Raw genomic sequence first — 72,089 nt, 5'->3', positions numbered from 1 at the left:
TGGGGTTGTCATCTGCTTTATCCACACAGTCATGTCATGCAGCGATGTCACATTGCCAATTATTCCACAGCTTGCTATGGCACATTAGAGTTTTTTCTTGTACGGGTAAAGCTTCAAATTTATGTTTGCTGAACCTTACTGTACTGATTCCAGATACTTGTTCCAATATCTTGAGATCAGGTTGAATTGAAATCTTTTGCTCCAGAATGCTTAAGTCTCTCTGAGGCAACTCAGAAATGTTCTAAGTGCACTGTATATTTTCTTACTCTAGTAATTATGCAAAACTTCAAAGCAGATAGTACCCAGAAAAATTCTTGTGCAGCTGGTCTGGTTTCTTGGTTTGACAGCAAACTATTCAGAAATACTTTTTAATCCATTTTTGTACCCATAATAGCTTCACCTTTCAATGTTTCACTAGCTTGTTTATACAAATGTTACATTCAATTGTGCTAAGTCATGTCATAGCACATCTACTGCTCCCCCCTTATTCACAAGGCCAATTATTCTGTCAAAAAAGGAAATTAAATTAACATGGCGTGATTGTACTCAACAAAAATATGTGGACTGCTTATTATCTTGCTATTGGCTAGAAATTCTAAGATGGATAGTTACTTGAACAAACAGTAACCAACTGGGTATTTGAAGGTAGACTAACCTGTAATTCTCCTGGTCCTTTCTTTTTCCTTTAAGAAGGGAAAAGAAAAAAAAGAGAGAGAGGGAAAAAAAAAAAATTTGACCTTCTGAAGTCCTTTGAGACCTCACTTTTCTGTGATCCATGAGTTCTTAAAGATAATCATTTAATGGTTCAGACTGCTTCAGCTATTTCCTTAAATACTCCAGGGTAAATTTCCTTACAGCTTGCTAATTTGAATATATCTAACCCAGCTGAACATATTTAACCTATTATTTTCCTACTCTCTATACTCGGGTTTGTTGCCAATTTTGATTATTCTAAGCATCTGGTAGGAATTAACCTTTTATTGTGAAGACCTAAGCAAAGAAGACATTGAACAAATATTTTTTAGTCTCCTGTTATTTCCTCATCTTCCCTTGCTAGTAGTGCAATTTCCATCTTTCTGTTATTTTTATTTTAATATGCAGAATCTTTGTTCATCTGCTTTAATGCCTCTTGCAAACTGTACTTTTCTACTTTAATATCATAACACCAATAGATGTTTCCCATCACGGGGGGTTTTAATAAATCTGCACCAACAGAAAAGGAACACTTGGTTTTAGAGCCAGTAGGGAAAAAGTGGCCCTGTCCAGGTCAGCTCCATGACACAGTCCAGCCCAGCAACTGGATGCATTACTCTGGTTAGAGAACATATCATTAGATAGTTTCAGTTTGGTTTACTGGTTATTAAACAGCTCCACTGACCTGGGGTGATCTCAAGCAGTGCTTCTTCACATGTTATCCAGGCACCCCGGCTCTTCTGTGAGACAGGAGACAACACCACTGAGGAGAAAAAAAAAGAAAGGAAAAGGAAAGAAAAAAAGAGTTGCTCACTTGCAAACAATCACACAATTAGGGAAGACACATTTTAAAGGAGCAGTCCTATCTTATCTTTCTTGTTCATAAATTAAAATCTTTCTGGTGGTGTTTTATGGGATGGCAAATGGATTTTTCCTTGGAAAAAAACCGACATTTTTAGGAATACAGCAGAAGATACTATAAGAAGGGGATTAAAAATGAGGCTGAATATGCAGCTGGCTTTCTGGATGATCTCAGGCTAATCACTCACCTGCAACCCCAGTGCACCAGCTTCCCCATCAGCAAAACGAGCCTGGCTGGTGTGCTGGCTCTAGAGCACTGTGAGCTGTTTGCTGCAAGGCCGCTCCTGCACTGACCCTCTGCCGGGCACTGGCCACGCACAGCGCTGCAAAACCAGCCAGCTGAGAACGGTCTGAGGAGAGCAACGGCTTTTCTTCAGCAGAGGTGCAATTCGGAGGCTGAGATTTTATCTTGGAAACCACATCTGAAAGACATAGTAAAACGCCCAATAAAACCTGTTGGATTCTTAATCCATTGTGCAATTACTCATTTCAAATTATAGCAGTAGCATTAAAATGCAGCTGGGTAATTTCTAAGAAAATCAGAAGGTAGAATCATATGACAACATTTTTGTGCCCTGCGGTCCCAACATATGCAAAACGCCCGCCGAGCTTGCGGAGGCCTCGTGTGTCTAAGCATGGTGGAACAGCCTTCATTTTGAATCAGGAGTTCATCACCAGGCAGTTATCACAGTGAAATTTTGTTCCTCTGGACGTCAAGCTGAATGTACCCACTGTCTGTGATTTAAGACTTACCAGGCATGCCAAGAATATATTAGCTTACTCTTGGCAGAGGGAATTGTATTTGTGTAACAACGAGCTTGAAAACCCTGTCAAGAAACATGGTCTGATCTGTAACATGGGACTCATTCATTTTGTTGTTGTTGTCATTTTACTGAAAAGAAAAAAAATGTGCTCAAGACAGTTTTCCAAAAATCTGTAGGGTACTTTGGAATGTCTTTTTTTAAAACAAAACAAAACAAAACAAAACAAACACCACAACAGATTGGGTAACAGCTCCACTACTATCATTTAAGGCTTGTTTATAATGTAAAGGAGAATGTTTGTTGTGTCTCCTAGACACACTACTGTCCCTACACTGTCTCACAATGTGAATTGCACAAGAATTTCAAAACCAGTGCCTAAAGTTAGGCTCTTCAATCTATACTGACGTATTCAGAGTCCAACTGCTTGTTGCTCAGCACTTGTGAATCCCAGACCTTGTATTCATTTGACTAAATGCAGATCAGAGAAAGATCAAACATGGGACAAGGAAAGGCCGGTGAGGTAAAGCCCTCACCTGTGATGCAAGGGACGAAGGGTTCAAGTCCCTGCACTGCCCTCCAGATGAGTACTGTGACTTTCTGTGCCTATTTATCTACGCAAAATAGAAGAGAAACCGCCCGCAACGGCCAAGGTACCTGCCAGGCTGAGGAAAACTAGACGCCAGTACTGTGCCTCGAGAAGAATAAGAGTCTGTATGTGGATTTTCACAAGGGCTCTTCTTGATACAGTTGTGGAAGTTTTGACCTGTCTCTAGGGCAGACTAGAAGCTCATTTTGTGGATCGTACTTTTATTTGCTTTCATAGAAGTGCACTCCTGTTTTCAGCCCCAGTGCAATAATTTTAAAAAGTCTTGATCATGCGTTCGCGGTCAGCAGGAAGGCTGCTGGTAAGTTCTCACGGAGCTCTCTCGCAGTCGGAGCTGTTGGGGAGAAGGTTTGCTGCCCTGCGGAATTGGCAAGATGCTCCTTCCCGGGATGCCTGGAGGTTGCTGTTGACCTCAGGATGGCTGCAGAAGGCAGGAACAGCTGGGGCTGCACAGCTCCCGTCCCCTGGCACAATGGGTTCTGGGGAAGGAAATGCTATTATAATTTGTATCCTTAGCCCCTTGGCCGCGAACCAAACGATCATAACTCTGAGCAAGACAGACACTCACACCCAGCAAGGGCACGGGCCGGATGCAGGGAACAGGAACTGGGGACAATGGGAAGAATCTGGGGTGCAGCAGCCACCACGGGCCGCCCCCTGGTTTGCACTGAGCCAGCTCCTCGTGCAGCCGCTTCTTATGGGAAGATACGAACCAGGAAAACCAGTCAGACACACTCCTTTGTGCCACAGTGGCTCCTCTCTCCCTTTGCTTTAAATTGTGCCCACAACTGAATATTAACGTTCCTGCAAGTGGACGTTAGAGGATTCTTGTTGGTACAGAATGAAATTTCTCAGGCACTGAAAATCAGTCAGGCTTCAGCCCAGAGATGGCAGAGGGCTGGCAAGAGATTCACATTGTGCTTATTATTGAGCACAGATCTATTGCTTCTAAGTGAGCGATAATGGTACTGACAATTCATTTTTGCCATTTTTTATGTCTAATTTATTTTAAAAAATACTTTACTGCTCTTTTCTGGATATTTGGGACAGGTATCCCCAGTTTTCCATTTAGGATGGAATCCTGCTCACTTTGGGTACCAGGTGTGAGCAGTCTGGCTGTCAGCAGTGGGCTGTGGTGCGGTTTGCAAGGCTTTGTTCACTATACCAAAAGGTTACGTGGATATTAAAGAATGCTTCTGACATAACTTGTATTGAGATTTGCTCTCCAAACCTATTCTGTCCTGCTTGCGCAGTAATATTTCTTTATACATGACTGAAAAGTGAGTGGTAATGGTCAAGGGCCTGAAACTCATTAGTACTTTTCATCCCCTGGAGGCCAGTTCTACAAATAGTCCTGGTTTCATTGGGACTCTGCACTGGCAGAAGCACTTTTGTGAACAGAAACAGTAGAACTGAGACAGGAATATTTTAAAAAGTGTTAGACCTGGAGTGCTTTTGTATTGTCTCTTTTCCTTTGCTAGCAGACCCCTTCTGATACTGGCTGATCTGGATGGAAATGCAAAATGGGATGCGAGATAAGGAGACATCCCGATGAGACTGAAGATGTGATTATGGCAGTGAATGTGCGCAGCTCGTCAGTGCTGAAGCCCACGGGCACAGAGCAGCCTGTGCCCGTTCCCCTGAACTCAGAATCTTGTCCAATTGAGAGCTGCCAGAACCCAAACCATCAGCACTTGGGTCACGTCATGCATAATGCAAATCTGATTTTTCTCTAAATGCAAACAGCTACTACACTCTAGGTTTACTCCCAGTTTTGGAGAATTTTCCTTGGATTCAGAAGGTTTGCAGCTAAACTCTGTATAACTTGGTTAATTACATTCCAGGCTTGGTATCAGTTCACGTACATAGCTTTACTATGTATAAACGAAGTGCAGTGAAGAGCAAACACCTATAAACATCACAAGTGGGTGCTTTACAGCCCATCGTTCCCTCCCTCATAACATATGGATTAAGTTGTATCATCTCCAGTAATGACAATTTACCGTGGTAGCACAAGGTAGAAATACACTGCTCTTATATTGCACCTCGCAATCTTCTACAAAGAGCAAATTAAAGGTTATGCTTATGGGGATCAGAAAATACCCACTTTCTAAACACAGGGTTTTTATTGCTGGGCGCGAAAAGTCCCCTCTTCAGAACTTAGCCTATCCAAATAACTCCTACATACCATCTCCGCAACTCTGTCATGTTTTCAAAATCTATTTTTTACTGTGATTTCATCCACTATAATTTCATTTTGGTATAATGCTATTGCCTCTAACAACATTATACCAGATTTGAATTATACTTGCCAGCAGATTCTGGACCTTTGCATCACAGTGGTAAATGCAAAGATCACTTCTTGTAGAGTTCACCCAGAAATGAAAGGAAAGAACTGCCCGTGACTTAATTTTCAGTTATCTTTGTACATTTTATTTTTTCTCAATAACAGCTGAAAATAAAAAATATATTAATTTACTAAGCATTTATTATATTTTATTTTTAATAGTTAAAAAACCCATTTCTGATAGTCATTTGCAGTATCTTTTTCCATTGGACCGCAAGTACAAGCGTAATAATAAGACTCAGGGAATCTTATTCTATAAATTGACCTTGCAAAGGCAAAGTGCCTTGAAAGGCCAGTTTTCCTTGAAGCTGGTTTGTATTACCCTTGTTTACGTTTTATTGTAAAAATGCATAGACTCCAAATACCTCCTGTTTGTATGTGCAGAGTGTGGGTGCAGCAGAGTGCGCATGGCATTGTGTCTTGCCTGTAAGAGCAACAGCTCTCCTGTGTTTGATTGCCCAGCAGTTTGGAGCAATCTGGCAAAACCCACTCTTGCTAAATGCAGAAAGATGTGAAAACTAAAGAAAAAAGGAAGCGTAAAAGATGCGTAGAAATGGTCAGCTAAATAGCTACTAGTTCTTTTGATTAAAGTTCAGCTAAGAGATTCGGACACACAGCAATGAAACTGCTCTTTGCACGTTAGGGTGGACTCTTGGATTGGGCATATCAGAATCTGCTGCTGATTTCATGACTCCGATCATTCCTTTCCTTTCGATTTATTCTGTTATGGGGCTGAACCGTAAAGGAACTTCTTGAGGCAATGTCCTTTTTAAAAGGACCTCCATACACAAATGGGCCAGAATTGGGATTTTGAATTTGAAGAGCTTTTAATTTCTGTGTATATCTGCACAAATGTTTGGAACTCTGCATGTAGATTAGCCCCCATGGTTTGGGTTCTGGGTCATATACACAAAAAAGAAGGAAATTTAGCAACCAAAGTTTCACAAGAACAGCTGATTTGGAGAGATTTCATTGAACAGTTTGTGATACCATCCTGATATAAAGTAGACACCCAAAGCCTTTTTTTTTGGCCTAAACCCCACACTTTGGCCTTGCTATGAGAGCCACCTCCTTCACTCTGCTGTGATTTTTTTATTTCATATAAGAGGAAGAAGAGAGATCTCCTTTGCAAGCAAGCAAATGTCCACCAAAAAGATTTTACTAACTGATCAATTGCAAAATCCCTCACTGCAATCCTTTATAAAACAAGATGCCCTCTGTCCTTCCTCCCACCCCAAGCTTAGTTGCCAAAACTTACATACAAAATTATTACTGTAATGTTTTATAGTCACTGGGAAAAAAAAAAAATCCATTTGGTCTTGCAGAATGATGTGAAATGAATCTCTGGCCTCAAAAGAAAAAAAAGTCTATTAAAAGTAGCTCTTTTTCCTCTCTCCTCCCTCTCCCAGGCCCCTTCTGCTCCCCTCCCCCAACAATAAAGGATGTTTTGGAACAGCCTTTTCAGGAAACATTTCCACAGCAAAATGCAGCATCATTTATAATATTTAAAGCTACATTTTTGTTGAGATGGCTTGGCAGGCTCTGCTTGCAAATCTGGCAGGATATGGCCAGCTGAGAGTTCGCACTAACAAACCGAGGATCTGCTGACACCACAGAATGCTTTAATCAGCGTTGCAGCAAGCGGGACAAGATCTCCTGCTGCCCTGCCAGCTCTTCCCCGGGTGAGAACCAATGGTGCTGTGCAGTTCTCCTTCCCTCCCTGCCCCCGGAGAGCACGTTTTCCCTTGCTGTTTCCACTGAACTAAAAAAACCTTGTTGGGTAACAGCATCGAATATAATGAGCGATGGATATTCCTCTTGGCCAATGCTCTGGTGAAAATGTTGCCCATTTCCAGCACAATAAGGAAGCTTAATAATTAAAAAGAAGGTCCTTAACCAACATGTGTCTCAATAGACGGGCCATTTTCCTTTGCAGCTAAAAAGCTCTTTTTCTGCTTTACCATGCAGGCCCCTTTCGAAAGCGGCACTGGAAGTTATATTCAGTTAGCAAAATCATAATTAGAAACTTCTCCCATTTGAGAGGTGAGAATTGATTTTAGCCGTTTGCAAAAATCTATTGAAGTAAATCAATTCCTGAAGAATTTAACCCTGAAGATCTAAGAGGCCTTGAGCATGGCTTGCCCAGAAAAAGCCTTGGCCAGAGAATTCCAGCTCTATGACTTGGACAAGCTGCACTGTAGAGACTGTGTTCTTGCAATAATTTAGCATGGGTTTGATACATCAAACAATAAAGACCGTGCATTGAACTGACCGTTCGTATTTGGGGAGCCTGTTCATGTATAGACGCCGCTTTCTGTTTTTGTTACACTGAGACTTCTACAAACAGAAAGGCTCACAAGACAATTGGCCGTTGCAAAGTAGAAATGGAAAACTACAGTTGCTCGTACCCGTCTCCAACTCAGCGCTAAAACTTGAAGGTGTATTATATACATGGAACAACATCTCCCAGAGTGAGGAGAAAGGCAGCTGAATTTGTATGGTGTAAAAGCAGGGGCATGGCAGGAGAGGACTGGGGAAATAGGGGCACAGGTGGCAATGCAGGTTGTTCAGAAGCAAAAATACTTATATCTAAATATTCTTTTTATACTGGCAAAGGAGTGGTATATATTTCGAGGCACCTCTCAGGATGTATGAGCAGAAAGGTAACAAGCAGCAGTTACTCTTTAGTGTCTGGAGCTCTTCCACCCACAGATGACTAGGAATGGTTTCTGGTTAGGAGCTATGCTGTGAATGAATGTTATGTATGTCTTTGCTTATGTGCACAAACACATACATAATAATATTATATTGCCTCTGAAATCTTGGAATCTTTTCCTTCCTTTAGCTGTTGGGTCAGTCACCGGCTGCTGGTTGTTTTCTGAAAGCCAGTGAGCAATGTTTAAGGTCTGCTGCTTCACCACTCTAATTTCACATCTATACCCTGCATATCCAAGTGAAAAATCAGAAATTGTTTTTCCTACAATTATCAGCGTTTTCAGGGCTAGTTAGTGCTGGTAAGTGTGAAAGTATATTGCTGTATTCATGTAGCTGGAGCCACACCTATGCAGCTGATTTTTAACCATCGCAGGCAAGGCAGTTGAAATGGGACTCAAGATGAAGCTCATCATTTTTTCCAATGCTTGGATGAAAACCTGAAGCATGTGACGGGTGTACGATTGAGCTGCTGATCGAGGAGGCCGGTTCGTTGGGGATTCCCCCCTCCCTTTTTTGTTTTCCTCTTTCTATAAAGCTCTAGCTGCAGCTTTTTATTGCTTCTGTTTGCAAAGTTGATGTTACCTCTGTTTAAGGGAAAGATATTACCTCTTATTTAAGAGGGAAAAGTCCCATGAAAACGCACTCAACTTCAAGACAGAGCTTACAATTGCAAATCAAACATTAAATCCTGATCCTCTAGGGCTTAACTGTACCAGGGTGAACTGAAACCTGGAGCGTGTGTGTGGAAACCAGAGGGCAGGGCCGGGCAGGCCCAGGGACTCGTAAAGCTTCGGAGCACAAGTGGTGTCAGGAAACGCTCCCGCCGGGCTCGGCGGTTCGGACGGGCTCCGTGCCGGCAGCAGACGGTGCTGAGAACACACGGTGCTGGGAACACACGGCTCAGCTGCTCCTCTCCTGCAGCGCTGGGGTTACCTGCATTACCAGGACAAACAGGTTTTCATCGCTGTTATGGAAACAGGGATTAAAATGGTCTCAGCTGCCTTTGTTATAATAATGGTGATGCTGGAAATGTTTTTGTCTCACCTAAATTTCCATTTTAGGACACTCGGATCAATATTTACTACAGAAATGGTCACCAATGAACTTTGTCTGAAGAAGGTGATTTTTTTCCTGTTAAACAGAACCCTTTGAGCTTCCACAAGAAATGTCTGGATGACCAGCTGATGCTTGGTTTGCTTTATCTGGACATGATTTACCTCCAACTTTTGTCTGCTGAAGAAGCAGATCAGTGTCAAATAAAAGACAAAATAACAGCTCAGAAGTTTCGAACCCTGTGGGAATGCACCGGTGTGCCACTTGGCACGTCACCCTGAACGTTTTTCAGTGTCGTGAAGAGATGACTGAGGGGGGACAGGAAAACACAAGCAAAACCACGTTCTTCAAAGTAAAGCACACACCAGCTGACTGCTTCTATTTTTGAGTTCTTAAATGTTTTTAGTAGCACTGGAGATCAAAAACCAAATTGTTAATTTATGGCATGGCCCTCTCTAACCAAAACTCGGGAGAGTCTGAAAATATTACAGCCTACTTATAAACTCCCATTAGCAAGTTTTTTGTTTTTAATAAATAAAGTCCCATAGAAACAACGTATTTACAATTAGATCAAAATTCCAAATATAATTCACAAGAGAAAATGCTATTTTTTGAGAAAATGTTTTCGTATCCTCACAACAGTCATTTGTTCAAAATTAGGACAGAGCAATTGTCCATTAAATGAACATTTTTCCCTTAAGACCTATTCTTGTAGAAAAGTATTTTAGGCAAAACTTCCTAACCATGATGTAACCGTTTAGAATTGGAACATTTCTGTGATTAGTAATTCAAATAAAAATTAACATTTTCAATGGCTTGAGGAAAACATGATGATTAACTATCAGCACGTAAGAGAAGACAGGATGTAGGGAGAACAATATATTTTATTAGAGCGCCTTATACAATTGAAAGAAAAGTGTAAGATTTGGGGCATTCAGTCCCTTTATCCTAATAAAGGATAACACCTGTTCCTGCAAAACTGTCTTCTCTTTAACACTTAGACCATATGACTATGATTACGCTACCACTCTCAAAATGTATGGATTGTATACGTCCATACCGGACTGAATGGCTCCAACACTGTCACTGCTAAACTGCTACTTCCAAACCTATCACCACTTCCAATAAAGTAGAATTAAGCTCTTTGAGTTAATGCGCCTCCTGGTTACACAGATTTTTTTCCTGTAACGAAGTCAAGAACTTGGTTTTTCTGCCAGTGCATCTCTTCCACCGTCCTGCTCAAACCAGTTTTAATGTTGCTTACACGAGAACATGCCCTGGAATTCTTCTTTATTTAAAACCAACTCTGAACTCGCATTTCTATTGAAGCCAATTTAAAATAGGATTGTATAAGAAATGCAGGTGCAGATTAATAGTTTTTGCTCTGTGTGACTATTATAGGAGTTCAGCGCTGGAGCTGTGGTCCCTCTCGGTGCCAGTTAATCTTTGATCCGTCCTCCTCCAGGAGGGGATGAACTCCACACTTAAATAGAGCTTCTCCCACTAAGTGAGAGGTGGCAACGTTTCAAATGGCCAGCGTCCAGTGGAAAACAACTTAAAACCTGGAGAGAGAGAGAAGATTTTCTTCTGGATTGTAACACCCCACGAACGATGTGCGCACGTAACTCCTGTCAGAACGTGATGCTGGGCTAGCGCGCTGTGCCCGGTTCAAACCGCACGGGAAACCTGCCGTCTGCAGCCTTAAAGGGCAATATTCCTTTAGGGCAATCGTTTCTGAGCTACCTGAAATGATCTCATTGCCAACCTAGTGAAGATTGAAGTTCACGCTGACTTCACCGTGGTGCAATTTCACCTCTGGGCTTTAAACCTTGAGGCGGAATGATGCAATTCTCTGAAGTTCCTGGTGGGCAGAGTGCTTACTACTGACCTCAGGCCCAGAGGTTGCCTGAAATTAGTAGCAGGAAACTTGTCAGGTGTGGAAGGCATGAGCTCAAGGATTTATTGTAATATTTGCCTCTGTCAGCCTCTTGATTGCATAATTTGCACCAGCTTAGATTGGGAGTAAGGCCAATATGTACTCCCTGAAAATCCAGTCTGCTCACATCTATACTTACATTACCTCTTGGTCCACTTCTGTATCACCACTGGGCCTGTCTCACTAAGTTTAAGGCACAGGTTTTGCTATATAAATAAAAGGTGGACATGGTGAGGAAACTAAAGCTATTCAATTGAGGACTGCTCCTTACTTCACTAATATGTTATGTCAGTGGCTTTTTTCCCCCACGTTCCCTCTTCTGCTCCCCCAGCGTGGGTCACACCTGCCTGACTTTGTCAGGGGTCACATTCACAACCAGTAAATGTGGCCTTCACGTGAATCGAAGGGAAACGCACGTCAGTACTGAGAAAGAGGACAGCATAAGTAAAGTTTTTTCAGTGTCAATTTATCTTACGATAGGCACAAATATTGTCGGACCCGAAATTTGTAACTTTTGCCTTTTAAGCTCTCATAGGAAGTTACACTGATCTGTGATTCAATTTTATTGTTGTTTTGTTGCTGCCTTGGGAGCACAAAATCAAACATAATGCTTAAAACGTTTCCCTAGAAATGTTTAAGGAGAAAGATTTTTATTTTTCAGTTGAAAATTTAACTGCATGCTTAACCAACTTCAGTGAAGCATCAATCATACTGGACAAGCAATTTTAAGAAGATAGTTTAAAAAATTAATTCTGAAAATACTGCCAACAATTTCATGATATAGATATTTTTAATATTAAAAGTAAATTGTAAATGTGTCTTTATAAACAATATGCATAAAATAGATCTACTATACTAAGCTCTCTCTTTTAAAATGCTGTTTCACAGTAATTTCTTAGGTACGCAAAGTTTTCCCTCAAAGAAATAGTGCAATCTGAAGAACATACATTATGTCAGCGGATTAGAACTACTATGGTCATTAATATAAGTCTTTATAGATTTCTTGAAGGAGTGGATGAAGACTCATGTCTGTCTCCGTTTTCTTTATTATTTGCAACAGCTGCACGTGTTCCGTTACAATCTGTCTGAGGTCCGTCATTTTCTGCAGCAACTTTGCAAAGAGCTGTGACGATTCGGGGTGATTGAGCTTTAGCTGGAGCTCCAAAGCTTGCAGCAGATTGTCTTGTATGTCCTCAATGGGCTTCACATTTAACAACCCGGGGCGATCTAGGAAAAACAGCGGGAGTTGTGAGTTTAGGAAGAATAAGGAAACATCGAGCTCATGTATTAATTTCTTAAAGATTTCTTAGTATATTAAGCATTTACCTATGGCACTTCCTGAGAACTCTTTGACAATTTCTTAACGTATTTATTTGTAAGATTTTACTAGAATTTGCTTGAAGGAGTTTTAGAGCTAGTCTGAGAAACAGCTGAAGCGTTTCTGTGGTGCAGATACACAGGCAGGTTCATACAACACTGCAGTGCGTTTTCCACGGTAAACCAGGAGCGTTCATGGACAGCAAGAGCAAGATCTAGTTGGCGGATAAACAGTCTGCACCAGGTAAATTCGCTTTTGGAAAATCAACATATACTCAGACGGATTTGCATGTGGTTGCTGCTGTTAAAAACGTTTCCTGCCATATCTTATTCTTCCACAAGAAGCAAAATCTTTCCTTTTTAACCATTATTATATTTCATAATAATAGCTGTTCTGTTATTCGTGTCTGTTCCCAAATGCCTTCTCCTAAGTGGTCGCAATTATTATTTAACGTAATCGGTAAGATTTGTTATCTAACTTGACGTAATAGATTATTTGATTCTACTGCTTAAGTATGAAGTCCTCACCTGTGACAATGACCATCGGTAATTTGTTACTGCTGAACTACTTTATACGGGGTAATGCATCCTGGTTATCAACATACTCCAAGGAAAAAACACTTGCTGGGTAGCTCTGAAACTCATTTCCTAGGCTGATCAATGAAAAGCAGTGCCTATAGCCAGCCTTAAATCACTGCCCTAAGGAAATATTTCCACTTCAGAAAGGACAAGAGGTTGATCTGTATTAAAAATTTAAAAGATAGGCTGTTATTTCCTATGATGTGAGTAACCTGTGATCCTTTTCATTAATTTTCTTTGGCAATATTATCTAGTCATTTTTGAAAGATACTTAGATAATTTTGGATAAATTGTAGATATTTCTTTTTAGAGTACTTAAATGTGTTGCATGTGCTGCAAAACCTAGTGGCCTTCTTTATATCTTTCAGAAACTTTCCAACTTCCAGCACTTCAGAGCTTTTAATAATTTTGGCTTTGGGTTGCGATAGCTTTAAATTTTACTTCTGTGTTGCAGATGAACTCTGAACTAGCTGGGTATGACTCAGTGTGCAGCGATATAAAAAAATCAAAAAGCACAAAGCCCGTGGCCTTGATTTCCTCTGAGATTAATCTCCATTTGCCCCCTGCTTCTTCTATGGTGGGAATTTCTGGGGGGGTGAGTTTTTCAGAAGTGAAACCCAGTTCAAACCTAGTGCTCCCCAGCGCGACCTGGGAGTCCAGGGGACAAACCCGGGAGATCAGCGCTGGGACTGGAACGTCCCCAGGAGCCCCCAGTTGGGTGCTCGCGGCCAGGTGAAGCTGAGTGCGATTTAAGTGCATAAAATCCTAAAGTTTCTCTGAAAAACCCAGTCTGATGGTCTTATAATGACCCAGTGGAACTAGAGTCAGAAGAGATGACTACGACACAAGCCTAGGAGATCATCAGATGTTATTTTTAAATAAGGCAATTCCAGAGGAAGGAAAATTCCCATTGAAGGCAAGAGAGATTTTTCATGAATGAGAACTTCAGGATACAGGCATTATTTTTTGGGTGTTGACAGTTTGCTATACTTTCTCAGTAAAAATTTCTTACAGAGGAAAATGCTGTTTCTGTTCCAAGAAACATATCTAAATCAGAAAAAAAAAAAAGGAAATAGGCTGCAAAAGCTTTAACATACAGGTATTACAGTATATTTCAAATTGTTCAGATGCTCTTAAATATATATGCTCCAGAGCCATCACGTTATTACAGCAAAAGGTGTGTTTTGTGCAGTGAGGCGCTCCAGATGGATGTGGCTTGTAGGAAAGAAATGCCAAGGAAGTGAAGAACGGTAATCCTTGAGGAAAATTGGGCTAGAGGATAGGAAGAAACAGCAATGGCAGTAAAGTCGATGTGATCCCATGGCCTCCGGAGAGGCCGAGGCAGCCAGAACGCTGCTTGAAAGCTCACCGAGAAAACTGCAAAGGAGCCGAGGAGGGAAGGGAAAGACAAAGACAAAAACAATGGGTTTAGCAGGACGTTCCTATGATACAACGAAATCAGGTCACAGAGGCCAAAGGAAGGAGAGCTGAAATGATTAAGGTGAGAGAGCACTAAATGTGAACTGGACACAACTTTTAAACCTCTCTGCTACCGAAGATGGTTTATTGAAGTTGAGATTTTGTTATGTGTTATTTGCAACCTGCCTTTCATCCATCCAGACTATGCCAAGGCAGCACCACTTTTCATTATTACTTTTCTTTATCCAGTTTTTGTTTAGGTCTTGATTTGTTTTCATACAGCTGTTGCATTTGGTTTGAAAATTCTGCAGGGAGCAAGAAAATGTTCACAGTGACTGGGAAAGGCCAATAGTCCCTCAGTTTTGGGTGCCAACAGTATGACTTGGTGGAAATTGATGTTCTATACTACCTCAGGGAAAAATATTTTGTTTCTTTATTTACTTACAGATTTGGATGCTTCTTTCATGTTCCTAACAATAATTACTTTTTTTTTCCCCCCTCACATATGAACGTGGCCTCTGCATGCCTTTACGATTTAGTATCTTTGATTTAAGTGTGTTTTGCATTTAAATGCACATTCTAAACTCTTGACGTGCTAAAGCAGGCGAAGCCGTGGCTGACTGAACAACGCTGCTCCTGCTTTTGCTGAGGCAGATGTGACTCAGCAGCTGGAGGTTTTGCTCCCGAGACCGTCACGTGTATTGCAGTCCCCAGGAGTTTGGTTCACAGCCCACGGGGTTTATCTTATCAGTTCTTGGTCTGATTAGGAGGCGTTTTTTGTTCTAACAGGTTTGCTAGAGCAGGATTTCTGTAGCAGTCAAATCTGAACTATTTATTGGTACTATTCAGTGATAACACTTTAAATTTTGCTGATCTCAGAGTGCAGCGAGATTACGGGATATAGTGTTTAAACAAGCAGCAGTGGTTCAGGGCTTAAAACTGACTGTAAAGAGCACACTTAGAAAAAGTGTATGTAGCAACACTTCTGAATTCAAGTATGGAATTGACTGTGTGTTGACGGACAGAGGGGGGTCTGTCCGGGTACCCCCACTGTGGTTCCAACCACCACTGCAGCCCAAACGCCGCAGAAGAGAATATACAAAAGTTCCAGTCTACTCATGATATGTAAGAATACTACAAAATTACCTTTTGAGCTTTTTCTTTATATGACAACAACCCGCTTGAGTATGCTCTGTTTCCAAATGTGGATTATCCCAATAAGGCTGGGAGTACTACCTCTCCTGCCCAAACACAGACATCCAGCTCGTTCTCCTTAAACTTTCTTATGACAGACTTCATTTTCAGCTCGGGTATATATAATATAGTTAAATATGTTCCAAGTTCTTTAACACATGTACCATGGCACTCACTACTGGCCCCAGGGGCACAGAGGAACACAACAGGGAGGAAGAACATCTCCCTGAAAAAAGGTTTCCAAATCTCATTTTACCAAAGCGTATTTTTCAAAGTTACCAGAAGCAAAAGAATGTTGTAATGAGAGTTCGGCGTTGCTGTTAATGCCATAAAGCGTTTCTTTTGTAAAAGTAAGGTAATATCCTACTGCTCTCTGTCTCATCAGCAGTAAATTCAGAATACTAGGATTCATTTGCCATTTGCAGTATTATTTTGAAGTGCAATACATGGACATGAAGAACAACTTGTCAGCTTTGTAATGATGAGTTCAGGGTGACATTTGGAATCCCTGAGACAGAACAAGGCTGCGGGGAAGTGGGAGTACTTCCATTTCGTTGCTATTACAGTTAATTTGTCAGCTGCTTATACATAACGCAAACCCAACTGTTTCGATATCAAAAGGCTGGGCCATTTCATAGGATTCCAAACACTTACTTCACAATGAAAAGCTTTCTACATGTCATGTTCCAGCTGGAATCCTCTTTCTCTTTCCCTCCCCTCTCGTTTCAGAGCTGCGTTAACGATGGCCCCGTGGAGCCAGCAGAACGAGCTTCATTTCGCTGAGCAACAACAGATTCACTTCGAATCTGAGCATTTGGCCCGATCTTTTTTGATTCACAAACTGCTTTTCTTGTAAGATAACTGTACACAGGACTTCTCAAAGTGATTTAAAGATCACAATGTTCCTGCAGCCAGTAAAGCCCTGCAGGTGGTATGAGCTGGGTTTGAAATCCTGTTTTCAGTGAAATCATCCTGGTTTGACATGCATATAGTTCTTACGGAAATTAAGTGCTGTAAGAACATAGTTCTTAAGGAAACAAGAGCACCTGAGATATCTGAGAAATAGGATTTCAGTTCCATCCCACATGTTATAGTCCCACAGAATTCATACAGTTGAATACATATAATATCTGACTGTAAGTTCCATGATAAAGCCACTCTTTAATTGGCATCAAAGCCTTTTTTTTTTTTAAAAATAGACAGTTTTTATAAATAGCTCTCATGCTTTTTTGAGGAAAAAAAAGAAATTATGAGTAAAGATAGTGAGAGATCTTTGTTATCAAGAAACTAAAGGATTTTTCTAGAAAGGACTGGTTTATATTTACGTGGATCTATATATTTAAATGGATTTTCTTTGGAGTTATTTAAGAACTAACTAAAAATTCAGGTAGTTCTTTTTTGGATCTCTGTTTACAAATCATTCTTAAAAGAAAGACTTGTTGATAAAACTGGTTCAGCCTAGTCAATTTTGTTTTCTGTGGATCATTGTCCTCCTGAGATCTCAGTTGTAAGATTACTCACATCATTCCTATTTCTTCTAATGCAAAGCGAACGGCCCTGAAGCCCAGCAGACCTGGCTTGGCAGATCGCAAGCTCCCTTTCTCCAATTAGGAGTGGATTTTGAGAGGCCTGGTTCTCATCTGTCAAATTTCATTATATTAGAAAACACAAAATATTGGCATGTTTTGCGCAGTGCCCTAATAGGCTTGTATAATTTCTCCTCCCCCATCAAAGCCAACTGAAAATACACCAGTAACATATTTTTCCTTCCTGAATTAATTCAGAGTCCGCAGGGATTGTTGTGTTCAAAGGTTTGCACAAGAACACGTCTTCTGGGAACTGTACTTGTTTGAAGTGGATTTAGTTCTTCTAATAAACCATATTGTGATACCACATTTTTGCTGAATGAAACACAGTGCTAGAAGTAATTGTACGTGAGTTTAAATGAAGCTATACGTAACAGTGCACTCTCAACAGAATGTTTGTTTTTAGAACAATAGCATGTGGTTGCTGTCTTTGATTGCTTCAACATAATTTAATAACAAAATCCTCTGCGTTGCTCTGTGGAGGAGCCGCATTCAGAACATTCAGCACATTCCTCCCATTGATATCTGCAGTACCGTTTGAAGCCAAAATACACACAAATCAGTTGGGTAAAATTTTCTTCGTGCGACATCACTAACTTGATATATTGGCCACAGTAAAAGACCTTCAATCTGACCCGAAATGTATATCTGATATTTCAGATTCTCGGTGGAAGGTTTCTAAGCGAAATAAACCTGGGTTGCAGTCACTAATTCACAAAATATAACAGCTACATCACCTCAGAGTCAGATAGGACGTACTGACGGTCTTCAAAAAAAGCTGAAAACTCTGTGTCTTTTTTTAATGCAGTGTTAGAATGCTTGAACCTGGGCTTTCAGTTTCATGCTCTGCACAAAGCATAGTCCATAAACACGAATACAAACCGAGCAGCTTAGGAAACCTGAACAGAGCAGACACACGATGCCTGTTTGTCTCAGGCATAAGCAGACATCGTTTTCCTGAGAAATGCATTCTTTCCCCCCCGCTCCACTTTTAAAGGCAAAGAAAACCTTGTATGAATGAAAAAACAACAATAATAAAAAAACCTCCACCAGAAATCCCGTAAGCCAAATGCCACATGTATTTTGAAATTTTCATGGAGTCAAAACTATTTGTGTACGATTAGCAAGCTGCACAATCTAATTGCAGGTTTAAAAAATCCTCCTGCAGAATTTTAACTTTTAGAAGCTTTTGCCAGTGAAATTCCACCCTTCCTGTTTTCAGAAAGATAGTCCCGATTTTGTTTTCTAACTGAACGAACTGCTGACTCATCTGGCATTTCCAGCTCCATCACTAATATTGGGTCATTTACATTTTCAGTTTCTGCCTGAAACTGAAAAAAAGGCAAAAAAACACCAAGAAAGCTGAAAACTAATAAAAATATGTGTAAATAAACTCACTCCCATCCTGTAGTGCTGAGCACTTTCCTGTTTGGACAGGAATTAAAAGTGTCAATTGTATTGCATAAAATATCATATTAAATAAGACAGCACTTACCTCCACTCAGTATAATGACAGCTATAAATATTGCCAGGTCACTGTCATCTAATTCCAGTGCATTGAACTTCACAGCAAACTCGAACTTGGGCTCCATAAAGTCACAAAAAGGTTTTCTCAGGCTCTTCAGAAACTCCCGTGTCATGAATCCTTGTCCATCAGATACAAGAACTCCGTCTTTGTTCATCAGAGAAGCCAGGAGTGTATATATGATCTCATGGACCCCGTATTTCAGGAGAGTTACTTGATCATTCAGGTCAAGATTCACAAAACCTGGAATGTTCTTGGCAAACTCCGTAATCTCTTGCACGGCCTCCACGGAGCGGAACTGGCACCGCTGGAAAATGCGAATTGCTACCTCTTTGTTCTCCTCCTGCAGCGGGGACACGTGCTTGCACTTGATCTGATCTTCTCCCATCATTAAAGAGTTCATGTCGTAAATAACAAATGGCTACAAGTGAAAGGAAAAGACAATTTACTTTCAAGTATCTTTTCTATGGACATTGGACTCCTGAGCAGAAGCTGAAGCGGAAGTATAAATCGTCAGAAACATTTGGAAATCTATGAGGAACATATTGAGGCTGGTTAACCCCAAAGGGTTAAATCTTCATAAACCCATTAAAGCAAATATCCTCACAAAGTTAAAATGATTCACAGAAAGGACAAGTAGTTCCTAAAGACTTCTCACATGTTCCATGAATCTGTATGCTAAAAATAGGGCTTTGGCTGATACTTTTTGAATAATCGGTGGGTGGAGGGTTAGGAACACTATTTTGAAATATCCATTATTTTTTGCCTTTTTGTTTTGTTTTGCTTTACGAAAGTTCTGTAATACCAGAATCTGAAGTTTTGAGTGCTTATTAACAAAAGATTAAACTGTTACTCCTTTTACCTAACTTCAATGGCTTCTATAAAACAGAATCTAGCAAGTGTGCAGTGACATGTCCGCACTTCTGGTGGTATAACTTCTTTTTTGTAGAAAGAGAGAGGATATTCACATTAAATTCCTTCATGTACTGTCATGTTCTTTTCAAGTTCTATCCTTCTAGAAAGTCCTGCAAGTAGTATCGACCTTATGGTGTTGATTATGTTAGAAACTTAACCTTTTGTTGTTGATTCCTCTTAAAATAATGAAGTTAGGGTATATTTAAACTCAAACAACTTGTCAACGGAAAGAAAACACAAATGATGTGATACAAACTACAGCAGCACAATTCAGAACACAAGATTGAGTCCGACTGTGAAATAAACTCAAGTGGAATAAATCAATTTTGAAAGCAGGTTAGAAAACGTAGTGCCAGGAAAAATTCCACTGGGATTCAGAACATGCAGGAAAAGCTCCTGGTTTTAAAAAAGTGGTTAAGTGAGGATTTCTTGAATATATCTGAAGAATCTTTTCCTTAGAGGGTAAATGACTAAATAGTTCATTGCTGCACTGAACAAATATCTACTGATATTAATATGTTTGTTAACATACTTGAATAATTAATGGACTAGAGAGTATGAGCACCGTGTATCCCAGAAGAGGATGTTAGTCATTTTAGTTTTGACGTACTCAGCATATCAAATAATTTTCAGTTAATGCAGATGACACAGCAATTAAAAAATAACATAAATTTAAACTCTGCCCAGAGTTAACAGTTCAAATAACATAAAAGGTGTAACCATTAAATACCGTCAGTCTTCAGTGTTATTTTTTTCAAAAGACTTGAAAATTTGCACCAATTAAAAGCTGAATTCTAAGTCTATTTTTTTATTACTATATTATAACCTGGCAAAGTTTTCAGCCTTCCCCCACAAGAGCAGCACACTGTTGACGGCACACCACACATTTACTCTCTGAGTACTGCGTTAGTGCCACTTGCAGACACGGCCGAGTCAGGTTTGCCCCCACGTTTGTGAAGTGCCCGGCGCCGCGGAGCAGCAAACCGCGTGCCAATCGATTTCTATGGCAGCTTCGCAGAACCTCGCAGAACAGAGGCAGCATTTGTGGAGGCTCTTGGGGCCTCACAAACAAACTTTCCAGATTTCTAACCGCGCATCTGGAAAAACGGCAGCTGAGAGCACCATAGGTAACGCTGCCCAAACTCCTGCCATGTTGCAGAGCGCGCACGGGGCAGCTGCAGGAAAAAGGGGCCGGCTGCCTGGTGATGCTTTCAGGATGAAGAGGAAGAAACAAGATCTATAATTACACACCCCACTTCTGTTTCCCAATGCAGGTGCATAGTTCTGAAGAACACACTTCCAAAAAACTAAATTGCTCTATTGATTCTTTCCCAGTAACTTATGTTTCTGATATAGAGAGAGAACCGCGGGAAGACTTGGAAAAAGCAAGGACCCTCAAGTGGACTCAGTGCATCAGCTTCCTGCTGAATAAAAAACCAACACTACTTCTAACTTTACTCCATGAGGAAAAGTTACTCAAACTGTAAGTGTCCGCTGTATCTGAAGTTTCTATGTGAGGGCTACAACTAAATTGGGGACAATATTTAAATTATTATTTTAATTGGCTTTAAAAAAAAAAAAGCCTAAAAAGCCTACAAATTCTTTCCCGTCTTTGAAATTATTAAAGAAAATAAAATACAGTCTCTTGTTGTAATCCCGACAATAAAATTTCTGCCAATCATTCTCAAAAATATATAAAACTAAGAGTTATAAGTCTTGGAAAACTATTTTGCTCTTTAGGTATTAAAATAGTGACAAAATTTAAAATCGATCATAATTATCAGATTTTATCTATCCTTCTTCTCCCTGATACAGAAGATCGTTATGTATTGCCAGTGAAGTTTCCAAAGAAACCCACAAATACACATATTCTTAATTTTCAAATATTTTCTTGTACATTCTCCTAAAATTCAAATCGCACTGACACAGGCTTGGATCTGATCCAAGATAACCCAGAGGTCATCAGAGCATCACAAGAACGAGCATCACAGTCAAGGCGAGCGATGGTGTTGATGCTGGGACCATCTGACAGTTACGAAAAAGATGATTCCTTTGGGTACCACTAATACCGATGACATGCTATGATAACGTGCTATGATACGGATGCTTTAATTCCCGACAGCTAGCTAGGCACCTTAAACAGATAGCGTGGAAGATAACCTTTAGGGAAGGAGAAGGAAAACGAGAAGAGAATACAAAAAGGTTACGATGACCTTCACATTCTTGTCCTGGTTTCAAGTATTTTATTAGGTGAACTTGGAGTTTTTTCAAATAATGTTTACTTATCCTATCTAAAAACATTTCCTGTGTTTCAGGCACAGCTTGAAATATGTAGCTGCCAACAGCAAAGTTTGGTGGTGTTTTTTTGGGTTTTTTTAAAGATGTGTTGTCAATGTGGTAAATCATTTACTCAAAAGAAAGCAAAAAAAAAGCAGAAGGAACTAACTGATTTGTCTGTCGTCTTTCCTGTCAAGATCGCCCTCGCCTTGGCTTTGGTCAGAGGGAAGGACTTTATGTATGAGTCATACAAATGCTTGGCAAGTGCTCGGAGATCAGCAGATTCAGGGTTTAACTGGTCGATGTCGCTGGAAATCTCTGCCAAGAGCTTCTCCTTCTCCGCTTGTGGCATTCGCCCAAACCTGATGGCTGAAGAAGATGACAAGCAATTACTATAGCTATAGTTGCACCTAAAAAAACGTATTTGAATACATTTTTATGTTACCTGTTGTTAGGAGCTCCTGAAATTTTACAAAAGAGTCTTTAGGCAAGGAAGAGAAAGACAATTTTCTCCAGTAACACAGGCAAACCAGCCCAGGTGCTTTAAAGAAACGTACACAAACAAATCTCAAAGAGAAGATAATCCCTGTGCTCAAACAGCAAGATTACAGTATCTTGCTTGGAAGTGCAAACCTGCCGTCAGCTCACCTGACAGAGCTGCTGAAACTCACTGATTCTGCTCCCAATCTATCTGAAGTGTAAAGAATCTTTAGGATATTAAAATTCTGCTGGCTTAGGGTAGGAACCACGTTCAGCTTTGTATTGTTGTGGGCAAATCACCATATGGATCTCGGATTCTTCATCTGTTTAGAAACAAAACACTCGCATGCCTTGCAGGAAAAAATTCCTAAATAGTTCAACAGAACTTACTGTAGGAAATGCTATAAAGTGTTACCAAAGAATTAAGGAATGAGAAAGAATTAAAAAAAAGCCAGAAAAGGCTGAGTTCTTCATGGTAACTCTGTGTGCCTGTGGACTTGAAACTTTTGCTCAACACCAAGGTGAGGCAGCTGGAAACCTCCCACTTCAACACCCCTGTACTCACTACCCACAACGATATTTATTCATATGGAGACTGACTCGGAAAATACTTCAGATGAGCCATCAAGATCATGACTGGTTTGTCATATGGTATTTCAGTAAACAGAATTTATTTTATTTTACAAAACAAAAACAGAACAAAAGAGCATCAAAACATGAGACGGAAGGAAGGAAGGAAGGTTTTCATTTTGGCCTTAGGAAGAAATAGAAATATTATAAATATTTTTTTGGCGATTAGTGTCTTCCCTGGATCAAGTAAAAGTGCTGTTAAGATCATACATATGAATGATTATACTAGGGAGGTTTAATTTGGAAATGACCAGCCACTTTCCTTTTATGAAGATCTTTGCAGTGTGCTGATGGACAAACATGACACTGTTTCACAAGAATAAATAATTGTGTCAAAAACCATATAAAAACCATTTGTCATATATTATATTTGTCGAACAGTTCTCTTGTTTCCTGGCCACAGAAACAAGGTAATTTATTTTTCCAACTAGACCACATTTCTCTTTCAGCACACTGAGGCTCTGAATGAGGCATGCTGTGTATATCCTATTTGCTTGGATATTGGTGGAGTTAACATGTCAGAATAAAAATCAGCAGGAAAGCAAACCTAGTTCAATAGGTACAAATTAGCACATTCTATTTTTTTTTCCCCCATGAAAATGTCTGTTGCTTGTAATTTTTTCATATGGGAAATTTTGAATGATTGCCAACGGATTTTTGGTTTGGATCGTATATACCATGGCATATGTATTTTTTTCTTTCCCATGGGAAACGCTAAGTATTCCTAATCAGCTACTAACAACAGTTCTGAGGGAGACGTAACTGCCCTACTTTCTTCTGAGAGCAAAACACTGAAAGAAAAATTATTAACTTCAGATTAGTTGCTATGGCATCCTATAATGGCTCAAAGAGACCAACACCGTTCTGTAAAGAAGCGATGTGGACGGATGAACATACGGTAACGTTAGTGGCGTATAAAATCCTGATATCAAACACAAGGAGAGTTTGTATTGGTACTTCGTGTAACCTAAATAAAAAGATTTAAAAATTCAGCATAGCTCCAAAGGAATTAATTCAGCTACATATTTTTCTATTTTTTTCCTTCTTCCTCTTTCTTTATTCTCCTCTTTGAATCAAGTATCTACTGGAACATTCTTAATGATATACCACAGTGTATATACCAACTATGACACTGGCTACTGAAATAGAATTGCTTAATGTAGAGATTTTATTGAAAAGATCAGGAATTTTCACAACAGAGAGAGTTTCGTCATTAGAGAATAACTAAAGAAAATAGTTTTACCGCTTAGTCAAAGAACAGAAAGGAGAGTGGTAACAAAGACCTTGCTAGGGATTCATACCCGGGGGACCAGACCAGTGCCGGCATTTTTCAAGTACATTTGCCAGAACCAAGGGGGACAGTTTCTTTTGTAAAACTTGGGACAGTTTTCACATAACTGCACCTATCTACTGTTGCACTGATACTGCCACACTAAACCAGGCTTACTTTTAGTTTTCGGTATGACAGCGTAGTACGTATACTGTGTTTTCTAAACATGCCCCTTATCCTATACCCTAATTCCTGTGCGCTGTCTCTTGTCTCCTGTCCAAGAGTCTCTTGGCAAGTAAATTACAGTATTCATGCTGGCAATTTGGCATTGCTAAACAACATACTGTTGATAGTTCTCTGTTAAAAGTTTACAACAGCACTGGTGTAGAATTTATAATAAATGGCAATTTACACTGTGTTTATTTCTTTAATGGAATTGACCAAGCGTGGTCCAGGATACCAAATTACCTTTGCAAAGTAGGCACATGGGATAAGCTCTGGTGTTTCCATTAATTTACAGTTTGCATTGGAGTTCATCATACTGTTAATATTTCCTTTACTGTTAATAGTTCTAGAATAGATACCTTCTTTAGCCTATTATTTATTTTTATTTTGCTTGTGATGGTGATACTTATTTTCCTGAAAAGCGCTTTGAGATCTCTTAATGAAAAGTGCTATAAAACCCAAAGATTATTTCTTACTTTGCTACCTGTTTCAGTATTTTTCTTGTTGGAATAATATCTATTTTTTTGTTTCTGTGTGTTTGAGAATTTGTATAATTTTTATATATACAAAGAAAAACACCTGTGAACATGAATGTTAAAATCAGAACACTGAGTTCACTGTGCTAAATTTTATGAAAGCAAGCACCTTTATGTATATTATCTGGTCTGGAGTTAAAACCCAAAGACAGGGAGGAAGACTATATCAAATGGTGCGTGATTAAAGCTGCATAGAAATTCGCTATCTCGTGATGCTGATTTTTCTACAAAGATCAGAGTTGTAGTTTCTTTTAAAACCAAGATTATTTTTAATTCCCTCTGTGTAAATGAAAAAGGAAAAGCCCCTACAAACAACAAAAGAACTAAGTGCTATGGCCAAAGGTAACACAGAATTATATAGCAAGTCTGTTAAAATGCTGAGATTACTTTGAAAGAAAATTAGCACCTGTGCTATGTGCGGATTGTATGTTTATCAGCAATCTATCATTTCCACACGTGTTCTTTAGTAAAAGTGCACCTTTAGGATGGATTAACAGAGATGGATCTTTCGTGGTCCACTTTTAAACACTGTCTCTATTTCATGAAAATACATGTCTTGGAAGCTTTCTGACATAATTCATGAATTATGAGAATAAAGTTTCATAAACTAGATTATAGAAATTTTTTTTGAGCATAAATGAGTCCCCAGATAGATTATAAACACAGTTTCTTACTCTAGAAAACGCACGGTAGAGCCGGGGCAGATACCTGGCTGAGTTTGCTGGCAGCACGTGCCCAGACTGAGCAAGTCGCTGCTCCCAGAACTGATAACAAAGACTTATTGCCATGTGTGCTCCGTTTGCCATTAGAGTAGCTGGTTTTATCTAAATAGTACTTTTAGTAGAAGAGAAAAAAATAATGCACTTTCTAAAATAAAAGAACCAAGCTTCTGTTTAGTGGTGCTTCAGAACACAATCTGAGTGAGGAAGGGTTAAACACAGAGCAGCGTTGTGGCTAGAGGACGACAGGAAAACAATATTCAAAGCATGAGAACGCTACTGTGTTTTTTAACCTTCAGCCAAGTGGTATGTCTCGTTTATATGTGAAAAAATGTGGCTGTAGCTGCGAAGTGGCTCCTTGCATTCCCCGTTTTCCTAAGGCCCTATTCGTTTTGCAATAACGTATCTATGCAAAGGCAGTCATGGAGCCGAACAAATAATCCACGTTCTGATTCCAAGCATTTAAAATTCAGATAATTTCGCTACCCAAATGGATGAACTTTAACCTGTAAATGTAACGTAAAAACGTCTCTCTGCCATTGACGACATCCAGTGTTGCATTTCACAGGCCTGTGTCTTCAAAGGTGAAATGTAGTTCTTTTTGATCAATTCTTTTATTTATAAATGATTGAGGAATGAGGGTGCTGTTTCATGCCATGTAATGTAACCAGGGTGAGCAAAAAAGGCAAGTGTAGAAGCCAACACTTGAATATAACACAACTACGTCCCTGCTGGGTGAGCTCACGGTGAGAGCAAATGGCAGCGTCCCTTTGAGCCCCAGGACTTTGCCCTTTCCTCTCCTCTCTGTGCCTCCCCGGCTCCCATAACCTCGGCAGGGGCTGAACAGGAAAATATGGCAGGTGAAATGTTAATTTTAAAAATATTTCTTGGGCCCTTTATGTTACTAAGCCAGAGAGAACGGTCTTGGCCTTCCCCTTCCTGATAGAAATGCACATGGTTCCCACTGACATAATGGGAAGCTGTGTTGCTAGGGTATGAGAGAATTTGGCATGCACCTTGAAAATAATAATAATAAAACCTCCTAAATTACTATAAAAATACCCACAGTAGCATTTCAAAATTAGATTTATTTTTAAGTGTTACTGTTGCATCCCAGGAACTTGAAAACCATATTTTCTATTAGCAAAACATTTCCCATACCAATTTACATTCACTGCATGTATTAACTTTGCAAACCACAGTTAAGCTTTCCTCTTGGGGACAGTACACTCATTTTTTTAGATTGAAAATAATGAAAGTTCTAAAAAAACCACAGAGAAATTATTTTCCCAGTCATGTTTGCAATTCTTTACCCTTAGAATTACATAAGTCTCTATGTTATGACATTTAATTCCTGTTTTCAGTCAACTTTGCCAAAGCAAGGCAGCAAAGAATCTTCATTATGTCTTTCTGTCCAAACATTCGTAAGTAAGTATTTCCACATGAATTGCTATGTTAATTGTAACATTCAGAGGGACTTTTTGTAAATTCTATGCAAGTGAGCGATATCGGGATGTGCTTGATGCGATCTGCTGACCTAGCGTGACAGAGGCAATCACAGAACCGGCCACAGCTGCAGATACACAACTGCAAACTTTTTTGCGACCTGGGACTAGGACACAGTGGGAATGGAAGCACAGTTTGCAGGGCAGGGATGGGAGGGGGTGTTCGGCTCTCAGCCCGCGCATGTCACGGGGGAATCACAGCTACACACACGGGGTGATGGGAGCCGAACCAGCATGCTGAGGAACGCCACGCTCCTACTTACCACACATCGCAATCTATGCCCAGATGTGGGTGTCCTAGGAAGGAGGAGGACAGGGGGGTTTAAAACAGTACAGGGTCTGGCCCGTTTGTTTAAAGCACGTTGTGTTCTAGGATGAGGAAGTGTTAACTTAGTGATGCTAACTGTCCTCAGCAAGTGTCCTATGCGAGTTGTTATTATTCACAACCGTTTGGTAAATTCTCAAGTCTGTTTTTCGTAATTAAATTAAATTTTCCACTTACAGGAAAGGGATATTGAGCTGCAGTATGCAAAAAACTCTAGCCAGAAAGTAAGACAGTGAAATGAAAAATAACAATTACGCTAGGAATATGTTCAGGAAGAACAACAAACAGTGTAATGAGCAAGAATGATGGAGAGCAAAACCAACTCATATATTATGTATTATATCAAGAAGTGCTATCTGATTTTTCTATTGAAAGTAATCTCCAATCACATACATAATCTCCTAAGCTCGGAGGCAATCTCTCTGATATGTATTTCTGGACTGTCCAGTGTAAAGAAACAGAAGAGCCGAGATGTTAAAGCACCACATTCAGTAACCACATCAATGTTTCATGTTATTTTCCAGATGAGACATGATGGTTTGAAAACATGCTGTGTGCACTCACCATTATGTGACATTCCGACAGCGAGGCATTTCTGAAATCTGCAGTATTGACATTTATTTCTGCTTTTCTTATGGATGCGGCAATTAAGATCACACCTGTCATAAATTAGCTTTAGTCTGATTGTTCTTCGAAAAAAGCCCTGAAATAAACATAAAAACATGTAAAAGGATGTGAGAAACTGCCAGCGTTATCACCTCACTTCTCCAAACACACCAAGCACCCTTCTGTGCCCATCTCTGTTTTAGACAGATTTCCTAAGGAAACAGGGTGCGTGTCATCATCCTGCCTGATCTTATTTGATCTTATTTCTGATCTTATTTGCCATTTGCAAACTGGTTTGACTGAGAGGAGAAAATCTCCAATAGCTGGGGAAGCTTCGGGGCCTCAGTGGGGTGTAAAGGACAGTGGGGCCCTCAGCGGGAGCTGCACAGAGCAGGAGGAACTGCGCCGATGGAAGCGGAGCTCTGATTGTTCCACTGTTTTGAGACAATTCCTTAATAAGCGAACCTGACGTTTTCAAAATCTGAAGTTCACTACCAGCGTCGAAAATTTTTTATAAATCGCAACAAACCCAAAATTCTGCCAACAGCAGTTTGGTCACAAGTAAATAAAAAGAGGTATGGGTTATCTGTTTAAATTTTCTTTCCCAACTATTTATTTTTTATTCTATTTCAAAGATTTATTTTTCTTTTTCAGTCTGAGTACTTAAAGAGGATTTATGTTCTTTCATCTATTTCTTCAGTTTTGCACAGTGCTGAACTAATTTTACAATATTTATTTCTGGGTTCTATTTTCTAGGTTGTTTTATCTTCTAGTTTATCTCCATTCTTTTTATATTATGAGTTTGTACGTCAGCACGTGAAAAATCCAAAATCTTGGTGCTAAACTCACAGAAATTATTGCACAGAAATCTTACAAAGTCTTATAAAGAGAGAAATCATTATGGAAATTCACAATTCTCTCTTTTAACAGTTTAAAGAAGCTTTCTCAGATCACTCATAATCAATAAAGTTTATCCAAATTTATCATCGTTCCTTTTAACAATTAATTTTTTCTCACAGCGAATAACAACAATAAAAGCATAATGCCAACTCTTATTTATATAATTCCTCGTAATTTAAGTAATCAGCAGAATACTTGTTGCTTTATTTGTGTTCCTAATTCAGTGCTACAATTTTATTTAAGCTCTGCATTGGGTCTTTACTATTAGTTATTCTCAAGATATCAAAAATAGAGAAGATGAGAATTTCACATTAAACTCTGCAATGTTTTTCTTTGTACTCAATGAATTGTTATTAATTTATTTCTCTGGCATTTCTTTTCTAATTCTTGAGGATGGTCAATTTTTATACCATTCCTTTGTCCTTTATGTGTTATAAACACTAAATATCATTGAACATTGAAAAAAAAGCCTGTGGAGTTTTACAGCAGAAACCCATGTTCTTTAATACCACCAGACTTTTCAGTAGTCACCGAGAAACGTGTAAACTGGGTAAAGAAACTCTGATCGATCAGAATAACAAAGCCTGAATTTTAAATTGCTGAGAGTATTGAGCTTTGGAGTTGAGCGTTAACCTACTTTTGCTGCGTTGTATGAATTCAGGTTCTACAAGGGACTTCCAAGACAGCAGGAATGAAATATAATTGCATAACTGACAAAAGTAGAAGAAAAGTACAAAAAAATCAAATAGCGGTAATACAAATAATAAAAACCCAAATTATTTCTAAGGAACCTCGTACTTACTAAGTCATAAAGTATGTGCAGTATATGTGGAACAATTTACAAAGACCTGAAGCTTATTTTGAAAGGCACTGATCTCCAGTTCCACCAAGTGATTATTCAGGTGAAAATATTGATAGTATCGAACCATCTTAGGTGCGGGGGAAGCCCCGTGTGCCGGCTCACCTTGCAGCCCTCGCACGCGTGCACGCCGTAGTGGAAGCCGGAGGCCTTGTCCCCGCACACGCGGCACTCAATGGCCATCAGGGAGTTGGAAGAGTCCTCGTGAGGTTTGTTGTACAACTGAACCTTTTCCGAAAAATAGGGCGGGGAAGGAGGCTCCATCTTGATTGCACCTGCGTATAGAGAAGATTTAAATGAGAAACTCTAAGTATAATTCAATATGTAGAAGAAGAAGCAAGGAATAATCACAAGCAGTTACAGTTAACGAAGATTCATAGGTCTGCTCTAAAATACAAACTGAGTAGTAAAGAAAGGACGTAAAGGGATGTCAGCTGGCAGCAGCTATTTCACTGGCACGATATAGGCTGAAAAACCTTCAAGGGGCAGATTCTGATATTAAAAATTTGTATATGGAGACCTCAGGCTTGAAAGGCCTTACTTTTCCCAGTATCTAATCTGGCTGTGTTACTTTAAGATATTCAGAACTACTGCAGGGAGATTGACTGGAGTTTCTAATCAAGTCTAAAAGATATTTAAGTATCGCATAGACCTCTACATGGAATAATATATTGTTGTGTTTATATATATATATATATATAAAAAAGATAATATATTTGATATTTGAGTAAATTTATCTCTTTTTTGGGCAACACTGTTCAGCTTTGGATGCAGTTTAGAGATTCATTTTCTCTTCTGAAAGTTTCTAATTAAAAGAGCAATTTGCAATATTGAACAAGCTCAAACAACCAAATATGATCTCTTTAAATCAATCATTACTGGTCATAGAAGCAAGCGGTGACATTTGACACTATAACATTACATCATATCACATCTAGGAGCAACATAACAGACGTAGTATTACAATAAGGTGAACGTTTTTCTCTTCCAGACTGGCTACACTATACAAACTAGAAAGGTTTCTTTCCTATATAAACTAGGAAGAAAAAGGAAAAGTGGAAATGTATCTAAGTAGAGACAAAGAGACTCTACTGCACTCTCTAGCTTGTTATTGAATTGTTATGGACATTTCTAATTAAACAAAAGAAAAATAAAGTACTAGCTGGAAAAATGTCTTTGAATTCATTTCATAAGTAACGCAGAGGTACACAGCACTTGCTTTGCTGGACAACCAAAATTAAACACAAGAATTCCCTGAAGGAATTCCTGTCCGGATTACTACCAACAGAAGTGATGTCAGATTGAAGTAGGCCAAGCGCATCTTTAAAAAAGTTCCAGGCGCAGCAACCCCTCACAGTCCTACTTGGAGCAGGAACGCAGTAACAACTCATTTAAGAACAGGTCACTTTGTGTCTCAAGAGGAGAGTTCCGTGTAAGTTTGTTACCGTGACTGGCAAGAGGAGCGTTTTTCACAGTGTGTAAATAACCCAAGGTTATGCCTGCACTTGGAACACTGATAAAAGTCACATCAACATCGTGACTCAGATGTAGCCACTATTTCTACACCATCATTTTCTTAGGCCATTTGGAACTTAAAAGCTACACAAATTAATAATGAATATGCTGTGAATGCTGGGGCACTTTTTAACATCCAGGCTATTTATTCTGCATCGTATGCATAGAGCTTCAAAGGACAATTTACACACCGGATACATGAATAGGAGACTGGAGGTTTCAGAAACAAATGGTTGGGGTTCACATGCGTAACGAGAAGCGTTTAATGTCATTTTAGATACTTTCTAATATCTTGCCTGATCTCCAACTGCTGCTCTGGGAGGGTAAAGGTCTGCTATATGTATTCTGTCTTTTCTGTCTGCCCTGCAAGGATATCTTATGGACACCTCTGGCGACACAGCATTTAGGCATCTGAATACTTCTAAATCCTTGTGCTGATGGTACACTTCCCAGAGAATGAAGCAAAGGCGAACATGAAGAAAATATTAAAACAAATAAATAAATAAATAAAAGCATACTTTGGCAATCCTGGAGCTTGATATCATATTTATAATCAATGCTTGTCTGGTCAGGTCTTGCAAGAGGAATATCTTCATAGTGCGGTGAAGAAATGCTTGAAAAATCAACAGTGGTAAATGGCTTTATGTCGAAGGAATGTGTATGATCGTCCATCGCAGACAGATCCACTGGGCTAATTCCAAAATTAATGGGCCAAAACGGCATTTCTGTGTCCACCATTGTAATCCCTGAAATTAAGAAAAAAAAAGAAACAGACATTTTAGGAGCATCTTGTGACCTCTGTCATGAGTTCAGGCCTGAGCTGAGGTCCCGTTGCCCTGTGTCCAAAGGGTGGAGACACGAACTCACAATCAGGTGCAGGTTCTAGGGGAAACCATCTATCATTTGGCTTCAGTTTGTCACCATATAACGGATAAGGCTGTAGAGTAACATTGCCCAGATAACACTGGGCACTTAACCCAGCCCTGAGGTTCCTCTTGGGAAGGCTCCAACGTCTGGGCTCAAAGAACAGCGGTTCAGTAACATAGATGGGAAAAATAACCACCTAAATAATTATGAATGGCCAAATGAAATGCACTTGCATTTTAATAGTATATTTTATGAAACATTCATGTACTTTAGTAAGCACGCAAGTCATTTAAAAACACCAATGATGCAAAATTAAAGCAGCATGACTAGGGAAAAAAAACCACCAAACTTTTTTTTTTTTTAAATGGCCAGATAACACTGACTTTAATTGCATGTCTCAATAGCATGAATACGAATAGAATTAGAAGTCTTCCACAATCAATTTTTCATTTTTGCAAATTCTAATCATCATTCTTCCAAAGTACCTGAAAATCTTACAGGCTTTTACATTAATTAAAAAAAAAAAAGTAGTTGGTATTAAGTAGTGGTGGCTTTCCTCCAAATAACCAGAAATATATTTGAAATATTTAGTCATTCAAGTATATAAAAAGTTTTATCCCAGAGTCTTAAACCCAAGGCACAAGGAAATTTACTTTATGACTTTCCAAATTCCATACGTATTTATGCAGCTCTTGAAAGTAGTAAACAAATAAAAAGCGTCAATGTGCAAAAATCTTCAGCAAATCGAGTGAATTCAGATTAAGATATAAAATGCTTTTCTGAGTCCTCTTGTGATAGTTGGCTGACCCGAAACCCTTGGTTTAGATTTTTTTCCAACTATTAAAGAGTCTGTCATTAACAGCAAGTGTAAAACACTTGCTGGTTTATAACTAGGGTCTGTCTCTCATTTTCCATGATTTTTAAAAAGAACATTCTAATCTAAAAATAGAACAGATGTTATAGAACTAAAATAACTTGGTCACTTCAGCTGTTTAATTTGGACTTTAGACCCGATCGAGTGAGGGGCCTTTAACCTCTAGATAACAGGGACTTTGATTTGATCTGCTTCAAATCAAAACTACATTGTCCCACTGCAAAATGAATATAATGGCCCAGAGCTGGTCTATAATTTTGTACTCATCCCTTGTTTCGACAGTCCCCCACGAGCTGTGCTGGGGCGCTAAGGCCCTCATGGCTAGAAATGGTCACAGTTCTCTTTATCTTTCCTCAGGCAAGTCATCATCATTCTTCTTCTACCTTTTAGGACTTGCAGCACAACCCTTTAGTTCTTCTACCTTGAACATTGACCCTAAATGTTGTAAGGTATCTTACTTATTCTTAAATTTCAGGTCAGAAATTCCCACCCCGGTGGAACAGAAGCGCTGCTGCTGTACCCCACGCTGCACACACACGTGCTTAAGCGCAGGCTTAAGTCACTCACTGAACAGAGATACTGAATCCCTTGCCACTGAGCTCAATTTCTGTATTATAGGCAAAAGAGATGTTAAAAATCAAACATTTTTCCTACATCATGCATAAAGCTATGCAAACATTCTCACAATCTCAAGGCATTATCGCTTCGTATTTTCAATTTAAAAGGCTACAGTTTGCAAAGCGCTGTGAGCCGAACAACAAGTAAACGCTAAGAGGCGATAGTAATTCCGTAGCAATTTTCTGTGTTCATAGTCAGCACAGCTGACTTGTTTCGGCAAAGTCTCCTGGTAACGCCGCGGCAGTCTCATTGTAGAAGTATCTCTAGACTAGAACTACGATGTCTAGATTTTTGTACTCTTAGAAGAAGCAAAATTAAAATAAATAAATAAAAGTAAGCTGTTATTTAAAAATCACTTAATATGAGGCACTGTGTTTCAGGCATGCTGGTTTTTCCTTTTTTTTTTTTTTTTTTTTCCTGTGCATCTGTTCGCATCACACGCACACATTCTCTATGCTGGGAATAGAGAAAATAAAAATGTCAAGATTACGCTGAAGAAAAAAACCAGGGAATTGTGGGTGCACCTATCAGCTACTATGGGTCACAAAGTAATTCAATTTTATGCTACTCATATTTCTGCTCTAAGGTAATAAAATCTGGAATCAGCAGCCATTTACAATTCTTTGAGCAAAACCTATAAACTCGACCCGTTCCAGAGGTCGACATCCCATGACTGGCGATATCCGTTCTTCTGATCTTCAGGCAATTAAAACGCTTTGCTAAATCATTCTACTACAAGAAATGTTTGCTTTTAGGTTGTCTATGTTATAATTTCATCTAAGATGTCCACAAAGGTACCCAGCAAGGATACTATACATCTACACATACACATACGTGCATGATCTGAAGTCTTCTGTTAAAATTGAAGGTTCTGACATGGTAAAATGCCATAAGTGGATAGGTTTTACTGAACGCAAAAAAAAGGTTTACACGTACATTTTTTAACTGCTTTCCTTCCATTGGAAAGTTATCTTGGGCTATATTGTAAATCTGAATTGACAAGGCCTTAGCTCTGTACAATTAACATGGATTTTAATTTCCACTCCCCGTCCAGCATGACCCCAGGAGGGCTCCTGAACATCGAGCATTTAATCCAAGCACAGCGGAGAAACGTTTTGCGGAATGTTAAGCAAAGTCCATCTCTTCCGAGGGGTGTAACGCTCTCCAACAACAGCACCACAGGACAGGACACGACGGGTGTTTGCACGAGTGTGTCTGTGTGGGGAGAGATGGAGAACGTGGGGCTCCTACCTCACCTTGCCTTTCCTCGTTGCTGGAGAAAAGAAAGGAAATTTCTGTGCTTTCCCAGCTCCAGACATGACAGTCCCTCTACTTACTATGACGTCTGTGCAAAGAGCTGGAAAAGTATTATTTTCATACTGTATTTCGCGACAACAAAAGAACCGAAATACTGGTCTTTCTCTCGGTATGGACTTATTTCTGATTTGTTTGGTTAAAAAAAAAAAAAAAAATCAGCAATGTGACCTGGTATACAGATATAGCAATCAATAGTATTTTTCAAAGATATCAGCAAATTCAAAGTCTTTAAAGGAAACTTGAAGATGTCAGTGTGACAAATTCTGTACTGTAAGAACATCTAAGGTGCAATCAATCACAAGACAGCTGTTTTGTGCTTCCTTTCTCTATTTCTGGTTAACGAGATGCAGATTCTAGCATTTCTCTATACATCAATGATTCCACATTAATATTACTCATAAACATTTCTGAAGTATGAGAATTTTCAGGTTTGCTCAGATTTTGGATATGAAAATTGAAGCATTTCATTACAGTTTTAAAGTTTGAATCTTCACATATGACTGCTAAGTCTCGGTCAAATTATGGATATCCTGCTCAATTTAATAAAATTTGCTATTACACTGGAAACAAAATTAATTTTAATGTTTGGCTTTATTTTATTCTGTAAGTACTAGAATGAAGAAAACCTTTTCCGGCCTAGTTTTATTCTTGCATTATTGAAGACTAAAATGTGAAAATCATTCCTATGTTTAATAGTCAGCTTACAAATATTTCTATTTTGCATGTAACTTTACTTGATTCCTGGTGTGTATTTTGTCTGTTTTCCACCCCATAAAAGATGAACGCCAACATTTGCCTCTGCAAAAAAAGGAGAATCTCTAATTGCAGTCTTCTCATGGCTTTTTTAAAAAAAGGCAAAACACCAAAACACCCAAAGCGTTAAGTCCAGTCAACAGACTACTCCAGGTTTCTTTCATAAAACATACACAAGCTCCTACGAGATCCAGGTAACAAAAACATAACACTGGCTAAAAAGATTTTCATCTGCAAAAATCTTTCTCGGCCAGCAAAATCTAAGCAGAATAGTAGCAGAGAGGTTATTCACATACAGTCAGATGAACACGCTTTGACATTTAATCGCCAAAAAGACAGAAGTGAAGGAGATAACCTTAAGACACTGAGATGTGAAACTAGTTGTTTTCGGTCTTTTTACCTGTATTTAATGTCACGCAGCCAACTGGTAACCATTCTCTGCAGGGCAGTGCAAGAAGGGCCATGAACTCACCCACCACGTCTGTGTGACCTGTCAGCCGCAGGGACAACTTACGCTCCGTTAAGCTGGTGTTGATTGCGAGAACTATCTTATCATTAAGTTACTCCATTCGGTAGCAATTGCAAATTCCTAAGGACGTTATTCAGTGCATTTTTTATGTTAGGAGGGCATAAAATATAACAGATTACCGTGGTATGAAAAGCATCCTGGATCGCAAGCTCCTCTTTCCCATAAACACTACCTGTGCTCAGGTAACCTGAAAGGCCTGTTGCACGGCATTCTGCACTTGCTCTTTCCAGACAAAACTACCAAAATATGACCCTAGAGGTATTTAGTGAAGCAACCAGAACATCCTAACCCCATAGGAGTTACAGAAAATCAGAAGAAAGAAAAACAATTAGTTAGAGCCCCTCAGCTTTGAAACATTACTAAAATCAAGGCAATGGTATGATTATACTACAGGGACACATATAGATACGAACAAATATATAAATACTGTACATGTTTATTTATGACATTAAAATGTATTTCATCGAATCGTTTGAATTTCATCTCATGTAAAAATATATCAGAGTTTGTCAAGTAAACCTAAATGCAAGTGCTGCAGAACTTAATGGGACTTTTTCCAATTAATTTAATTAAAGCAGACTGAGGCCATCTCTGATATGTTGTATATAAGTTGGTTAAGATCACACAACCATTCCTAGCTTTTAAGAAAAAATTAGAGATGGTAAAGGGCATTTTATCTACTTAAGATGAACAACAAAATGTTCTATGCGTGCCTTGCAAAAATACGATCTACCCTAAATAATGGCACCATGTCCTCTGAATTAAAGACCTTCACTGATCTTTTAGAAAAGAATGTTGCAAAAGGACTATACCAAGAGAAAGGACAGTCTTGTGACAGAACAACTGCATCCCCCTGTTAATAACTCAGTTCTTTCCTTGCCTCTGACACAGAAATTGTGTGGCAATGGGCAAGTCGTTCCAGCCAACATTTCATTTTCCTCAGCACTGTTTTCAGGCCCTAAATGTGAGGCAGAGGGTCTGGGGACACAGTGTGTTCAGAGGGTGATTAACAGCTGTCTCTGGGAGGTGTAGATGGGTCATCAATTCCAGTAAGACTTGGAAAAGCAGTATCACTTTGTCCTATAAATTGTTCTTCTGGTTATTTAGAGAAAATTGTGTCGTTTTACTGCATTTACTTTTCTCTGGAGGAAAAAAAAAAAAAAAAAAAAAAAAAAGAGATGCTACTATGCTACTATTTAGACTTTTGTCTCAGTTCTCCAGTCGTCAAGTGAAAGAATATTGTCTTTCCCCCCGGCCTGTTCTCCGTGCTACCGTTCAAACGGCTGTCTTCTTCAAATTTGTCTTCTACAAATTTTTAATATTCACGATGATGTCTGAATACAGCGAGGCTTCAATCTTAGTTTAAGCCATGAGGAGATACCTTCCTCAATCATGAAAATGATATATTTTTCATTCCTAGTATCTGTCGTTACAATGGACTTTATCTAATAGACAACATTTGCACAAAATAAAGGTAATTTGGTTTTGGACGAACCAAACTATGTGCCTTTTTTTCTATATTGCAAACAACGACTCAAAGCTCTTGGACATATTCCATTTAATACATTAAACCAACTACTGTCTGTTCTGCAGGTTCCTAAATCTAACAGCCACTCCATACATAGGACCCGCGCTGCTTCGTGTTCTGTTGCTGCAGAGTCAGCAGAGGGAGCACAACTTAACTAAAAAACCCCTCTTTTCTAGGACTCCGCTGACACAACCAGCGATGCTCTTCAAACAAACAAACAAACAAACGAGTACATTAAAAGAGCCTTGTTGGCTGATACCCACAATTCAGTGTTTGGCAAATATCACAAAGCTTTTTTTTTTGCCAAACTCAGTAAGCTTCAAACTGCAGCAAGAAAAACAAAGTAACAGCAAAAAGCTATAAAGACTTGCTTTAAAATCCCATTACAGAATTTTGTCTTGCTATGTTTGCATTACCAAAAAGCAGAGATAAAAAGGATTTTTTTAAATCCATGTACATATTGAAAACATTGGTATAATTCATGTTTCATTTATGTGACGACATGTGTATATTGCTAGGACTTAAAATAATTATGCAAAGCAGCCTTCTTCCGAGCAAATTACCCACTAGAAACCACTATGACTGTGGGAAAAGGACCCATGCTTAGTTAGGCAGCTGATAGAATAAGTATTGACAAATTTTTGCATTTTAAATTCAAACAATCTTCTTTGAAAACTCAGTACTACCTTTCAGCATTCCTACCCTAGATCTGTGCATTGTAGCAGCAGCACCAGCGCTTTTGCGTGCACCCTGGACTCTGGCACACTCCTGCTTGTCCCACTGTCTCTGTACACCTGCTTTTAATCTTTTCAAGTATGAATTTATCAAAAATATTATGGATTTCTTTCAGTTAGACAACTCTAAAGTACAGCTCCTCGGTCCCCTTAATTTACCTGTAAAAACAAAGACAATACCTAGTGTCCTCCAGCAAATGTTGAATGTCAAAATCAGCTCCATGGTAAGGAGTGACTTAGTGAAGAAGTCAGCTCTCAGTGCGCTGCTTTTAATGTCAGCCCTGATGCCAAGCACAAGATCAAGACAACGGATGACATTTTCTTCTCTGTTCCTCAGATCCAACCCTCGAGCCATCTAAACGTGGCCCCAAACCAACCATGTCCATTAGGAAAGACATCTGATAATACCTGATATACAATTCCCGATATACAATACCCAATATACGATACCCAATATACGATCGACTTTTGAAAGGCTGGGAATAAACTTTCTGTATAAAAACAAGACTGATGGTTCTAGACAAAATGGTTTTGTTCCACGTTTGGGCAGAGGCGGAGGGACGGTGTACGAGCGCTGTGGAGGGTGCAGCCACCAAGCACACCTGAAGGGTTAATCACCGAGTGGGAGGGGTATCAGCTTATGAAAGTCTCTCTTTCCAGTCTGCTGTACCAACCTGCAGAACCAGCATGGACCAAAATTCTGATCGCAAAAAAGCGCTAAGCTGGGCCTGAGTGGAATGCGAAGGGTGTGACGACAAACCGGGTACTCCCAGGAACATCTCAAAACGCTGCCACCACATGCAAGTTTGTGTCACGGCCTCAAAATGCAAACAGTTCAAGACTTGAGAACCAGGCTGAGAAATCCAAGTGGTGCACTGTGCTCTGCAGAGAACCGTGACAGCAAGATCCTTCAAAAAGCAAAATAAAAAGCAAGGAGGGAGTCAACCCAGTCATCCTCCCAGCAAGGCTGCACAGGAAAACATCAGAAGAAATCTGAGAAATGGTCTAAGTCCAAACACTTGAAGAGGCCCAAACCAGGAAACACATAAATCAGTAGGAAATGTATTTTATTCCTATAACTGAATTATAACTACAAGCTGTGATCACTAAAATCACAGTCCATAAAATTTACTACAACGTTTAGGTGGTAGCTGCTAATAGAAACACACCAAAAAAAAAGCCCATTCAGGGAACAACAGAGCTGTTTAATTTAAAATATATTTTCTAGTCTGTGCCTATGGAATTCACACAAAATTGTAAATGGTCTGGGTTCTTATTTGAAACAGCAGTTTTTTATACCCTTGCAGCAACACGAACCATTTTAAATATAAATGCAAATGAGAAACAAGCTCCACAAATGCCACAGGCTGCTCAGAAATGTTACAAATTCTACAATCACATTTTAATTATTTTAGGTAGGGTTTGTTGCGTTCTGATACTGGATAGATATCAATGAATCTTTAAGCTATTTCAGCTTATAAAAGAAATCTATCGCAAGGCTGCGCTCAAACAACAGCTTAAATAGAAATTGAGAATATCAGACAACAGGAGATAGCTGCATAAGAAATACCGATTTATATATTTTAGAAACTTGGTAGACAGCTCAGATTTCAGGGGAACGGCACTTCAAGATCATAGAGAACATAACTACAAACTTCTGGAAGTGACACGGTGTTGGGCTCCCGGTGCTAAAAGACTCACTACAACAGAAATGAAAATGTTCTCCTGCTGTCCCAAGCTTGACAGAACGCTGAGCTGTAGGATTGTTTCTGCTCTGTTAACTCAAAACGTTTATGGGAAAGGACTCTCAAATGGTTCTTAGAAACACTCGAGCAGAAAAACGGAACAGTTATTTAGTTCCACACAGCTGCAATCCATGCTTTGTGAGGCGCCTTATATTGAAACTAAAATTAATCCTGATGATAGACTGCTCTTTCAATGCTTTTTGTTCAAAAATATCTTAAAATACCTCCCGCTCTTCAAAACAGAAATTATCGTTATTTCGTTCCAGTGAACAGAAACTACTCCAGAAGCATAAAAATCTGAAAAACAAGATATCATTGGACTGCTAATATAAAAATCAAAATAAATGTCCACAGAATTCTAATAGGCGAAGATAATACATCGGTATTTACAATATGCCCACTTGCATTAGTGGAACTCAGATCTGGATCATTTTGGTTTTGAGGGATTTGAGGAAACCAGAAACAAACAACGTGTCCCTGACATGCACTGGCAATATTGTAAAACTATCTCATGACATAAAATGTAGGCGTTACTCTCTATGAATCACTGTGATTTAAAAAAGGATCCTGATAGATAGGCAATGAATCACGTTCAATTTTGCAATCGGAAAAAGCTGGCTTCTTACGGGAGTCCTTTGCCTCCGTTGGCAAAGCGCAGTTAAGGAAATGTGCCCAGCTGCTGAGTTCGCCTGGCATGGCAGCGGCCTCAGGGCAACACAAGAACTGGATTTTAACATATACAAAACTGGGCTGTAGACGAGACAGCAAAGCTTCACCAGCTGGAAGTGACAGCCCAGTTCAGTTGACAGGAGCGGTCACGTTCTCAGGACTGTACTTGCCTCCCAGACTCAAGGTATCTTTTATAACCCGCAGTTCTTTATACTGGGCACGCTTGGTATTACTTGGGTATAGTGAAAGTTTTACTAACCACAAGAAATTCACATAATTCAGAAACTTCATGTTTGTGCAGCTTAATCTACACTTTTTAATTTTTTTTTTTCCTGGCCACTGACTCAATGTGAGAGAATAATCTGCTTCCAGATTCTTCAAAACTGGGTTCTTGCTGTCTAAATAAGGGGACTAAGACACTGTTCCAGAATCCTTTCCATGTATCCCAAAGATGTACAATAAGATAATATAATTTTTAATTAATTTAAAAATAAAATTCATGGCATATAATGGATATAAGCTCTTTTTAGTAATGGTAACAACAACAGAAATTACCAAGGAGTTAAGAAACCTTTTCATTCTCTTAAGTTTTCACTCAATTTCTAAGTTTGGTAGATGCCATTAAAAGTATTTTAAAAGCAAATGCCACATGCAGAAGTTTCATATGTAGACATACACCTAACCTGTGACTGTGCTTTCAGATGTGATCAAACTTGTTCTGAAGTCAATAGAAAGTTTTACAGATTCAACAGAAATTCAGTGTTTAAGCCACAGTTAAGCAAAACGCTCATTTGTATGTCAAGTAGGGTATATTATTAAATTACATATCATACATACGCATGCACACAAATAAATCCGTGTATGTTGTAATACAGATCCATAAGAAATTAGCTTCTCATAAAATGCCATGCTTTCTATACAGAATTACTATTTCTCACTAACCACAGTCACAACACCGTGCCCAGAATTAATGAAATAAACTCCCACGAAACCCTAGATTCAATGTTTAGCCAGATACCTACTGTATATTTAAACAGGAAAGAGCACCATCCCAAAATATTCAAGTATAATAGAAATGCTATCTAGTAAATTTATATTGTGCTCACATGATTCATTATATGAAAGTTAGCAAATTCCTCTGTGGCTTCTTAAGCCTGTGCAAAATTATCAAAGATTTAAGCATGTGGTATGGCAAACTATATGAGAAGACATAGGTAGGCACTGCAGCTATTAACAAGACAATAAGGCGCCATTGTTTATTTAGTTTCATTAGGTCATTATCACTGTGCCATTTAATGTATTTTAATATGCTAATCATGGAGTCTATTCTTAAAAATGGTCCTTAGTCAATAATTATCAACTGAGGTACCAATTTATCAATAAATTTAAAACCAAGTGTACTTCCTTATGGGACTGAAATCTGCACACAAAGTTTGTGTTTCTTTTGGAAGTATGAATAAATTTAATAGTAAATGTTGTATATTATGTGCACAACATCCAGTTCATTTTTGTCTTCTAAGACATGTTAGGTGCAATAAATTTTATACTGACACTGAAGAATTTTTGTAATATCAATACTTAAATAACCACATAAAGTTTTCTCAATCTGTTTAGTAGCAGGGAATTTCTCAAGGTCTGTTTGCGGATGCAAAATACTGGTGGTAGGAAGCCTGGGAGTTTTTTCTTTCCTCAGACGCTGTCACGTCAATGCTTTTTAGCATTCACAAGACAGGCAACTTAAGCATTGTTTCCAAGAGATGAGCTAATAAGGCACACAACCGTAATAGGGCAAAATACACTCACTAATATCCTAAATGCAGTTCCCTGCCATGGCAGAATACTCAATACTCCCACAGGAAGAGGAGGAGGAGGAAGAAATGCAACATGAGTTTAAACTCATTCCTTGAATGAAATCCCACTTTTAAAGTTTTTCCTGGCAGTCAAACACATTGCAAATTATCCGTAAAAATGCTTCTCTCATATCAGGACGAGCCGTTTTCATCACAAAGCTGTCATCTTCTAAAATACTGAAACTGCAAAATGTATTTGAACATGGCAAGACTATACGTAGGGCCCATATAATTTGATTGAACACTTTTTTATTTAGTGTCACTTCAAATAGTTTAAATGTTGGACAATCACTAAGTCCTAAAAGCTAAAAAGCACCATGTTGCAAAACGGATTCCTTAGTGCAAACATTCTTAGTGCTGTTTGTGTACCAAATACAGAAAATATCTCAGCATGAGAGGGAACACACTTTCCTATATTTAATTTTTCTTATATATCATTACATATAATTTCTGATATATGCCAAGTATAAGATAATACTCGCTGTATATGTGTGTGTACAGCCACTAAACTCTGCGACGTCAAGCTAGTTCAAAGACATCAAAGCTTGAGAAAGTAGATAAATGGCACTAAGAAGGGCTTAACATTTAGCATTCTCCTCTTCCGGATGCCCCCTAAATTAATCTAGCACAAAAACATGTTCAGGTTTTGTGTGGAACGCAGTCATTTCCACACTGGTTTTGAAGTTTCCGAACGGGGAAGGGCAGTACCAGTGAGACACGGCCGCTCCAGAGTGCAGCGCTGCCCAACGCAGAGCTGGAGGACTCCGCTTTTTACTCCATCATCATTGCTGCCATTACTCTGACAAGGTGAACACCAGGCAAAATTCAAATGAGTACCCCACTTTGACTATATATAACAGCAAGCCTTGTACCAGCCTATAGTAAGATTACTCAACTAAAATTTTAATACAGACACATGAACTTTTGTCCACCTATCATCTGTTGCACAAATGTATCTCTTTCATCTTTTAAATTAGGGAAAAAAAAAAAAAATTAACCTTCTCAACTGTATGAACCAAGAAGCATCTAACCTGCTCAGCCACTTTTCAGCAATAGAGCAATCTCTTGTCATCTGACTACTGTACTTTTGACCCTCCAAAATATTCCCAACTAAAATATGTTGACATGTTTTTACATGTGATTCAATAATTATTGTTCTCAATAGTGTAGGATACTTATCACATATTTAGATCAATGTTCTTCGCATCTCATGTGCTCCATCTTTCTAAATATTAATTTTTCCAGACAGCTTTAAAACTACCCCATCCAGGTGACTTCAGGCTGTCTACACGAGGAGTGTAGAATCAGGTCACAAGTGGGGTAAGTTTGCTTTTGTAACCGAAATTCCAACGTTGTGCAACGCTCTGAGAAGTATTTAATGAACACCAGTACATTAATTACGCCCTAAATTTAAGTTACGTTGAACAGTTCCACTTCTGAATCTTCTGTAGGACTACAGGACAAGAGCATCAAGAGAATCTTCCCCATTCTTGTTTTTTGGGGGTCAGTAGAAAATACAACATAACATAATGTACTCTGTATTTTGTTCCAGAAAAAAAAAAAAACCAAAACAACCCACAACTTTCTGAAGGAAATTTAGCACTTAAAACTGGCTATCATAAGAGTTAGACATAAAATATCAACTTTAAAGCCTGCCTATGACTAAATAATAGCAGTATGAGAAAAAGAATACTTAAGTATGAACTACAAAAATTCAGAATTCGGTAAGCGCCATCTTACCTCCTTACCTCCTTTCATGTTATCATATTTCTTACTTCCAACAAAAATTATAGTAATTTCGTTACGAATTTCCTATCTGATATACTTCAGAAAGACTTCTTGCATACTGGAACTTAAAAACTATAGTAACTACTGAACAGAGTTGGGGGGGGGCGGGGGGGAAGCCCCTAAAAACAAAGCTCAGGATCAGAGTTATTGTAAATCAGATGATACCAAGAAGCCCTAGAACAGAACTATACTATCTTGAGTTCTAAAGTAAATAAAATGGGTTAAAATTAGAAGTTTATGGGTGAACAATTTCCCCAGCAAACTCCAAGTAGTCCTGGATGTCAGTGTATACATCGGGCAAATCGAACTAGTTTTAATTACCTCATTTCCGTTCCTACCATCTAACTCTAATAAACAAAACTCCCTTTACCACTGAAGAACAAAATACCATAATACATACATTCAGATAATGGATGATCATGGCAACATCATATAATAATTCAAAAATGGGTACATGCTAAATAGTTCTACAAGGTTACTTAAGCCTTCCGTCACACATCTCTCTGTAGTTTTCTGACATGAGTATTTGGTGGTGGCACAGAATTTGATGGAGATATTTAACTCTTTTCCAAGTGTAAAAAACCCAAGATACCTTTCTCTTAAGGATATAGAAGTAACTCACTAAAAACACAGTGGGTAAGTGCTATTTGAATCTTAACGAAAAATTGAATACTCTCTCTGCAGCCCTTCGATAAGAAGTAGACAAAATATTTGTGTGGAAAGGACACGATTTCATCTTTTATTTAATTTCAAAATCATTAATGCACTTCAAAAATAACTTAAATATAATCCAGATAATGATGTGTTAATGCAAAATTCTATAAAGTTCTGACTTTGTTATTAATGCATAAACTTAGTGTATTTCCAATGAGAGATCTGGCAAAGTTTGAATTTTACAACGTGCATGAAAGCTGAAGGGAAATAATTTTTTTTTTTTCCATTGGGTTATTCTTCCTCTATGTTATTCATATCCTAAGAATATGTCTACTATGACTTGGCCCTACTTTTGTCAACCTTTCTGTTTTGAAGTAGAAGTTTTTCCAAAGCAGCCATTGAAACTGCCTTGCTTTCCCCATGAAGAAATAAACATTTTTACCCGCCAAGGTATGGAAAATTATTTCGTGTAACTCAATTTTTCCTTTATGTGAACTATATGTCACTCCTGCTTTTCCTGTAAGTGTCATTCACTGAGAAAGCAGGGTATAATAACATTGATGTTTAAGTAAACATAGATGCGTGGCAATAAACAGCACCCATTTAGCAGTTCTGTGGCTTTTGCTGCTGTTCTTTGCTTCTGCAATAAACTAACCTTCCACAAATGGTGCTTGATGCTATTCTTCAGTTATTGATATTGATCTTTAAGCCGCAGTGTCCACGCACAGCACGTCTCCTGTCACACACCGACACAGGCAGCAGAGTTTTATCTGCACAGTGACTGTGTAACGGTACAAGTGATTCTATTCAAGGAAGATGGAAAGTGGTGTTGCTATTTTTGGCAAGAAACTTTCAAGAGTTAAAATGACATCATTTTAGGACACCAAACAGAAAGTTGAGTAGCCACAGCTAAGAAGAATTTACTGTTCAGGAAAAGTAACGTATACTTGCAGAATTTTGTTACTTTTAACCACTAAGGTTAAACAAATGCTTTAACAACTAATGCTAAAGAGTGATTTTTGTAATTGTCCTTGTTTTCAGCTGTAAACAATCTACCGATGCTTGACTAAATCAGTAAAGACTCTGACTGCACTTTGTATTTTGCACATAAACACTGTGGAGAGCACGAAGTGTCTATTAGCTCAAAGCTAGAAAATCTCTGTGCCCCAGTCACCTGTGTTCGCATGGATTTCAGATTCTAGGAAGCTTTGTACACGAGACTGACGATTCCCCAGAGAGATCCCAGTTCATGTAAACCTGCCTGTTTTCTTCAAAAATATGAACTGTCATCCTGTTTCTATATTTGACAGCATTTGTTAGTTTCAAGTGAAGAGAAGAGTGTATAATCAAGTGCTAACTCTGTGTCAGTAAGATTAATAATTATAGGGTTATGCAACATGAACAATAGTGGTAAAAGCAAAGCAGCTATGTTAAATTTTAACAGCATTAAAAAGAGGGGAAGAGATTGAGAAAATTTCAGTTCCCTTCTCTGTCACGTGTTCTTGTCATCATTTTTTTTTCCGTATTTAAAATATTTTAAGAATTTCTTCTGTAAGTAATCTAAGAGGACAGATAACAGCAAATCTTTCCGTTTCATGTCATGATAAATAGATGTATACACCACAATTCAAGACAAAAGTGTATATTTAAATACTTAGATTTATAGCTAGCTTCTTGTGTATTTTTCTAGAACATTTAAGTTAGCATATTGAAAAAATCATATTAATTAACTTTCTAGAAAGTGTTATTTTGAATAATTACATGCAACTATATTTCTTTAATCTAAATATGCATGTCATTTTCACATACAACCCACAAATTATCCACTGGAATTTTGCCCATATACTCTGGGATACTTGCTAACTTGGTCGTTTTATTTTTAAATCAGCTATTCATCCTTAATTCGGACAGAATACCAATAGCTAACTTTGCAATAAATTCTATCGTCATACTCCATTATTCTTTAAAGGACATTCATTTCTTAGGCAAGCAAGTTTAGTGTGAGGAACTAGAAGTTATTACTGTGACTTTGTGTAACCCCTCAAGCGGGCTTGTGAACAACCAAATATCATGTGACTCTGATATATACTGAGGATAAGTTACTGTGACTTGTTACTGTTCTAATTATTTTAATTGCTAAACAAAAATCAGTAGTTTGCAAATTTCTATATGCTGAATTAGAAGCACGATCGCAAGACAGATGGTCGATCTCTTCAAAGATTCGGTTGTATTTAAAAGGAATCGTATTAAAATACCGTTGAGATTATCACCAAAAAAAATTCTGCAGGGACATGGGGATTAGATCCAGCACAATGTGCTGTAATGTAGAGCTGGCTGGCAGGATAAGGCCCTTCTTCTGTTCACGGTGCATGCAAAGCCCCACTGAAACTTTTGGATCCATCTCTAATCCAGAAGATCCGAAGGGATCTTCAATGGCAAAGTGCTTCCCACACCCTGTACTTCCCGTCCTTTGTGTAACAAGGTGTGAACATCTGCTTTCAACCTTATTACTGTACTCTGTCCAAAATCAGAGGTTACTTGGCAGCAGCTTAGGCGACCCTTCACCGACAGTGACAGACTTGGTTTAGAGGGATACGAGGATGAAAATGAGGACAGCTATGATCTAGGAAATTTGGGGAATTCAGAACCTGGTTTTCATCTCTCACCTCCACTTTCTGCTATCAATATATCATCACAAAATAGGTTTAACACCAAACTATTTGCAAAGCAGAAATTGGTTTTCATTGGGTTACAAGAAGACAGTTTTCACCTCATGGCTTGATGCAGGTGCACCCTTCCAATACAAAGATTGGGCTTGTAAAATCTGCGTGGCATACTGTGTAAAACTAATACAATTACACAATGGTCTCCCTTGTATTTTGAGAATTCTTAAACTGTTTCGGGTGTAAACTGGTACCAGACTTGGTTCATTGTTTGGAACTAGGGAATATTTTGTACAACTGTACATAACAGGTTCACTGGGTCGGACAAGAACATTTGGAGTTAAATACCGGCTCCTTCAAAACTCACTGTCAGATTTCTATCAGTTTACTTAATTTACCTTTTGTGGGACGATGACGAAGGCATGCGTTTTTGAACGGGAATTCTGCACCTCTTGGTCAATATCTGAACATAACGTACTCAAGATCTCTGCCAACACAAACACGGGTACCATACTGAGCAGGCTCTCAAACTGGGCCTCCCCCCTCCTCAGACATGCTGCGGAAATTGTTGGTCTATAATCCTAGGTTAGGGAAAAAAGTAGAAACTATGGATACTGAGATCACAGTAATATATCAACTGATCAATAAACAGCTTCCTTACATGATTTACACCTCAATAAAAGCAGAAAAAGTTGCTGATTCCATTCTATTTGTCAGATACAAAGCCCCCATATTATCAATGGGCAATGTACTGTGAATCACAGAGCTCAACTGGATCTTGTATCTTGCCAGTTGTATCTTTATTTTACTATTTGTTCTCGGATGTTAAAAACACTGTTGGAAGCAGTTCAAAATTACATTGTTGGAAAATTGTTAGTACCCTAGTCATACAATGTCATTTTGAAGCTCCCTGGGAATTTAGATGTGCACAGCTTATTAGGATGTGACCTTTCCCTTGATTTTTTATTTTAAGATCAACTTAACATGAAATTTCCCCAGTGGGAGTTGCTGTGTTTCCTTCGCAGATAAGGAAAAGAGCAATGGCAACTCCGTATAGAGACAACTTTCATACATTTCTACAATACGAACAACTTTGTGATCTTGAAAGACATCCAAAGCATTCCTAGAGGTTGAGAGGAAAGTCATGCGGTACGTTAACAAAAAAAAAAAAAAGGCAGGAACATAACAAAGGTATTTCCATGAATCTTTCCCCCATTTTTTTTTTTCTGATGTCATTTGAGATTAAGCTTTGAGGAATTTTAAGGCCTATGGACTCCTTGCATCCAGAGGATCAGGGTAGCACTGGCTGTGAGGCAACAGTTTGTTTCTGGAACAAATTCATGTTCCTTTGGGTAAACACAATTACCACCCCTACAGCACTGGTTTTTTTCTACACAATACAGATCTTGTCTCACAAATCCATGCACTTCAGCATTTCCATGCTTATTATATTAGAATATTTTTTCCTGGGATCTCGTGAAGCTGATCTAAAAGCAGAAGGCTGAAAAAATCAGTTTTCAACATTTTCCTACATGGCCGGTATTCAGAATGGCTGACAAGAATAATATCTTAAGTTGGCCAGTGAGAGGTTCCATCCAGAACAGCGAAAATAGTCTCTTGCTCCAAATTATTCTGTAAAGGAGAGATCTCTTTGTGATATGGGCTGATTACCAATGACCAATAACAGTATTTAAATACTTACATATAGTAAACATTTTTCAATAGTTTTAGAAAGGTGTATTCAACACTTCTCAGCCCTTATCTCTCTATGCTGCTGAAGCCTGCAGAGATAATTAGTTAAATAATTAGAAGCTGAATGATGCTGCTTGTATTTGAAAAATTACAAATTGTCAAGACTGCAAAACCTAACCATTTTTAATAAATTTTTATTCAAGAGAGAATAATTTTCTCACTGAAAGTAAAATCGGTGTGTCAATAAAGAGATGACTAAAAAGAATTAAATATTTTGCTTTTTGGATACTCAGGGAAAAAGTTTTAAGCCTTTGCAGTGCAAACAACATCTTTTGGTCAATTAGAGATACCAAAGGAAAAAAAGAAACATGTTGAAATAAAATAAATTACTTTTTTTTTAGCTTTTCATATACGCAGTCTGCTGACTCGGTACTTTGGGTGGGCATTGTGCGTATAATGTTCTTGTAATGATACCACGTTATAATATAGCGTAATGCAGTATAACGTAAATTCATCATGATCATATTTGAAAGTCCTAGTAGAGACACGTTCAAAAAAACAATATGAAGATTCAAATGATTCCTAAAGTAACCTCAGCCAACTTTACGAGTCTCAGTGGTCTGCAGTTCTTCACGTAGCAGGGGTGCATATTGTCTGCTGTAATTCAGCCCTGCAGACAAAATGTAGCCCTTGAAATTCTCCTACAACAGCTGTTCACAGGGGTATGTCCCCACTCGGTAAATTTGCATTTCCAGAAACAGCCCTTCCTCTTTCAATGACTGACAAGAGATACAGGTTCACTACTCTTGACAAGCAAGTAGCAGACAGCCTTACATCAATTTTGATTATAGGCAGACTGTAGGAATTGATTTGCAATTGATCCAAGGATAATCTTTCTCTTTGGGGTAAGTACAAAGTCATTAACTACATTACCTGTTAAAAACCTCTCTAATCCAAAGTGAAACAATTTACTGCATATCGCTGTAGAGCACTGATGGTACAGAGTTAACTTTGCTGCAAACAAAGCTACCAAGATTCTAGGAAAATGCTAATAATACAGAAGGAAAAAATTGCAAGCTGAGTACTACAAAGTTGGAGGAAACAGTCTGCTGGCTACCATCATTTCTAACAGCAGAGTGTATCAGCAGGCAGCTCTGAGAAGTGATTCAACACAAATTGTGTATCTTTTTCTACCCTGCTGACACAGACTCTCAATGCAGATGCATAGTGTAAGCACTAAAAGTTTATTTACAGAGGGCAGGACTGAACATTTCATGTGAACACATTCAGACCAGATAAAGAGCTTTGTCTCCCATTAGTAATTTAAAGAATTGTGATTTGGTACTCCCAACACACCTACAATTGAATTCCTCAGTCATAAAATCACTGGTGCTAAACAAGTTCTGATATCTTTTATCAAGCCTCTTTTTTCTTGTCATTTGTTAACATATTTCATATGGAGCTTTTCTTCTTTTTATAGATACAGTTGCTTTAGTTATAAATTAACCTCGGAATTTACTCTCCCGGAGGCCACAAACTGCTTTTTTATTCTCTTGAAAAAGTTTCAAGCTATATGAATTTATGATTTAGAACAATTTTGAATAACAGTTGATAGTTCAAATACAGAAAGGAAAGGGAATTCCAGAAGATTGACAACGTAATTAAGAATAAACCGGAAACGTTTACATGCTTTTCTGTGCTTTCTGCTCTGGAAGCCATGATTGATTTACCAAAAGGGAACGTAGTTAGCTGTGAGATTTCTGGTGCTTCTGGTTCCTTGTAGTAACATTAACTAAGAGACAGCCTCATTCTGAAAGGTCTTTCTAAAATTTCCCATGTTTCTGTGGCTCCTGAAGATGGCCAGCACATCCCACACATACGCAGAAGACTTTAAAAGTTAGACTCACATGCAATTTGAACCATATTATAGAAACGTCAATATTTGTTTAGCAGATTGATTCAAGTAATGACCATTAAAGGACTAATTTTTTGTTTGATAAATGTAATGTTAAAGAAACAAGGCTTATAATATTCACTGTTTGCTCTTGTGTGTCTGTGTTGGTCTCTTCACCTCCAACAGCTTGGGAAACCATTGTCTCGTTCCAGTCTGGACTGACTACAATGTAAAGCAGTTTTAACACAAATATCTAAATTGTTGTTAGTGTCACCATGGAAAGAGCAACGGTTTGAGCTCACCCTGTAATAATATCAGAAAATCCAAACGAAAAATTTCTGAAAGACACATCTACAGGGAACTAACTTAACTGGTTCTAGCATTTGAAGAGCAATTTGTATAAGGACAGAATAATACTTTTTAACAGCCTTTACTTGTCCTTCCTTGCTACTCTTACTCTCATTATAAACCATTTAAGTTTGAAAAATTTGATTTGATGAAAACATAGCAGATATCCATTTGTTATGGTTTAATTCCTGTTCTAGTGAAGATTTTCCAAGGTGGAGCAATTTGAAAAATATGCCTTCAAGATTCAGGAAACAGGAGACGATCTTATGGAACTTTGCATTTCTGGATTACTCCTCCTGATCCAGTTGGGATGGGCTGTGGTTGTGCTGCTGCGTACACCGCACGGAACAAGGTGCTAACTTACTCCACTTTCGGGTAGGTTAAAAGTGACGCTGGTTTGTTTATAAAAATTTACTTTTAAAATTACTCTTAATTAAGAATAACGCAAAGGATTGAGGAGCCCTGGGGTATTTTTCCTATAGAAATAATTCTGCAGTGCTTTCCCCCATCTTTAGTTCCCTGTACTCAAGACAATATCTTTCTTGCAGAGGTAAACAGACAGAACTTCCTTCTCTACATGCTGTTTCTGAGATTGCCAGTTATTTGAAGTGAAAATATTCAAATTTTCATCGTACGTTGTGTTTTATGTCTCTGATTTGTCGTATTTTATTAGTTAGTGCCTCATCATCTTGAAAAATGTTGTAACTTACTCTACATTTATTCTTGAATGCTTCATGTGTTTAATTACCTATAGTAGGTTCCCACCTTATGTTTGTTAAGTCTTAACAAAACATGGTATTTTCTGCTCCTTTTAATTGAATCAATAGTGACACAGCTGAAAGGATTTTAACAGTCAAAATATTTATCAACTTTTACAAGAGAAATGGGGTGTTTAAAATAGTGGCCACATTGTCAAATATTTTAGCTCTCAAATCTTCAAGTCTTAAAATACCTGTTCATCTATTTAGATTTTACAATTCTGTGCTTTCTATTTAATTTTTAAAAAATTAAAACCCCCATGTTGACGCGTGATTTGGCCCTAATATTCATTTTAATCCCCTTTGAATCAAGGAGATGGTGAGTGTAAAGGTCAGATTGCCCTGACTACCCTGAAAGATCAGAACCATAAAGTTATACACAAGTATAACCATCTACTCTCACACCTTGTGTACACATTTCATAACTTTGTTTGCACTGTGTACTTTCACTCGAGCCAAAACGAATTTTCAGATCAAATAAGTTGTAATGTATTCTTTAAAGGTGAGTTACAATGTTAGTTATCTATAGTTCTTGGAACAGACAGTAGGACAGCAAAAATTTCAAAATATTTTTTATATTTTTCAGATTAATGACTATGTCATATCCATTTTCCTAACATCTGCTCAGGACAGATGTACAAATAAAGAGTTTTGCCATCATGCAGAACAAGCTCTGACAACAACTCGGTCCTTCACCAAAGGATAGAAAAAAATTTTAGGATTATTTTCAAAGATTTTGGGCTTTATGTTTTATGTCTTTTTATTTATTTATATGACTGCCAAATGGACAGATGGCATAGAACAAAATGACTTACCTAGATTTTTTCTTTTCATAAGATGTCAACCATACACTTTCCATTTCTTCCTTATGTGCCACAGGATTTCAATAATTTTTAACTTGGAGATCTTTGTAAGTTTAATTTTTTTAGTGCTAAAAATCTATGAATGGAACATTAAGCATAGCTCGTCTTGGTCTGCAGGCAGGAAGAAACTTAAAAGAAAACTATGACAAATCTTGAGAGGCATTTAAACTAATTCAGTTTCAGCTATACCAATAAACTAAAGAGTACCAGGACTCTCACTCTGGCCATATTTCTTCCACCCACATTATCAAACTGTCTCAGTCATCAAAACTGGGTGGCAACACCCAAATGGCTTGTTGCAAATGGTCCATGGCCCATGCTAACTCCTGAACTATTTCTGGAAAGCGTTTGAATGGCTGTTTGTTGGCTGACCTAAAACTGGACCAGGGACAATTCTAAGAACGTAACCATTTAACAATCCAGTTCCTGAGTTGGTGCCCAAGTTACAGCGCTTTTAAATTTACTAGTATGGATCTAGCCTTTGAGTTCAATTAGACTTCTCCAAGACTAGGGAATATAATTGCTTTGGGTTTTTGTTTTGTTTTCCCTCAAATTCACCGAGTTATTCAATTTTGTATCAGCTTATTTTCCTAAATGTGGTCCCACGTTCTGCCCACAAGCTGGCAATCCATGGAGAAGGTACTCCCAGCTTGCAGGAAGGGGAAGACGTACAGCATCAGTGTGAACCTGAATAAGACTCTGGAACTCTCCTAAACCCCACCGAACATGCGTTTCCTTTGTACACCATTTATTGAGCACTAACATAAAATGTACGGACCTATTTTTCCCAAACCCGCACTTCATTTCGGTGAAATATTTTATCTGTGCAAAAAGAAACTGCAGAGATGGAAAACTAAGATACAAGTTGCATTCTTGATACTCAGACAAAGCAAGTAAAATTATCAAATTCCTGTAACTGACATCTAAAAGAGGCGTTTACCTGTCTATCTTTGTGTCACATGAAAACAGAAGAAATATTTTGCTGCTTCGAAGGTCCACAATATAAAAATGGCAGTACCATAGCAAACTGGAAACTGCTTACTATTTTTCTCATCTTCTTCTCTGTAAATAGGTAACAACATACTGGATACAGTAAGTGTCTCAAAATCACCCCTAGCTTTTAGGAGCTAAAATAATCCACATGCCCTATGGTTGTAGAAGAAAACTGACTATTCTTCAGATGGACTGTATGGCATCAAAGGGCACAAGGGAACCTGTTATGAATAATGGCTCACAGAAGATGAAGGGAGGAAAATCCTGTGGGGTCTCTCAGTATCTCTTCCCAATGCAACACGCATCTCTGCAGGATATTTTCTGATTTTTTTCCTGCAATTTAATTTCAGCAATTCTTATTCAGAAGATGCTTTCTTTGAGGAGCTATGCAACGGTTTGTATGACAGCCTGGGATCAGAAAACAGTGCTATTTAGTATTTAGCCTACATTGTCTTTATTTAATTTCCATATTCATAGCTAAATGAGCACTCCATCACTCTTAGTGTTTGAACTCCAAAGAATGCCTTTCTCCCACAGAGTAACTGCCAGATATAATTACTACATTCATTAGCCCTTCCTGGAGTAATTGTCAGGAAAGTGGCAACCATACCTGCATCAATTTCTTCTTCCTCCTTGCTTTTTTTCTGCTTTCCTTCCAGGACAATTCGAGTTTCTACTTCATCTCTCCCCCTTGCACTGGGTCTCTCACCTTTTTCACCTCAAACCTTCTTTATTTTTCCCTTCAAAATGCAGATTTAGGGAGGATAGGAGAGCTGGCCATACTGTGTCTCAGTGTTTTCATGTCTACCAATTTGTTATTGTTCTGGTTGGTTTTGTTTTAATTTAAATCCCTGCGTTCTGGCATTATAAGGAGATTCATAGTACAGTTGTTTCATCAGTGACAACAAGAGAGTTGCACTCCTGCCTAGGGGTCAAGCTTCAGCAGAAATTTAAAATTGCCACATGCTGTATAACGCTGTGCTGTGCCTTCCTGTTGGTGGACGGGGGAGGAGACAGGAATCTGTTGCACGCCCTGCGTCAGAGAATGTGGTCACACTGCAGTATATCACACGTAGGGGACGGACGAGTTAATGTGATTCTGAACTTACCTCAGACTTCAGCAATATTCACTGCCTGTCCTCCTGTCCTCAGCGACAGGAAAGCTGTCACTTGTTGTTAGCATATCAGACAGTCCCTGTTCTCAGAGGAGCCATAAATAAAGCTAGATTTAAAAAACAGAACAAACTTGGGCAGAAAAAGAACAATGAGCAGGAATGCCAAAATACAGTGAAAGACCACATTATGGCATTGTCAGCATATCTTAAACCAAGAAAAGCTGAAAATCTCATAAGAGACCAGAGAGAAGAATTCCAAATCAAGAAGGTTCCAAGAATAAACTTTACACTTTGAGAAAGAAATTCAAGCATCTGTATTTTTAAAGAATTTCTCTGGTTTTTAATACCTTATTTGGCAAACATAAAACGGGCTAAATAAATAAAGAAAAACAACAGTCTCAGCCAATCTTCTCACTGCCTTCCTTCGAAATTTCCTTTAATTAATTAATTATTTAATTTCCTTTCCTGATATTCATTATGGACAATTTTTTTCACTTTTTCCCACCTCTGTTCTCTGCTGGGCCTCCAAAGTCCCACATTAGCCTTACATCCCTGTCTTAATCCGCCACGGCAATTAATCTAATCATACCGAACACCAGTATCTTATGTACAGATTAAAGGTATTCTAGCTTTTTCACAGTATTTTAAAGCCAGAGCCTATTTTAACATTGCGCATTACTCCATCTATTCTGCACAAATTTTGTTTTATGGATATTTTCATTTGTAAAGAATCAGAACACTGTTGATAAGATTTTTACCTTTTGAAAACAGAATTGATAAAAGGTACAGGAGGTAGTTCTCTGGATTTTCATTTGGTCTCTCATCTACTCAAAACTGGCACCCTGGTGACCCCAAAAAGAATGGAAAGAAATGCACATGACTTCCACATCCTCAGAATTACATCATGAAGGATGAAACAGCATATTATGTGCAGCTCAGAGGGCCGCTGTGCCGTATGTAACTCTTTTCTTGCATAAAAAAAGCCTTTCTTAACAAAACTGTGACTCATTAAAAATTTGACAGATACCAAATTCCAATGCACAGAACAATGAAAATGATGATAGACCGTTAGACACAGGGTCATTTCATAATGGGATCAGTTACTGTGAGCTCTGGCATTAGCATGCAAAGTGTTTTGGCTTTTTTAATATAAATTAAAACATGAAGGTCTGTTTGTAGGAAAAATACATTTTAAAAATTCTGGAGTTTTTTATTAAGATTTTAATTGCCAAAAATTTTCAAGAAGACATGTCTACAAGAAAATATCTTTGTTGGAGGAAAAATGGTTTCTTGATACTGAAGGGTTTTCCAGTACTGTCTTCAAGCACTGTCGAGAATTCCTGCCTACACCAACTGTGCTGTAATTACTATTTCTTAATAAATTAGCAGTCCTGGTCTAAGAAAATAATTCTTCAATTATCATTACCTATGACAGAAAGTAACTTGCATAACCTGAGGTTTTATCCTATCTAGCCTGAGTAAAACCTAAACCAAGTGCAATGATTTCAAGTGTATATTTTATACAAGGTATTGGATCACCTTAAAAAACCTCAACTAAACAAGATATTGTGAACATAATAAATATCCGCCACACCCAATTTAACTGGGTGAAGTTAGCCAGGCTGATCACATGAGGCAGACCCAAAGAACAAGTCTTTGGGCAGTGCCCAAAGGAAACTGTGCAAGGAACCCTCTTGGGTCTCTTATTCATCACACCATAATGTTCTTCTCTGCATCACAAAAACAATTAACCAGTTCAGGAGAACTGGCAAGCTCACATCATCACTAATACTCCAAGGAGTTTGCAAAACAGAACCAAGATCAATTGACAAGCTAATCATGGAAAGCAAGTGTGGAATTTGCTTGCAATAGCACTTCCTAAGAGCAAACATCCAAATAATTTAAAAAAAAAAAAAAAAAAGGCAAGCTAGGAACTACTAATTAAGCTTCCACAGGATTTTTGGAAATTATTTTGCGTTGTCTTGATAATTAAAAAAAACTTTAAAACCATTGTTAAAAACCTGAACCTTTCAAACTAATTCTTCAATGTCTGCTTATTTCCTATTTTTAATTCAGGACCTGTCATAATAAACGTCTGTAACATTAATTTTGAAACTTATTCTGCAGTTAATTGTAACAACTCATACTTAGCCGAGATCTTTACTAAATAACCTACTCCAGGCCAATTTAGCAATTCTGGCAATATCTCTAGTGTAAATGTACAGAAAAAAAAAAAAAAAGCCAACCCAGGAAAGTAAACCTTTTTTATGGTGCTTATTTCATTTAGAGAATTGATCTAACGTGAAATCCATTTGTTCTAAATAAAGCTTAAAGTTTCATCTTGTTTGTCATCTCAAACCATCTTCAGCAACAGCTGGAAATTCTGAAAGTGAAAGCATATTTGCAGAACTTTTGTTTCCACACTCTTTAATCATGTTCTATGTAGAACTCAAAACATCTAAACCTTTATATGAGTGTCTTGCAATATGCATTCCTCTGTCAAACTCTTTTTATGTTGACAATACTATAGAGCATTTAAAATAAATAAAACACTAGCCTGCTTTTCTTAATATTTCTAATCATTTAAAAAATCAAATACACTAACGTGCCTTGACGTACAAATAAGGCACCTCAGAAATGCAGTTTAAATGTAAATGTGATGCTAGAGAAGAAATACAGTTAAATTCTCACAGACGTTTAGTGACTCAACAAAGTAAAAACATCCACTATCAGTGGTTAACTTTAGCAGAATCGGAGGAATAGCTACATCACCAGGTCAGTGCAAGAATTTTGTTTCAGACATACTGCAAGCTAGAAAGCAAATAGATAAAATAATATTTCCTCACCCTGGAGGGAATGAGGACCTCAGCCTGTGGCCTGTTCAAAATTTCTCATGATTCCATTAAATATGGTCTCAACATTAGATAATACGGATAAAATTATGTGTAAATAAAGCAAACTTTTGCCCTCACGTACTTCTGTACTTGCTTATCCATAGATTTCTCTGGGTGTAACTGAAAAGAAAATTTGGCTTTTCTTTTTTTTTTTTTTTTTTTTACATTCTTAGGTAGGATTAAGAATCAATTTAGCAATATACCACACCATAACATGCTTCTATTAAGCTTAAAACCCGAGATTTGGCATAAAATTTTGTAGGTGAAATACCACTGTAGGGAACAGAGAACAGTAACTCCAGGTAAAACGTATTCAAGATGAAAGGATAAACCCTCCAGTTTTATTTACTGTAGACATAAAAAGTCAGTACCTAAGCCTATCATGAGGAAATATGTACATTATGAAAGGCAGTAAACAGAAGTGGCCGCATTTTTCCACAAGACCCCATATTAGATAGCACCACAAAGCACCAGGTCTAGGTAGTAAAACCTGTTTTTCTGACCACCCCTACTAGAAGATCTTGGTGTGAGTGTTAAAGCCTGTAATTAACATTTTTCTTTTCATAGTTCCTTTTTTGGTGTAACAGAGTGACTCTTTTGGTAGTCTGACATATGTTTCAAGCCACCATGGTTGAGGACTTATTTCACAGCAACATCAAAATATTGCCCTAGCATAAATATTGAAAACGTACATCATTCTGTTTGTATACAGAGAGCAACCTAAGTTCAAAGCCTCTCAGACTTCAGAATTGCTGCTACACAACCATGAATAGTTACAGCAGTTACACAACATCCCTGTTCAATAAATCTAAACGCACACACAAGTACTATGGACTTATAATGCAATATTATAACATAAAATCCTATTTTATGCAATGCAGTATAATCACATATTGTGTAAAAAGTTTAAGACAAGATCATAATTCTGGGCAGGGCTACTTTGTGCAAATATGAAATTCTCCGAGAAGCAATTTGCTTCAACTCAGTGGAAAAACACAAGGCGCAATAAGAAAACTTCCATCACTATCACTTATTCTATATGCCTATTCCATGACAGCTTAAAGTGTCTGTATGAAAAGAACATATTTAGAATTTTATACATACATACAGGTAAGTTAGAGGAATGGTAGCTGGAGGTCTCCTATAAAAACTTACAGGATTCTGGCAACAGGGAATCTAAAATATGTCACAATCAGATCTGCGCTAAAGAGGAAAGACGTGAGCCCCCATGGAGTTCATGAAATTCCAATAATCCGCAAAACAGTAGGGAGTATATTTTCCTCCCATAATAGCTGTTATAAGACAAAAACTGGAACTCATGTCTAATTTGAAGGTTTAGTATAAAATAGTATCAACTGGGTCTGTATCAAAATGTTAGCATTTAAAGTTAAGATACATTAAGAAATTGATCACACAAATTCCAGAACAAAAGACAGATAAATATATTGCTCCTGTTACACTGGTATTTCTTAAATAATTTAAAGAAAACTATGTAGGACTTTTGCTATAATGTATATTCATGGCTATTTAATTTCAGGCATTTAGTCTCACTGAGCAAACAGCAATTCATTTAGAGTCAGAGCCTATATTTTCAGTGTACTAAACCCACAGGCTGACAACAACAGCCATCACATGAAGTAAACCGTATACAGGACAACATTTCGAACACCGCATACAAACTGCAAACCAGACCCTACTGAAACAGCAGAACCGCCACTGACCCAAATGCAGCTGAGCTTTTTTTTCTAGACCCTATGCATCTTCCAATAAACCAACATCATCTTTTTTTGATACCGCGAAATGTTCTGTGTACTTCTCTGTTGGGATATTATCCAATATTTATTATACTCTGTTATCAGATGTTATATATAGACTTTCAATATTACTGAAATAAGTAGGAAGCCATTCTATAACATAGGGTTAATACATTACCTACACACACAGATCCCCTACAGGTGTGCACATAACCATACATACGTGTTCACCTCAGCAGTCACCAAACACACTTGTGCCAGGACATACATACACAAAGCTACGTCAGCTTTGTGTTTTTTAAATTGCTAATTATCAACCAGCAGAGTAGACTTTGGGATTCATAGACTTGAATTCATAGACTTTGTCCGGAATGTGCAGCCTGCATGGCGCGGAGGTGATCTGCTTAGTCATGACGGAAGGGGGTGGCTTATGCAAGTCCACAAAGCATCATCTGCTGAGCGACTCCAGAAATCCACAACCTGCCTTTTGAGGTACTTACTCATCTTTCCCCTTCTAAGTAGGATATTTTTCATATCTGCAGTGAAATCTAGTGAAACTGCAAAGTAAAACCAACTGTATTCAGAGAATAGAGTGCTGCTTAGAAGTTGAGGGGTTTTTTGCTGTGAATTTGGGAATTAGTTATCACACATATACCCAACTTTTCTGAATTTGTCACGATGCAGATTAAAATCTATTACCATTGCAATACTCTATTACTGTTGTAAGGATAAATCAAAACACTGACAATTTTTGCAGCAATCTCACTACTACATTGTGTCTCTGTTGTAAATTTAAAACTGTTTGCATTCCCATGTCATGGGTCATATAGCATTAAGGATCAAAACAATCTTTTCATTTGAGTGAGTTACAAGATGGCCCAAATCTTGACTAGTCTGCCAGGTACTACTGCAACACAGGTAATTAAGAATATCTATATAGTTCATATATAATGAGTTTTAATTGAAGAATGATGTAACTGGTTAGTTCAATTCTATGGAGTGGTTTAGGGGAGGACAAACAGGCCAAATAATATAATGGAAGGTGTGAGTAGAGTGGGAGAAAAAATGAGAACCTGATTAAATCGACTTAAGTTCTGCAAAAAGTTTTCAGATATGAAGACTGCAGACTAGGCCTTGCCTTTCCCCCGCACCCCCCCTCTAAATTAAAGGAATAAAAGCCTGCAAAAGATTCAGCTGTATATTTTTGCTGTGGTGCAAGAAGAGCTGATGTCTTTGTAGCAACAGGCTAAAGAGAAGTCCATGTTGCAGTAGAAGACCTGATGCTGAAGTAGAAACTTAGTCTTTCCTGTGTTTCCCACATAGATTTTCTCCTTCATATCTCCTTACACCTGCAAGATCTGGAAGTATCCTAAGCACCTCTCACCACAGGTGCTAGCACTAGGGTGACAATTTGCTTAGCGCCTGTGTTTTCTACATACTTTGTCCCTGGAACCTGAAAGAAAGCACGACTGAAAAAAAAAAGATGGACTATCCTTCATATAAAAAAGCGGGGGGAACGGAGGAGAGGGGAACAGACAAAAGAAATGTAAGATGTTTATCATTTAACGTAGGAATCAATTTACATTTCATATTCCTGGGAATCTAAGTATCTTATGACAAATATTATAGCTCTTTCATTTTTCACTCTGCCTTGGAAAGGGGAAAAAAAAAGGGGTAGGGGAAGATTTTTTCCACGTACCCTATAACAGTTAAATTAAATCCTTAAGAACAGACCTGTTAATGGGAGGAACTCCCAACTCCTACTTGTGGCACAGGTATGTAGGACTTGAGTATAACAATGTTCTCTTGCTTCAGATTATTTCTAACTTTTTTTTTGTTAGTTCACAAAAAGTTAACTGAAACACAAAGAACATTTGATATGAAGTACCTGAAAAATAGATCCCTGCTGTTAAAAAAGTAGACATTACAGAAATACAGCATGGAATAAAGCACTCATCATCTAATATCATGCTAAAGTAAATAAGTCTATCTGTGATTAAAAAATGAAACAAGTAGCAATAACTAACAGAGAGTATTGTATCCAGGACTTCAAAAGAAACTAGTATGGAGAGTTAAAACTTATATTTTAATTTCTCTTGAGTAACTGCACTGGTAACTGTTTTACCGCATGCCAGAGGAGAATACAGGAATAATCCTCGTAACAAAAGCTAGTAAAATAAACGCAAATTCTGAATATCAAATATGCACAACATCGTGATTCACAATTAGGCTACCAAAAAAATGGCTAGTAAATATATTCAACACCATACTGTATAGATTATATGTAAAAAAAATAAAACCAAAAGAGGGCCTCAGCAAGAGGTGAAAAAAATCGCTAAGTATACTTTTCATTATTTAGTCCAGCTTTGTACAAGACATAGTTTTTGTTCTTTTAAACTTTTCCTTGTTTTTACAGTATGACTTTTTGCAAAATTCATTTTATTAGCCACTGCTATAAGTAGAAAATCATCCTGACAGTAATTGAAGCTGGGACTAAATTTATTTTATTGACTTAGAAATGGAATTATGGTTATTTTAAAAAGTTCACAGAGGAGTCAGATTTAGCAGCAGTGTTGATAGTGGTTGTTTTTATCAGTATCATAATGAAGGATAAAAGGCGCAGCTTACATATTCTTCTCTTATGTTCTAATATTTTTCCACTTGCGTTTTTTGTGATGATTTATTATATGAAATATAAATTTCTATCAGGAGAAAAATTTGTATATTCTATATTGTAATGGAAGTTTAACTGAATGCTGATGGTTAATGAATTGTATTATCCAGCAAGGCATTTCTAAGAAATACATCCTATCTTAAGGCTGTTTACCGATACATAATCTCTGTAACTAACAGTTAGAATGAGATATTTTACAAAACTGATGCCTAAGAACATTTACATACAAAATCTACCTATGTGAAAATATCTTTAAATTGTATGTCTGATCGGTGATCATTCAAAGTCCATGCCAACTATTTTTTCAACTCTCTCTCCCCTTGACAAGTCCATGCTTATATTGCACCACGTGCTTTAACATACTCCTAAGAGTGATTTCTTACAATCTCATAATTAAATCTCTAAGCAATTCTTGCAGCTTTTTTTTTGTGACAGCCAAAGAGAATAATTATGTCAAACACGCAACTTCATGCAACAAATTCTGATATTAATGAGAGCGAGTTGTATGAAACTTTTTTCAAAGGAGAACCCTGAGTATCATATGTTGTAGTTACTTGGTATACACTGAGAATTTTTAGTTAACTAGTAACAAATCATAATAACCTTTTAAAAGGTAAATTACTGATTAAATTATGGATGAATTGGTACTTTTTTTTTGGTTTGTTTTGAATACTCATTTTAAATGGAACATTACAATGATGTTTCCCAGCAAAGCCTTATTCAGAGATGGGGCAATAAGTCACAAACACAAGGCTAGCCCAGAACCCCACTTATTTCAGGGATAACTATAACTGATCCTTCTGATTTAAGGGAGCAATTGATAACGTCCTGAACTTTTCATCAGAATAAATACCAGTCTTACGTCACTGATACTAATAAATACATCACTGTTAAGTCAGAATTGTGTCGTGTGCACACAGTGCCACCGAGTTACAACACCACAGGAACTTGCACTCTCCAGTTGTAGAATACCCTGGAGAGAAATGACACCAGGAAGATTACAAAACGCTCCTGCGAACCTGAGACATGCCATCAAGACATAACATATTTCAACACAGCATCTCGGTTGTTGCAGGCTCAGAAAGGCTCCCCGACTTTCTGCGGTTGAGGAATTTTTTTTTTTTTAAAAAAAAAAAAAAAAAAAAAAAGTCCGTTCATTCATTAAGCGAACGGGCCAGGAGAGCAGCAGCGCTTCCCTGTGCGCTCCTCCCGCAGTACGAACGGGCATCCCGGGGTCTGGCCCTTGCGAACACATCCACCCCATCCCCTCCAGCTCCGGGCGGGAGGAGCTCGCCCCTGTCCGCGCCTCCCGCTCTCCTCAGCATCCTCCTCCCCGGCGGGCAGCACCATGGACACAGCGCCCGGGCTCCGCTCCCTCCCGGCCCGGCAGCGCCGCGGGGCGCCCGGCGCACCTGGAGCGCCCAGCGCCGGGGGTCCCGCCCGCCGCCGCCCGCCGCGGGGCAGCCCCAGCGCCTCTGCCCGCCCACGCAGCCCCGCGGGCAGCGGCGGCCGGGCCTGGCAGACCCGCTCCCCTCAGGGCCGTGCCTCGCACTCCCTCCGCGCTGCGCTTCTCCCCTCCGCCCCAGGAAAAGCCCTCTAACCCCGCCCCCCCCCGCGGAGCCACCGTCCTTCCCCGCCACCCCGAGCATCCCCGGCACCACGGCCTCCTCCCCCGGCCCGGGGCGCAGCCCGCTCCCCATCGCGGGGCGCAGCTCCCGGCCGCGCACGCTTCCCCGCCCCGCCAGCAGCCCCTCCTGGCCCCGAGCCCTCGCTGGCCCCTCTTCGCACAGCGGCGCCCCTCACCAGCCCCCCGCGCCATGTCTCCCGCGGCCCGGCGCTCTCCTCACGCCCCCGCCAGCCCCCTCACCTCGGGGGACGGTCCCCCGTAGCCCGCACTGACCTGGCGCTGTCAAGTCTCAGCGGGAGAAACTGTTCCCTTCTAGTGGGATAAACTCCCCGGCCCGGCCCGTCCTACCGACCGGGCGCCGCCTCCCCCGGGCCGGGCGCCGCCTCCCGCCCCGCCCACACGCCCGGCGCTCAGGGCCGACCCGCGGGCGGCAGCGGGGGCTCGGGGCTCAGGGCGGGCTGAGGTACCGGCGCTGAGGTACCGGGGCTGAGGTACCTGAGGCACCGGCGCTGAGGTACCGGCGCTGAGGTACCGGCGCTGAGGTACCGGCGCTGAGGTACCGGCGCTGAGGTACCTGAGGTACCGGCGCTGAGGTACCGGCGCTGAGGTACCGGCGCTGAGGTACCGGGGCTGAGGTACCGGGGCTGAGGCACCTGAGGCACCGGCGCTGAGGTACCTGAGGCACCGGCGCTGAGGTACCTGAGGCACCGGCGCTGAGGCACCGGCGCTGAGGCACCGGGGCTGAGGCACCGGGGCTGAGGCACCGGGGCTGAGGTACCGGGGCTGAGGTACCGGGGCTGAGGCACCGGCGCTGAGGTACCTGAGGCACCGGCGCTGAGGCACCGGGGCTGAGGCACCGGGGCTGAGGTACCGAGGCTGAGGTACCGAGGCTGAGGCACCGAGGCTGAGGCATCGGCGCTGAGGCACTGAGGCTGAGGCACCGGCGCTGAGGTACCTGAGGCACCGGCGCTGAGGTACCTGAGGCACCGGCGCTGAGGTACCTGAGGCACCGGCGCTGAGGTACCTGAGGCACCGGGGCTGAGGTACCGAGGCTGAGGCACCGGGGCTGAGGTGGCGGCCGCGGGGTAACGCAGCGAGAGGGACGGGGGAAGAGCTGCGAACGGGTCAGTGGGGAGGAGGCGCCGCTTCTCCTTCCTTTCCCCTTCAGACCCCGGCCTTCCACCCCAGCCGGTTCCCTCCGGGTCCGTGCCCGGGCGCGAACGCACAAGCGCGTACCTGAGGGCAGGACCGCGGGCCCTGAGGTGGATCTGGAGTTTGATCTCTGCTCTCTGTAATCTCCTGACTGAAAAGTCAGTATTTCCGACTCCTGACTGCTTTCTCTTTTGCATTCCCGTTCTCCAGCTAACTCCTCTCTGCGCTCCTGTCGCTGGTCTGGTCACCTCACGTCAGTTTGTGTCCTGCTGTGACAGCAGCAAAGGCTTTTCTGAAAAGATTCTTAGCAGTGACAGAGGTAAATGAAATTCTTTTTTTTCCCCTCACGTTTTTTAGCTACAGATTGTCTCTCTCCTTTCCCCCTCCCCGCTCCCAGGAATGCAGGGGGAAATGGCACAGGCGGTGTGCGGTGAGTCTCAGGAGAGAGCAAGTTCAAACAAGCATGTCACCTCCTGCTTCACCCTCTGATTCCTTCAAAAAGATGTGGAAAAAAAGAAATCATAAGATCACCAGGGTTTAGGGAGCCCTAAGTCAGGATGCCCCAGGGTACAACAGTTTATCTTTAAAAACTCTTGATCTCTTGGACATCATTAGAAGATTCAGAAGATCCTAAATTTGCCTCATTATGGTTCTTAAGTCATCAAGCATTTTGAAGGAGAACCTACATTTGCTTCATTATTTGTATACTGAAGGCAATGTATAGAGTAGAGTTGAGTACATCAAAATACCTGGTCTGCTTATATATAGATACTAACATCGCCTGCAGCTTTTTGTTCATGAGAGCAATCTTTCTGTCTGTAGAAGCTCGAAGCCTGTGTTAATTTTTATGAGAATGATCTGCCTATTTGTATAGGCTTGAAGTGTTACTTCTGCTTTGGCATATCAGGGAATTTTTTTCAATTCATGCTTTTTCCTCCGTCTGATTTTTTTAAGCCCTAGAAATACGGAAATCTTTTGTTTGTAAGGGTTTTTTTTATTATTTTCTTTACTTCTGGATTTTATTTTAACCTGCTGTAGTAATATCTATTCAGTAATACCCTGACTCAGAATTAGGAGTCAGGTACTGAAAACAAGTAAAACAAAACCTCAGAATTAGCTCAAGATGTCATGAATGAATAAACAGGCAAATGTGGGTAAAATAATATAATAATAACAGAGGCCGAAATACCTAAATTATTAATATTTCTAACCATTTTACAGCAGTATCTGCGGTAAATTTTCAATAGAAGGTTAAGAAAAGGATCTTAGCTGGGCAACTCCACAGAGTTCAGAGCTAGCCCTGCTGAGAACAGAAACAATGCTGTTCTCTGTGCAAACTGCTGCAGAATATACCCATTTAATGTAAGTGTCTGAGTAATAGAGGGGCCCTCCCAAAAATCTAAGGTTTAACATGCAAATTTTTTAAAACTCCATGAAACTGGGAGCATTCCAAAAAGAGGCAGGATTAACGAACATCTGATTGTGACTATACCCTCACAGTTTGAGCCTAGACTTTCAATAAGTTCATAAGCAGAAATACAAAGCATGGTTTAGATTTTAATTAAATTGCATGGATGAAGTAGTTATATGTAACTCAGTCCAGAGAAATCAGCCAAACGGAGCTTTCAAAGAAGTGTTACAAATACCGTATCATTTTATTTCTGCTATAAGCATTATATTCTTTTAGCAAGTTCATCCTTTGAACAGAACTCATAAAGCAGAAACCGTAATCTTGACTTATGTACAAATTACTTAGGTTTTGTAAATATGCATTTTAACAGATTGAGACAGGAAAGGAAAAAATTGCCTAGTCTGATTTCCTGCTTAACATAGATTTTTAGGTAGTATTGGGTACCTCATTAAATGCTTCTTTTAAAAAGACAGCTAGTCTTAATGTGAAGAATCAAGAGATGAAGAACCCATAAATTTTTTTTGGTAGCTAAAAATATGCCTTATTTATAATTTGAATTAATCTGGTTTTCCTTATCAACAAAGAGTGTTGGGTTTTTTTCACACATGGAACACAGAAAGCCGATTATTTTCGTATTGGTAAAGAAATAAAATAGGCTACAAATATATGATCTATTTTATAATTCTAGAGTTCCATTATACAGTAATGAAATGGTCATAATAAAGAAATTATCAATTTCTCACACAGCTTTTGTTTGCATTATTTGACTGCAAAGTTTTTGATTATGTGGACTTTCTCCCCTGCTTATCTGAGAGAATTCCTAAGTTTGGCTGGGACCTTTAAGTGTTATGAAATAAAACTGAAATGTCAGGTTCAGGCCTTCCTGAATCATGGGCAATTCTTCCCTAAGTTCAAAGAGAAGCAGAAAAGGGCCTCTCAGCATCAGTTCTAGTTTTAAAATTGGATGATAATTTGTCTTCACAGAAGATCAATTATACTTTGTTTTTCTTATTGGATATAAAAGTGTTAGTTCTTTTCATGTAAAAGCATTGCATTTTATATTACTTCCAATCGTTTGGTTTTTCATGCTAAGTCTTTTTAAAGAGTTTGATGCGTCTGAAAAAAAAATCCTACTTCTGTGTACATTATTAGTTTTAATTATTAAGAAAATTTCAAGCAGATTAAATTGAATCATATGACAAAAATAGTCCCACTGAAATGAGAGAGTACTTTGTGGAATCTCAAGATGGGTAAAGGAATTAGTGTAGACCAAATAGCCTCCCTTAAAGATTTTTATTTCTCTTTTCCATCTTAATGAATGGATTTTTGTGCAATAGGTTCTAAGGTATGCCAGGTAGGGTTTTATAGTTTGATCCAAGGTTAGAGCAATGTATTCATTAAAGACTCTGCAAAGACACTAGTTCCAACTTTTACTTAATTATTTTGACGTTTCCATTGTGTCTGTGCTTTAAGTCACTAGGTGCATTACAGAAATTTAAAATCACAAATCACACAGTGTGTGTCCTCTCAGTATTCTGGACAGAATGGAGAATTAGCTAACCAAACTTTTAATATCTAGAGGGCAATCTTATACCCTAGCACTGTGACTATAAATCTAGCAGTCAGAACAAGATCTGATTATGGAAATTGTGTTGGTTTAAAGTAATGCAGTTTAAATAAGCTAAAAACTATTGTATTGCTGCCTTTTTTAAAGTTACCCTGTGTACTTTCTCTTGGATTACGTGATTTTTTAAACTGATGTATCTGTGTTCTTTAATTGGTAACAAGACCTTCGTCTTAGCATATCTTATTCTGTCTTTATTGGCAGTTTTTGGGCTGGGAAGATATGTTTGTAGAAGTATTTCATAATATTCCACCACACTCCTATCTTCACATTTTCACATCTTCCTATTTTCACATTTTGTGTATACACACCTGAAGCAAATGGGAAGTTTCAGCTGCTGTTGGTGGCATTTTATACAGATACATGGCAAAGCCTATAGTATAAACCACATCTCTTTAAGTGGTGGTAAAGGACTATCCCTTGGTATGATTCCAAGCTCTTTGAGATTGCACTCCAGTATTGTTGTACTGCATTGTGCATGCTGTGCCTCGGATCCAGCGAGAGCAATAGGACTAGGCATAATGCAGATTTCTCACAGATAACTGTAGAGCGGGTCAAAACAAGAACCCTTTAAACTAAAAATGATCCTCCTTCTCCTGAACTTTGAGGCTTAGATAAAAAGAGAACAGAATCCAAATCATGCCTGCTTTAAATTCAGTGAAGCCAAGATCACACCAGCCTGCCTACCTCTAATTATAAGGGTTTTTTCATGGTCTTTGGTCTCTCCCCAACTCTTGACTTCTCTGATTTCATTCTCTCTTGAAGAGAATTAACTTTCTCTCTAGGATTGTCTGGTTCTTCTGTAATTAGATATTATCTTCTGTTCTAGTCCCATTCTGACCAAATGGGTCCAAATTGCATAGTACACACAGATAGCAGGCAGAAGAATATATAGGAATAAAGAGCTCAAGCATATACTGCCCTCCATCAGATTTATTAATCCATCAGAAATTTATTCCTTTTAAAGCAAGCAAAAGTTTATGCTCATTTTGAGTCTCATTTAAAAACAGTTTATCCTAATTCATTGGGTGATTAAGCTAGGACAGATTTATGAAGGTCTCTTATTCAGCTTTAGAAATTCAGATTTCTACATTTGTACATGCTTAGGCATCTTAAAATAGTAGCTGATGCAACCAAGACTTGGAGTTGTGCTAATGTAGGATGGGAAGGCGGTGGCTTGTCTCGTGGTTAGAGCATGGGACTGGCTGCTGAGAGGTCGCCCTTCTATTCCTGGTGGTGTCACCGACTTCCTGTGGGTCACTCTCCCAGTCACTCAGCTGTGCCTCATTTCGCTCATATAAAATTGAAATAATACTTGCAGTGCTGAAGCACTGCGGGACTGAAGTCATTAGTGTTTATACAATTGTTTTATGCTCATAAAAGGACTTTGTGTGTAACTGTATCAGCAGGTCAAAACCTATATTCCTAATGTAATTCCTTTTGTATAATTTGCTATGTCTTTCTCACACAGCAATTCATCGATTCTGATAAAGAAGACTAAAAACTCAAAAGTGCCAAATTTAACTTAAAGCATCTAGAGAACTTTGCTTCCAGGTTCCAATTAAACATTTGTTTATGAAGAAAATTGAGTTTTCTTTGTAAGAGTGTGAGAAAGGTAGTTTTGTGGTATTTACTCCCTCATAATTGTTAAAAAATAATTAATTGCCTCGCTCCCATTGTTTCTTTTGGAGGATTGTGTGAAGATCTCTTGGTACTTCCATTTCCTATAACCTTCGTCCTGTTTTATAGTTTTTATACATTGTTGTGATGGAATTAATTCGAAATACTATTTTTAAAATCTCTGCTTTTTACATATTTTACCCTAATCTCCAGGGTGCTCCAGATAGATATAGGAAATACTGTCGGTCAACCAAGTGATGACTCTGTAGAAAAACAGTATACACTGCAGCTACTAAATCCCAGCAAAAGTCATGGAATCAAGAGCATCTCCTGCGTACTGCCTAGCCTTAGGTATTAGTTTCTCAGCATTTCGGTCGCAGCGGCACGGATCTCACGTTTGTGTTACCACAACTTTTATTTCTATTGCAGAGGGAAACTTTGGGGTGTTTTAAACCAAGGAGATTGGTGTGTCTTTCAAATGTCTGCTAAATTTGGCTTAGATACGTAGATACTTACAAACGTTTTAAATATTTTATAATTCTTTAGAACAGATAGTGAAGACATATAGATAGTAAAGACTGAAAGAAAATTAGATGGCATTCAGACTATCCTATAGATTTAGTTATGTTAACTGAAATGCCTTAATTAGTCTTTACAGCAAATGGGTTGCATGCTTTTCAATAGGAAGACCAGAGACTAAGTAGAGCAGTTTGTTGTTTCTCTTCATAATAAATAGATATAATAACACTAAACATGTCATTTTAGTAATGTTGTTTCTGAAGGAATCACCAGGAGTGGCATAACAATAAAATAGAAGCGTCCTTTTCTTACCTCTCACAAATTGTATTGCAGAGGTTTCTTTTTCCACGGAAGCTGTGCCCACCAAGGTACACTCCAACAACATGCACACAAACCTCTGACTTCTGGCTTGTAGATTTGGATTCACAGGCAGTGGTGTGAGACTCCTGACAGCAGCATAGTGAAAAAGGACATAAATATTTGGAGTATTAGGGCAGAATATTTGTCAAATGTTGTTTTGTGTAAATGTACACAGATGCTAAACTCAGAGGCCTCAGATGACAGTTTCTATTGCGTAAACAAAATCTGCTTACTCTATGATTAAATCTGCATCATAAAAATGTGCTGCCAACATGCATGAAATTTCGCTGGGCAAACTTTAATTCTTACTGATTGTTGAATTTTGTTTTGCAGAAGCACAAGAAAATAAAATGCAGCAAGGCAATACAGCTCGAAATAGCTATTATATTAAGGTCATCATGTTTCGTTCATGCAAATAGTTCCATCGGTTTGTCAGCTGCTCTTCTGAACTGACTCTTGCTAGTCCTTTAAATAAATCATTATTTTAATTTAAGATCTTAAGACTCTTAAAAAATAAAGTTAATAACTGGTTTTTAGTCTGCGCTAACCATTAGAGGATGCCAGGTAACTTTAGCAGTGAAGCAGGGTCTATTTTGGGAGAAAAATATTACAATAATTTGCAGGAAATAACCTTTTTGTTCCAAAGCAGCTGTCATTGAACACTATTATATCTACAACAATTAAAATTATCTTTGGTAACTTTTAGCATTTGGCATTGCTCCATTATTGTTCAGTTAAATATTTTTCAAGTATGTTAGGACTTCTGCCCACTGTGTGCTTGAAACCCTTCATTATCAATACAGAAGCTCTCATTTTTGTCATATTGTAACCCGTCATGGCAGGACAT

At 38.8% G+C, this 72,089-nt stretch overlaps 1 protein-coding gene across 2 annotated transcripts; it reads right to left on the bottom strand.

The window, feature by feature from the left end:
* Positions 1-11,796: 11,796 nt before the first annotated feature.
* Positions 11,797-64,865, bottom strand: PPARG (peroxisome proliferator activated receptor gamma). 2 transcript variants are annotated; one of them, XM_065642760.1, is made up of 7 exons: positions 64,830-64,865; positions 31,874-32,101; positions 29,946-30,115; positions 28,040-28,178; positions 21,955-22,154; positions 18,564-19,014; positions 11,797-12,200 (listed from the first exon to the last, which is right to left on the bottom strand). In XM_065642760.1, the coding sequence occupies exons 2-7, from the start codon at positions 32,091-32,093 to the stop codon at positions 11,953-11,955; spliced, it is 1,428 nt and encodes a 475-aa protein (XP_065498832.1). In that variant the 5' UTR covers positions 32,094-32,101; positions 64,830-64,865; the 3' UTR covers positions 11,797-11,952. The 2 variants fall into 2 exon arrangements, with proteins under 2 accessions (XP_065498832.1, XP_065498833.1); XM_065642761.1 differs by having other exon boundaries at positions 64,797-64,861.
* Between the last annotated feature and the right edge of the window lie 7,224 nt (positions 64,866-72,089).

This window comes from Caloenas nicobarica, chromosome 11 (genome assembly GCF_036013445.1).
Source record: "Caloenas nicobarica isolate bCalNic1 chromosome 11, bCalNic1.hap1, whole genome shotgun sequence".
NCBI classification, from domain to species: domain Eukaryota; kingdom Metazoa; phylum Chordata; class Aves; order Columbiformes; family Columbidae; genus Caloenas; species Caloenas nicobarica.
Note: the sequence above shows the minus strand (reverse complement) of the source record. Positions and strands in the feature narration are given on the sequence as shown.

Bases quoted from the DNA above. Each gene is read 5' to 3' on its own strand.
- PPARG (XM_065642760.1), bottom strand. From the start codon at position 32,093: ATGGTGGACACAGAAATGCCGTTTTGGCCCATTAATTTTGGAATTAGC. The intron at 22,155-28,039 runs GTGAGTGCACAC...CATCTTCTTCAG, and splicing joins TGTCGGAATGTCACATAATG to CCATCAGGTTTGGGCGAATG. The intron at 19,015-21,954 runs GTTAGTTCCTTC...TTTCACTTGTAG, and splicing joins GAAAGACGACAGACAAATCA to CCATTTGTTATTTACGACAT.